Genomic DNA, 72089 nt, shown 5'->3' on the forward strand with positions numbered 1-72089 from the left:
AAAACAACGTCAGTGTTAACCAATTGTGAATTAGAAAATGGTTGGTGTGCAACCTGGCACTCGATCTGGCCCACAGGCGTTAAGTTAAATATCACAGCATAGTACTTACTTCTTGAAGTGGCATTCAAGCTTGTCCTAGCCACAGTAACTTGTGTCAATTATAGAAGAATAATCATAGTCATTCTGTATGTGTGTGCAGTATGTAGCTTTTCTGTATACCCACTGCGTATTGAAATTTGGTGTTTTTGTTTATATGTATTTGTGTGCACCAGTTCAGGGAGTTTCCTCACCCACCTTCCACTCAAATTTATGGCATCGGGCAATCCTCCATTAATTAGAAAGAGTGTATCACCGAGATTAATGCCGCTGATAAAGTTAAGCTGATGACTCTGTGCACAAGGGAGGCAATGTGGGTTTACATGGTACTTGAACTACACCCCTGAGGTAAATGAGTATTAGCAGGACTGAGATCTAAAGATGCCAGCAGTAACAAATCAAGGGAATTCTTATTTAGCCTATTTTGGGAGTTGAGGGAACATGCAGAAACAGCTTCAACTGTGATGAAAAGCTTTGGTGTGACATGATAACTAGTTGCTTCAGGTTAATGTGACATGCCTTTAAGCTTATGAGGAGAGACCTTGAGTTTGCAGTGGGGTTTTGCTGTTATTTTTTTGTCATAGTCTGTTAGTCTGTCTGCTGTTAAAAAATAATATACTGGTGATTTTTTAAAGCTAAAAAGCATTCAGATGGCGTTTTCACTGCATTTTGGAAAGTTTCCAGTTTCATAGCAGAGCTGAAAAGTCAGAGTCTGGTGTAAACAGACCTGACCCTCTCTGACTTTCTTTTGCATATTTGTTTTCATTTGGATTTGAATGTTTATCCTTTTGTCCAAATTTTTATTATCAGTCATGCCATGAGGTCAGGCTTTCAAATTCTGGAGAATTTTATGGACAATGTGATAAACACAGTTTCTGGTCACACAGATTGGGTTTACCACTTATGTCCACGTTCATGTTTGTGGGTGTGAAGCAAAGGCAGAGCTGCAGTAAATGGGGTATATGTGTTCAGTGTGCATGTGGGTGAGTGCTTGTACATCTATAAAGGAGACAGATGGCACGGTAAAGAGAGCTGGGAAAATGAAAAGTGGCCCATCAAATGTTTCAGTCATCCATTTCCAAAATGTTGCATGCTTTGATGCCCCATCCCCAAAGAAGACTTTCCACAAAATCCAACATTTACTTTTATGGAACCGCATTACAAGTCGATACATTTCTGCGACTTAGCAAGGCAACAACTTGTCCTCCAAGATGTGCCACTGTGTGATGTTTTGCTTTATTTTCTATTGTACATCTGCATGATTCTGCATTTATTTTTCAGACTTGTATGGTTGTAATATTTATTTATTATTTTCTTACAATATATCATTGGTTTTGACTTTTTCAAAATGTTAGATTTATTTGCAAATGACACCTGCATTTGGGGCATGAAAGGTTTTTTTTTGTAAGGACCTACTTTGTTTAAAGTATGTAGTCCTGAGAGGTTGATAGGGAATTTGATTATTGTTATTTATACCTTGATGCAGTTTTTGCACAGTTGCTTTTTGAAGGCGTTGTTGTATTTGCATATAGTAATTATGAAGGTTTCTATTTATGTCTGTTTTTGTTTGAATTTCTTCAGATTTCACACAAACATTCACTTGGACTCAACAATGAGCTGATAAAATTTTGGTGGTTGGTGGTCCCTGTAACTATGTCTGCCTCATTCTTGTGAAGGCAGTATCTCCAGATTGGCACAGATGTTCAAGCAGACTCAAGTATGAGCTAATTCGATTTTGGTCTTCAAAGGTCAAGGCCACAGTGACCATGCATTCGTCTCATTCTTGTGAACTTGATAATTCAAGAACACCTGGGCGGAATTTCTTTAAATTTGACATAAACATTCACTTGGACTCAACAGTGAGCTGATTAGAAGTTGGTGTTCAAAGGTCAAGGTCACTGTGACACAGCATTTGAAGATCACCCTATGTCAGTCTTTCTTAAACTTGGCACACATGTCCCCTTGGACTCAAGAATGAACTGATTCAAGGTCCCCGTGACACCGTGAAAATATGTTTTAGGCCATAACTCAAGAATCTTGGGTGCCCACCTTGAAATGGTGATTGTAGAGATCTTCGGTGCTGTGAGGGGCAGGATGTGTGTGAAGCATCCATGTTTTCACAGACATGGATGTCACCTGTAAGTGTAACTTGACTGGTTTGCAGAGGCATACAGCCATGTGGCGGTATATCTAGTTACCTTTTTACTTCTCTAGTTCTAAGCATAATATTGAAAATTGTTTCCCCACTGCACGTGAGGAATGTAGCTGATTGCAAACTCACAGACACTCCTACTTAAGAATGATTCTCTTTCTCACAAAACTGTTTGCCAGATGAAGGTCTAGTACAGAAATGTGGGATTAAAATAATGATATTTGCAAGTTAGACAGTGTATGGAAGTTTTTCTCCAAAAAGAAAAGTGGCCCATCAAATTTTTCAGTCATCCGTTTCCAAAATGTTGCATGCTTTGATGCCCCATCCCCAAAGAAGACTTTCCAAAAAAATACAACATTTACTTTTATGGAACCACATTACAAGTTGATACATTTCTGCAACTTAGCAAGGCAATAACTTGTCCTCCAAGATGTGCCGCTGTGTGATGTATTGTTTTATTTCCTATTGTACTTTTCCTAGCGTTCATGTTCTCCGCTGCCCAACAAGTCAGCACTTATCTGATCCATGCTCTTGCTCACATTTATCTCATCTCTCTCTCTCTCTCCTCCTTTTCCCTCCTGAAGCTTGGTGACCTCTCTCCTAGTTCTATGTCTCTGTGGAGTTTTATACAGATAGCTAAGGAAAAGTTTAGCGTGCCTTTAAGGGATAATTATCAAACAGTAAAACTCCCACACAGCTCTTGCTGGGTAATTACATTTCCCCCATCTCTACTCTTTTCTTTTTTTTCCTGAAATGAAACCATCAGTTTTTAAAGCCTTGACAATCGACAATTCCCTGGCGTTGCAGCCCCTCAGACTTCTGAATGAAAACTGTGAGGAGTAAGTGTCGCCCATTATGCTGCAGCTTAAAGGTTTTTCCTCCACTTGCACATTTTGTTTTTCTTCTTCTTCTTCCTCTCACTCGCACATTCTTCTCTTGCTTGGTCTCACACAAACAACAGCCCAGACCATTTGCATTCTGGGCAATTACATTCAATTTGTAAACCAGCGCTGAACTTTAGTAGAATTAGATTTTGCTAACAGGCCTAATGACATTTAATGGAGCGTGATTTATTCATTTCTCTTTCATCAGGTCAAGATATGCCACAACTGGGAATTGAATAATAGCAGATGTTTTTGTTTGCAGTTTTCCCTGCCGTCAAATGCTCGGTCTGTTGTTTGTGCGCTAGCAAACTTGTTACCAAGAGTCAGGCTGCACCCCAGTAACCTCCCATTATTTATTGATTAAACAATCCAGTATGCAATAATTAATTCACAGCACAATGAAGCTTGTTCTTATGTACCTAATACGTCATTGAGGCCTTGAGGGAAAGACTTAGAGGAAAAAAAAACAAAAAAACCTTCTTTAAGGACCTACTACAGAGCTCCAGGCTTGGGCCCACTTTCAGCACTGGGAGTAATGGTGGAAAAATCACAAGTGTTATCATGTGTTAAGGTGAAAAATAATGCCTTCATTGCGCGTCCTTATCATGAAATAACATTTACATGCCACTGCATTATACTGCGCAGTGTAATGTTCTATTGTGCTTATCGTTAATAGCCAAATAAAATAGCCTACTTAGTGTATATATGATACGTTGCATCCATGCCACTGTGTAGGTCTATTATAAGATAACTGATCACATTAGGTTTCCCATTTCGGCTACATATGTATTGTTTGTCATGCTTAGCAATAATAAATAAGTTTAGCATATTTTTAGATGACACTGTGTATCACATATGTAGGAGACAATCATCAGGACATGATAGCATGTGTGCATTAGTTTGAATAAGCCACACGCCCGTCACCAGTAACATAAAGGTAAACAGTACAACCAAACACAACCCTGATTCCAAAAAATGTTCGGGTGCTGTTTAAAACGTAAAACAAAAACAATCCATACAGTGGGGACAGTTGGTATTCAACAAGTCAGTTTTCGATTTAGGCCCATTTTTCCGTACACAAGGTCTTAAAATCTTGAGGATTTTGGAGGACTCACTTGTGAATCTTGAGAAAGAATTATCACTTTCAAAACTTCAGTGTCATCAGTTCCCAACTCCTAAAAGTGCAGTTAACAAAAAAAAGCAAAACATGTAACACACTGGTAAAAATGCCATTGGCCCAACTTTTTTAGAATGTGTTGCTGCTTTCAAATTCAGAATGGGTGTATATTTTTCAAAAAAACAAAAAAGAATAGTTTTGCAGTTTGAACATTTAGTATGTTTTCATCTCCTAAGAATAGTATAAGTTACTTGCTACTTAAAGTTACATTACCCAGCTTAAATTACACTTAGATCGAAATATTTAATTTCCATTTTGTTTAACCTTTAACCACTGAGATTCAGAATCTTTATTTATAGGAAGTCCTTGCCAAGACTGCAGTATGATGAATTTCACATAAAAAAGCAAGCAGATAAAAAACACAACAACCAAAGGTAAAACAAACCAAACAATTCAAATAACAATTCAAACACAAGCAGCAAACTTAAAACAAACACCCAATTAGCCGAGTTCAGAGATGAGACGTGCATTCAGTGTTCAAATGGTCCTTAATCCTTCTTAAAATCTCCCAGGCTGATAAAAGAGTCTAATTTGAGGTGGCTCTGCAGCTCACACTGAGAGGACGGAGCAAAAACTAAAAGCACTTTCACCAAAGATGGTGCATGCTCGATGAACGACATTACAAAAGTTTTCCATGGGACCAAAAGTGGCAACTACTGACAGTTTTAGGACTCAGTAGAGAACACAAAACATGTACGTATATAACAGGGCAGTTCATGTAAAATGACCTTCTAACGAAAAGAAATCTGAGGTTGTATTGTTTACCTTGGTATTATTGGTGAAGAGCATATGGCTTACTCAAACAAATCTTCTTCAAACTTGGGACTAGGGAAGGTCTGACGGAGGAAGTGGGCACAAACTTGGATCTGTGCAGCTAGACCCTTCTCTCAGAGGCTATTTTTTGCGAGTAGCTGTGATATCTTTTTGGAGAAGTAGGCCATTACTCACATATGTGTCCTGGCCTCTCCGGTGTCCTTCGTTTGGCCCTTTCAGCACTTGCCTTTTCTTCTGAAGAAAACAAAGTTATTTCAATGTCTTTAAAAAGTGTTTAGCTGATTCTCAGAGTGCCATTATTCATATACTGTGTGATCTATCACTCTCACACACGGTCATCTTGTCTTTGTCCGTACGGAATTGTTCTATTACTCTTGCAAAGACAACTGGTAGACTCAGCCGGCTACACATTTATTAATCTCTACATCCCAATACTGCTTTCTTAAGCACATTCTACCTCAGTGGGGGGAGGAAGCTAACAGACAAACAAAACAAAGTGTTGTTTAAAAAAAAAAAGAAAATCCAATAATACAAAAAAACATAACAGATTGACAATGGAACAGGCTGACAGAGTGGAATGAAACAATGTAGCGATCAGGCCGGGGGACTCTGTGCTTGGCCAGCAACAAGTGCCAGCCTGCTCTGCCTGCCAGGCCAGTCAGCACCCAAATGCATTCAAATGATATTCTAGCATCTGTCTTTGAGATTTTCCAGCACAAATCAAGTATATTAAAGATGGATGGGCCTCCTTCACTTCCTCTTTGTGAGTCTCTCCACGCACACACACATTCTCTCTCTCTCTGGTGTTTTTGTGTACACATTTCAATTTGGTGAAGCAGCTTTCTCTCTGAAACAATAGACTCTTTCAGATATGTTTCTTTTCTCCTTGCAGCGTTTCTGCTCCCCCAGCACCCTCCTTCATTTACCAAGGTGTTCTTATTTAGGGAGACGATAGCGCCTTGGGACATAGTCAGGCAAGCTGGGAGACAGACAGAACATCTGTTTTTTTTTCTCTCTGCCACCCTCTCTCCTTCTGTCTCCTACTTTCTACTAAAATGAGTGAAGTTCCTCCCCACACATCATCACAGCGCCTGTCACCGTCGTCTGGATGATGAAGAGGTGTCAGGTTGTGTCTGCAGTTTGCTATCTCTATTGTGTTTTCTGGCTGTTTGTGGAGCAGTGCTTATCAGATCCGAGAAAAGTAACTGGACGACATCTCAGCAGCAGTCCAAAACGTAAATTGATAGCCATTATAACAGGAAGTGCAGCCTGGAACAGTAGAAAAATGGTGCACTTACTTTAAAGGAGCATATGTTCTTTATGCTATGTATCCTGTCATTTTTACAGATTTGAAACTTTCTTTTCTTTTTATTTATGGAGCCTCGGATAGATATCTTCAAGATTCATACTTTCTGTATTCCTTCTAGCCATACACTCTTGATTTCTTCACTTGAATTCTGTTTCCATGTTCCCTCTTTTTCTCTATATGCGCCCACACACACACTTACATGCACACCCTTAATGCACATACATTAATTCACTTCAGACTTTATCCCTGTAGCCTCTCATGCAGCAGTGCAGAACATTCATCTACATTGATCAAGGCAGTCTATCTGCACCACCATTCGTCCTTCCCCTCCCATGCTGCTTAATGAACTTGCTGGGGCTTAATGCAGCTGAACAGACCCCTATGCTCATACCAATGAGCCACCACAGGCCGCTCCACCATCAACTTCTGATGTAGTTACCCCCACATATGCGCAGGTGGAGTCCTTCAGGCCGAGGATTCAGGGGTCTTAAGGCGACGTGATTGGCAGACGGATTTAAAGACATTCATTAAGTCCACATCAACGTGATTGGGACAGTTTAGCTTCGCTCTATTCTGCGGGATTCAGCAGACCTCCGTGGAGGGAATGCTTGATCGCGCCTTAACTATTTTTTCTCCACCGTTCACTCTCTGAGCATTGAAGCATAGAGATGTCATTGCAGACAGAATGTGGGTGGAAGGTATGGATAACAGCTGTCTCCTTCATCTGTGTTCCCACCACAAACTTGTATACCTGTGCACTTGTAGAGTATTCAAGAAAAATGTGAAGGCCAGTCAGGTTTGATGATATGACAATATGCTATATATGGTGTGACTAGAGCTGAAACAACTAATCAGTCGACACATTCTCATCCCAAATTTGTCAAATAATGACCGTTGGTCACTCCAGGTCAATTTCAGTTTTGGACACTCAGGGATGGTGTGTTAGTTTCATGCTTGTTACATGCATAATGTACATTTTTGTAGAAAATGTACAGAATCTGCTTGTTACATGCATACACTCTCAAAATAAGCTTAAACCCTCATAAGTTGGCTTCGTTTTTAGGTTTTAGAAACAAAAGGACTTGATTAGATTTTGAAAAGAGATCATCGTTTAGGTTAAAAAAAGTATTTTTGTTACTTACCTAATGTAAAGTGTGTGACATACTGCATATCACTGAAGAACATTGGTCCCCTGGGTGAAAGTCCCGTGTTGGTTTAACCAATCCACCACCCTTGCCACCCTATTCAGACCCTCTTTTTCTATATACTATGCCAGATACCCGGAGTGTCCAATAATGACTTGGCCAGGTGCATCGTATACTTTGGTGCTTGGTGCCTGATGCTGAGGGCCTTTGTATGAGTTTTGTTTTTGACGAGTTTAGTGTGAAAACACCCAGATTCAATTAATCGATGGACAGTAAATTAATTGGAAATGATTTTTGTCTATTATTTATCATTTTAAATGGAATGTCTTTGTGTTTTGGGCTGCTGTTTGGAGAACATAACCAACTTAAAGATGTGGCCTTGAGCTTTGAAAATGTTGCTGGGAATTATTAGAATCCATCATACCTTATAATATCTTTGGTTTTAGGATACATAGGAGTAACGTAACGTCTTCACAGGCTCATTTATCCTAGTAAGGAAACAGAGCAATGACCCGCTAAACCACAACTCCTATGAAACTTAACGTATTCAAAACGTATTCAACCTGATGTGTGTAGTTAGTCCTTTACAGAAAAACTTCCTAGGAATTATTAGAAAATTCTTGAAATCTATGGCGCTGTAGAATTAAATGTTACCCATTAATGGATTTATGGAGTTTTCTATCAATGAGCTGATGTACTTTGACTTGTTTTGACCTTAAATTCATCTAAAACATCCAAAACCTCAATTTCCATGTAAAACTTTGATCTTGAACGTGTCCCTCAATTCAATTTACAAATGTTGTCATTATATACTGTATATTCCTCGTTCAATATGAAATCACATACAGAAAGCTCACCCCTAGAGTGTAGCCACCTTACCTGAATCAAATGACCTTCAGCCACATCATTAATGCCAGCAGAGGGCGATGTGTCTAGTCAAGGAAGGTGTGTAGGAAGGCAGCACCTCATCACTAAACCAGTGACATAATTACAACACATCTCTATTGCTCCTATGCCGATGGCAGTGTCCATTCACTCTACTTACTCAGTTGTCAGACCTCTTTATGTGTGGTGTTACCTAAGCATTCGTTATCTCTGACATATTGCAATTAGCTCTGTCCGACGTGATGATATTGATGACGCATGCAGATTGAGAGGGCTGTGCTTTTTCACTCACTCATCCAGCTGCACACACAAACTGTACACGTGGACATGCATGCACCAAGACACAAATAACGCACACAAGCTGTGCTGTCATTCTGTGGGCTGTAACTGCACAGGATGATGGGTCTTTCTTTCTCCCACTGTCTGCTTCTCCATTTATATCTCGCTCCAAGACCAGCGCATCCATCCATCTCTGACCTCCCTCCTCACCGTATTCTACTCTGTCACTTTCTCAGCCAACATGCAATAAGTTCAGCGCCGTAGCATCAGTGAAATGGAAGAGCACTTCAGCAAATAACATTTTGCATGTGTGTATGTGTGTGCATGTGGGTATGGTGGGGGGGTTAAAAGAGAGGGAGATTCACCCGGTTCCTTTTCCATTATCGCCTCATTACAAAACTCTGGGGTTCCCTGAGTGTGCGGATGAACCGCAGCGAGTATTCCATTTGAAAATGGATCTAATGCCCTGACTCAGACTACAAATTACTCCGTAGATTCTCATCATTGCTGCCTGGCAGCCACATTTGAACCACTGAACTCTGGCCTGGTGGACTAGTTCACATTCCAGTCTTGTTGCAAGATGCTCATTTGATACTTTAAGGGAAAAAAAGTAGACAACCACCCAATAATGTCCCAATCTAGTTAGGATACAACTGTGTGCATAGTTTCATAGATAGGCTGTATCTTTCTGATGCAGTAGTCCCATTAAGATGATTTTTAGAGCAAGAGCCTACAGTGATGTTTCTGCCCGAATGTGTCTGACTTTTAAGTAAGTCATGCACTCACTTAAAAGTCACATTGTTAGTTTGCCTACAGTGTGGGTAACATAATGAATATTTATATTATAATCTTGATAGTTTCACTACGTGGGGAGATGTTTCGAGACCATTTTTTCACCTTCTAGATACAAAATTAAAAAACTTAAACTTCTGAACTTTTTCATGCATGTCTGTCCCTTTGTATTGTTCTGTGTCCCCGCTCTGAAATTGGAGGTTTTTGCAAGTCCAGGACTATTATTTCTCCCTGTAGCTAATCAGCTCATATATATTCCAATAGCACTCTTAATGAACGGTCCAGCTCCAAAACTATCTAAAATATTTGTGGTGGCAGATGTTTTAATTGTGGTGGCCCGCTACACATAATGAATGAATATGTAGGAAACCTGGCTGTGTGTTGCCTTTTACTGGTGAATAATACTGCCAGTATTGCAGTATTGCAGTATTGTGCATCGGTGTCTGAACAACTCTATTTGAATGCACAAAATATTCAGTTTTTTACCCTTATTCCAAAAAAACAGTATTCTTACTAAGCTGTTCACATGGCTAATGCAAATCAATATTCTACGAGTATTCCTGTTTACATGCAGCTGCTTGTGCCAAAAAATTGAGAAGCATATTTTGAATGTGCTGTATACATGTCATAAGAATGTTTCTAAAATTTGACTAAACTTGGTGTATCTCAAATATCCTAGTTAGAAAATGCTGTATTTGGAAAAAAAAGGCATCATGTGGGATATCCAAAAGGAGAATGCTGTTTTAATTGCCTGTATTACATTCAGAATATTGTCATATTCACAATAATAGTGGATTTGAATTTGTATTTATTTGTCATTTATGTTCAGACCCTTTTTTTAAAAGCCTATATCATGAACAGTACATTCCATTGGTTGCAGTTGTCAGCTGGATATTTTATACCCTCTATTAGCTCTATGCTTATTTATATCCACATTGTATCAATTCATTTCTGTGGTAAAGACCCAATTTTCCCCACAGGGATCATTAGAGTTTAATTTAATCTCATCAGATACCGCCATTAAGAACCAAGGTATTTAGTCCTAAACTGTTCTGGGCTCATCACGTGTTCTTTGATTGTAATAGGCAGTGTGGAATAAACACAGTGAAACAATTTCAATCCAAGAAAAAAAATCAACTGTTGTACTATGTGCTAAGAAATCATGGAGCTGCAAACAGTGCTGCACAATTTCTCTGTAAAAACTTAAGGAGAAAACCTTCCTCTGACCCAGGTGCTCTTGCCCACACCCAAAGTTACAACTGATTTAACCACTCGGACTGCCTCCCTTTACACGCTCCACTGGAAGCTGCAGGAGGACCAGAATGTAGGAGGTAGAGTGGGAGAAAAGACAAGGAATAACACAAAAGACAGCGAGTTAAAGTGCACAACTGCAAGAGAGAGCAAAGAGGAAGATAACTGCAAGATAAAGACAACTGAAAAGGGTGCTAGAGACAGACAGTAAGAGAAAGTGATGGAGGAGCGTATGGCTAGCAGAGTGGAGCAAAGATAAGGGAAGAGGCAAACAGTGAAGGGGTGAGGAAGGGGGAGTAAAGCAGGGAGGCAAAAAAAATGGGGAAGGAAAGAGGGAGAGTGGACAACGGTGAAATTCTGGTTGGGTCAGAGATGTTTGACACTATGGAGGTGGAGGGGGTGGCTGTGGGGAGTTAGCAGGTGATTTATAGGTAGGTGACTGGCCGGGCGCTCACAGTCAAGAAGCCTTATTCATTCCTCCTCTAATCTAGCTCACCCCAGCCAGACGTGCTTAAGGTAATGGGCACAGCTAGCTGTCTGCAAGGCCACCGGCACCGACTCAGCCAGGCGAGACCACTACATGTCGAGGAGAGGGGAGGAGATATGAAACCCATATGAATAAAAAACACAATAATACATGTTCCAGAATCACAAAATGTATTAAAAAAAATCTTTAGGAATGTCATTTACATGCATGAATGCAGCTGTCACAGATCCTTAAAGATGTGTTTGTAACATGTTTTTTTGTGCAGTCGGGAGGCAATAGCTGGAAAGGAGACTATAGAGGTGATCAAGGAGAATGGCTCAGGAGAGAGGGAACCAATTTGAAGAATGGGGGTTTAGATGGAGGAGGGAGAGGGAGTGATGGCAGGCAGGAGTGAGGGAGAAATTGAAGGTGGATAGATAATCAGAGTTGGAGGAGGAGTCATAATTGGAGAAAAAGGTTGCCTGGAGATGAATGCAGTGAGAATTTGCAGTTAGAGATGCATGCAGAGAGGAGAAAGGCCTGACTGCAGGTCTCCCAAGTGATGATTCTCGGCTTTTTTATGCCTCTGTGCACGTGAGACGTTATGTTTTTGGGTTTTCCGTCTGTTCTTGTCAATGAGATATCTCAGAAAAGCAGAATCTCTTCAAAAAACATTAAGTCTGTCTCAGTGATGAACTGATTGGATTTTGTTGGTCATAGGTCAAAGTCACTGTGAGCTCATCTGGCTTGTTTTTTGTGAAGGCGATATCTCAAGAACACCTTGAGGGATTTTGTTTTCTATTTGGCAAGAACACTCACTTGGACTGAATGACAAACTGATAGTATTCTGGTGGTCAAAGGTCAAGGTCCCTGTGACCATGTATCCATCTCATTGTCGTAAACGAGATATCAGTGTGCAAAGTTCAAGGTCACTGTGATCTTGCATCTGTCTTATTTTCACGAATGCAATATCTCAAGAAGGCCTTGAAAGAGGTTCTTCAAATATGGAACGAATGTACACTTAGTATGAAGTATGAAGTGGTTAGAATTTGGTTGGTTAAAGTCAAAGGTCATGGTCACTGTGACCTTACCATACAAGTGTCTAATTGCACATAATAATGAATTGGTGACATTTTAGATCCAAAAGGTCAAAGGTCAACTTTACTGTGAATACAATGAAGTAATTAGATTTTGGTGGCCATGGGTCAAAGGTCAAGATTGATGTGACTTGTCTGTCTTATTTTTGTGAATGCAATATCTCAAGAACTCCTTGAGGGATTTTTCAAATTTGGCACAAACGTTCACTTGGACTCAACAAAGAACTGATTAGAGTTTGATGGTCAAAGGTCAAGGTTACTGTGACCTTATCTGTCACATTCTTGTGAACACAATATCTGAAGAAGGCCTTGAGGGAATTTCTCCAAATTTTGCAAAAATGTTCACTCAGACCAAATGATGAACTGAACAGAAAATCAAGATAGAAGGTCAGAGGTCAAGGTCACTGTGACCTCACAAATCATATTTTTGGTAGACTCAAGAATTTGTATACTAATTCTGACAAAAATTTGATGGGGGGGTATAAAGCTTCCATATTTACACAGACATTGGTGTAAACTGTATCTGCAACTTAGATTCACAAAGTCATACAACCGTGAGGCAGTAATTCTGTTTTTTTAATATATTTTTTTAGTTGAGCCTTTGACTGTAGTTCGGTGTGGATGTTCACCTGATTTAAGAGGTTGGAAAAAGAAGTCCCGCAGTTTTTCCTCTTTGTTCTCTTCCCTCTCCCTTTTTTCCTTCTTGCTCTTCCATTTGTCCTCTTGTTTGTTTGATTTGCTTCCTGCCAGAAGGAGAGACAATATTCTGGATGAGCCCAGTGCTGATAAATTGATGCCAGCGGCCGCCCTGTAGTGCAGACTCTTGTTCAGAGTGGCAGATCATTTTGTGCCACAGAGTGTGTGAGAGGAAGAGAGACAGACAGAGAGAAAGAGAGAGAGAGAGAGAGATGTTGGCTGTCTGTCTGTCCTTGCTTGTGGCATCTGTGATTGCAGCAGCAAGCCATTTGCATCGATCCATTTCGGAGAAAGTCCGGCATCTGGGTGGCTGCATCATCCAAATAGGGCTGGGGAGACCAACCACACATGTATGAACTCAAACACTCATAATATGCAAGCATACAGTGCAATACACATGCATTTTTTAGTCTTTTTTATGATAAAAACTTTCCTAAAACCAATTAATTCTTTTGATATTCCTTTGAACTTAGCAGTTTTTTTTAACAGGCTATGGGAGACAATAATGGATCTGCAATTTCAGGCTCGCAGTCAGAGATGAAGCTTGGTATTTCGATTACTTTGATTTCAGAAGGCCAGAACAATACCACTGTCTGAATATTATTTATTGCACAGCAGTGCTCATTATACAGATTCTCTAGTGAAAAATAACAGTCTTTTCACAACAATGGAGCCGACACTAAATTTGCGCCTCCATTGTCTTCTTAATTATGATTTAACACAATTAACAAGTAGAGATTGCATTAACACGACGCCGCTGTGTCGACAAATTATTGAGCTTAATCATTTGTAGCCCTGTGTGATTCATATATCACAAAGTCTGATTTACACATTTCATAAAGCGTGTGTGGAAACATATTTAGGTATTTGCATATGGATGGCATTTTTAATTTCTGGATATCTTGTAAATTGCCTCGCAGGCATTTTTGTGAGGTCAGTAAAAGATGGAGGCTGTACATTATTCAGTCAAAATGTATTATTTTCTGTTCTTTGTTTTACTTGATTTCAACTTTCATTGATTTTCTCAACAAACAGAAAAACAAAACAGCATAATACACTTACATACCAGCTCGGATAACAATACAAAGTGAGAAGACAAGTAAAAAGAATATAAAGAAGCGAAAATTAAAATAATATAAAATGGTACATGGATAGATTATGTGTGGCTTAGGGTGGGTCTGAAGATTCACCTAAGCAAAATAAAGTAGAATTCAAGCAGACAAATAAATAAAGCAAACATGGACTGTTTATGTTGCTTCGGGAATATCCCTTAAAATTCTGGTAAGGATGTATTTTATGAGCGATGTTCAGTTCAGGCCCACAGGAACAGTTCTGGGCTGTGAAGCCAATTTTAGTGATGGCCAAACAGTGGAATTACAACGTCTGGGTCAGTAATGTGATGTCACACCCCAGAAGACTTTTTCCAAAAGGCTTACATAGTACAAGAGACAACTGGCAATCAGTGCATACCTTTTTTGAGCATCACAACTCCTGCAAAATGACTTGTTTCATTATCAGGATTTAAGACTTTTTGTTCTATAACATTTTGAAGTCTAGAAGAGCTGCATGTTTATGTCATTTTATCCCAATTCATTATGGCTAAACCTGAGGTTAAACACTCAGCAGGCAGAAGTCTCTGATGTGCTTGCTCTATGGGCCCATGGATGTGAGAGATCTGGGTACTGGGTCATGGTTCATCATAGCCCTCCAATGTAGTATTCACAACCTTGTAAGTGGAAATTTTCTGAGAGCTCTAATTTTACTACTTTGTGTACTTGAATGATGTTCCAAAGTCGGTATTTCTTGATATAAACTTTAGAAAGGTTAGGTGCATCTCCCTTCATGGAGATTGTCTCTCCAAATATTGTTGGTGACTGCTAGGTGACGCAACAATAATATTTCACAATGCTATTGTCTGCATTAAATGTGATTCAAGCTATAAATGCATACGGAAATATTTCTGAAAGAATAAACTAGCACACATTTACAAAAGCTGCAACCATGTACCAATATGTAACCGTGCATATCCACTTCTTTGCGAACTGCAATTATTTGCCCATTTCCCCATTTTAGCCAAAAAGCGCAAACACACGTTTGACCTGTATGCCAAATTTGAGTGCCCTAGGGCAAAAACTTTGGCTGCAAAAGGATAAGGACATTTTTGTAGACCACCCAACAGAGCAAACTGTAGAGCTGTCGGTCGCAGCTAAAAGTGTTGCTAAACATTGTCAGCTATGTTTAAGCTTTGCTTTTTCTTGCCCAAGTGTAGTAAGAAAGACTGTAAAAGAGACTTTTTCGTTGTCTCCGCTGCCAAAAACCTAGCAGTGTTTTGAAGGGCTTCCTGCCTCTGTGTCATGCATTATTAAAAGCACATCTCATTGAGTACCATCCCTTTGGGTCCACTTATAAAGCTCTATGTCTTTAAGTATTACCAAAGAAGCAATCAGGAAATTGTTTAAAACAGGGTTAGAGTTAGGGTTAAGGTTTTATCCTACATACCAGTTTTTACAACCTGACCTAGAGAACGTTTTAGGAACTCACACAGCAATAAACAACATGGAAAGGCACTTCCTGACTTTTACAATATAATGTTGTTAAAGTGTTGCTACCAGGAGTGAGAGAAAGTTTTTTACAAAGTCACTACCTTGTAAAACAACTTAAATAAAAACCTCACCACCAGCCCACTACTCAAGCTTGATAAGTCAACCCTTCATGCTGCTTAAAGAAAAAACAATAGAGGCTGTGGGATATACTGAATGGACAAAACAGAGTGCAACATTTTTCTGCTGTGTGAGAGAAAGGGAAAAAGTTTTTCTTATGTGCCCCATGGATTCTTGTGTATTTGGCGAGAGATGAGGTCTTCTGTTTGGTCCCAGTGCTGCGGTTTTTTTAGTGCAGGTCCAAGGCCTTCTGGCTGTCCAGTATATGTACTCTCCTAATTCTCTGTCCACCTTCTTCACCTGGATCTGGCTTGCTAAAATAAGTTTAATAGGTAGTCATAAAGGAGCTACAGCAAGCAGACTGTTCACGTCTTCTTTGTTAGGTTTAGGGAAAGATCATAGTCGGGGTTTAGCACTTAATTAAGATTAAAGGGGACAGCATCTTACTAAAGTCGTGTTGGATTCAGACTTAAAATATTCACAGGTAATTGCCACTGAAGCTTCGAAGGCCCAAAAATGGTATTCGAGATGGCGCCTACTTATATTACTTACATTGTTGTGAACATAATCAATATAGCCACTAGAGGACTGTATTAACGTACACAACTAATTGTTTCATCCTTCCTTGGAGAAGAGTGTCAGCACTCTTCAGTTCAAACCTTGTATTGACCCTGGTTAAGTGCATGAATTGAACCAATAGAGCCTTCTTCAGTTGTTGCAAACAGCTGCTCGATAAAACCCATAGCACCAAAAGACCTAAGGCAATGTTCATCAAGTCAATCACTTGAGAGCAATAAAAAAAGGAGGATAGGAACATGTCCTCCAGCATCACGCTGTGTAGTAAGTGCCTGGGGTAGCAGCTGAAGTTGGTTTTGTCGGTCTGTCACAGTTTCAGATTTCAGACACAGACAAAATCTTGGGTGACATATTGACAGATTTCATCTTAATAAGCTGTGGAAGAAATAATTCCTCATTCAAGTTGTGTATTGAGAAGTATTGGTTAATTGGTGTGATACCAACTGAGAAGAGATAACAGGACAGAAAGTCGGTGTGAACTCATGTTGCAGCCTCCCTCTTCCATTCAGGAGTGGTTTTTCCATTTTGGCAAAGATGCCCTCTTTCATTCCTGCAAACCAGCATTTTCTTTATTGGTTTTGGAATCTGTGTTCTACCTTTTTCTACTTCTTGAATGAGAATGGTTTTTAGGATGGATAAAGAGCCATGCCTTAAAAAATACAAGGGTTGAGTTTATAAGGGTGTGCTTCTTTTGGGTAGTGGTGAGATCATATATAATTCAGTAATTCCAGATTTTCATGGTAGCAACTATTTTATATTGCGATTTGACGATTGCGAGATAAACTATCGAAATAAAGAATCCACATAACAACATTTTTATCAGTCTCTGTTTCAGGGATTCAAATACAGTGAAGTACTGTATGCCAGGTGTAAACGTAGCAATAACTCTGCATTTTAGCCTAAAATGCCTAACACAACCAGTGATGAAGAAAAAAACTAGTGTTCTTGCTAATCTTAAAATTGATGAATAAGAAAAATGAACTCGATGAGCCATAATTGATCCTATATGAATAAATGAGTTTAATGACAACACAAATCAGGTCAGATGGGCTCTTAGCACAGCACCTACATGGACAAAAAATACCAAAAACTAAGAAACAGAACAATAATTTAACTTTTAACAGCACATTTCACACGTCATACAGCTGTGTCTTACATTGTAGTCTAAACATCCACATGGTCTTGGTCTTGCAGTATCTTTATATTCAGTTATCCTGGAGCCTTTGAAGGACTGTAAATGAATGTAAACCAACCAAACCAAGAACTTGCATGAATCACACATCTCCACACAACTAAAATTACATTCCCATACTATCATATGTAATAATTTTCTACGACAACCAGTTTGTAGAACCTTGCTTTGGGTGGTTCTTTGCCTCTGCGTCATCCACTATAATCATGAGTATCATCCCATATATACCACAATAGTCTATTCTCAGCCATCCAGCAATTTTATTGCAGCAGCTGGTGTTCACTTTTTCCCCCTGCGTTGATCAAGCACTATTCATTCACTTCCTGAAGTCAGACTTTCTAGGCTGAATATGATCGTCAATCTTACAGCAGAAACCACTTTCTATAATCTTCTTTCTTTCCTCTGAGACGCAGCGCAGTAACTTTCTGTATTCATTGTCATGCCAGGTTTTCTCCTACTAGACATCCCATCATTTAATGTGCGTTGGAGGCTCATGTATCAGCCTTTAATGGGAAAGCAATATGCTCACCTTATTTACACATATAGTGACAAGTGTTGAGTATTACTGACATAGTGGAGGGAACACTACAAAGCTTTTCTGTGGCTTATATTTAATGCATATATGATATGTGTCTATGCCCATCACATGTGAACGTAGCTCATATCTCATCTGAGGAGTGATCACTGTTGACATTTTTCCTAAGCTATGAATAAATCCTTTCTAAGCATCACCCATTGCCTATTTTAATAGTCATTCATACCTCTTCAAACATTATCTTTGATCAAATAACCATTTTGTCATTACTGGAATGAGAATTTTTCTTTTAATAGATGGCACGGGGCATTATGTTTTCTGTCTGTCCATATGCCCATTTGTCCATCCCATACTTGTGAACATGGTATCTAAAGAACACCTTGAAGGAATTTCTTCAAATTTGGCACAAAATTCCACATAAACTGAAGTATTTAGTGAAAAGAATTGGGTTGTTGAAGGTCAGTGTCACTGTGACCTCACAAAACATTCATTGCGACATCAAAATGTTGATGTCAATGGCAATGCTGCATAAACACTTTTCTGGCCATTATTCAACGTCATAAGTCAGGTCAAATACTGAATTGGTGACTCTTGGTTGTCTATCTCTAAACTGTGCTGACTGCATAGATCTAGAGATCTGTGCTGCCGGGGGGAAGATTTGTGCAAAACATGCATGTTTCACAGACATGGATGTACACTGGATTTTCAACTTGAATGGTTCTTGCAGTCGTAAAACTGCAAAACGGTAATTCTAGTTTTCTCTCTGTGGTGACCATTGTTCGCGTGACACTGCCAAACAATTGCTGTGTCATCAAAGTGTCAGACTTCTCCTCTCTCCATTAGCCTCACATGCCAACATCTCTCAGCATGGTTGTTACCAATTGTGACTAAATTAGCTTTTTAGATCTCATCTTTGTTCTTCCCCTGATTTATTATACGAAAAAAAGCTTGGTTATGAGTATGTGTACGCCCTACAATGAAGGCAATGAATCTGAGATGTGTTTGTTAATAATAAAATTTAGAATCGAGGATTTGATGATTAGTGCACACCCCGCAGAGCCAAAGCTCACAAACTAGACAAAGGCAAAGATACATAAGGTTTTATATCCAGACAAGTCAGCTGAGAGGCTTTTTGTACCTTTTTTTTTTGCGTTTGTCATTTTTCTGCTTCATTATGAGAGACTAATTTTCTGCACCACCGTGAAAGAGAGAGGCTTGATACAGATGGGGCCTTGTTTGATAGCGAGCCACAAAGCTCAAAGAAGTCATTTCAAAACTTTTCTTCCTTGGCATCCTTATCAAAGGAAGACAAGGGTGATAGGAGAACAGGGAGGAAGCTGAATAAGATTAGCTGTTCTATAATGGACTTAGAATGGGTATCATGGACTTTAGGGTCATGTTACTTGTTCAGCATTCAGAGGACAATGTCACCTTTTCAAGAAAGTAAAAAGATTAAAAGTGACTCACAGTTTCTTGCTTAAAACAACATATGTGCTACAGAATATAGAAATTATTGATGTTCATGTTGTTAACAATAAATGTGCTGCAGGAAGAACATTTTATTCAGCCTGTTTTGAAGTAAAATAACATTTAAATATTAAAATGTGTTTCCGCTTTCACTGACAGGTCAGTTTTAACCAGCATACATTTTGACAATGCTAATTTACATAATCATATAATTTGCATCCTGGCTTACATCGCTGACTTATTTTTAGCCGAAGCATCTCTTCTCATCCTCTTCTCCACAATTAGATGAGCAAGTAAAAATGCATTTACTGTATAAGCATCCTTTTCTGGGTCATAGATAAAAAATGATGGTGGCCAATTAAACAAGACGTGGTTTTAGGATTACTGCTTCTTCGATGTAAAACTGTTGAATATAGCCATAAAAAGATTCCACCACGGAAATAGAGCATTGGAGGCTGTTTCAGGTCCAACTGAGTCGATGCTCCACATTTAGGAGAAGTGATGCAATTTAATTAATTTGATTAATCTCATTAATTTTTACCTTAAGGCTCTCTATCAGCTAGCTGCAAAACGGAATCTGACATCAGACTTATCAGGTGTGTCATTAGGAGATCATTTTTGGGGGAAATGATTAATCATGGAAATTACAAGAGAAAGGTACAGATGAAGATGTTCTCTGAGATTGTGTATATTCCGTTTATATACCACTAAAAACAAACAGTTGAACAAACATCAGGGTGATAAGAACTACCTTCAGTGATGGATACCATCTTTTTGGGAAAATGTATTTGGTGTGAACATTGAATTTTTAATTTGGCCTATGTCCCATTCACTAACAAGCTAGCTAACCAGTGGAGACCACAGTGTAGGTAGTGGGCACTGTGTTTCCACATGCTAACGCAGCTAGCCAGACATTTACAACACATATCATTAAAAATTCATCACCTCCAAATTGGTACTGCTTTGAATTGAGCGCTAAAGCTCACTGAGTCGATTCAGCACCCAGAACAAAGGAAAAGTATCTTGTATTTTGAATCATTTTGCATTTTTTCTTAAAAAATAACTGCTGGGTTATGGGTGCCAAGCTGATAACTGATATTCTTAGTTGCTAATTAACAGAGGCAAGTTGCAAAAATTTTCACTGACGTTTATAAATTATTTTCACTCAGAATTTGGTGTCTTGCAACACACTATCCCCTCATAGTGATAAAAGACACTTTTTATATCACCCTTTTTATTAACATTTAAATAAAGTTGCATAATTACCCTTAACCTGTACTAAAGACAGGAGTCTTGAAATGAACCTGGGACTCTGGTGTCACAGTCCTGCACTTTGCCTGTCTGCCATCCTGTTTAATTAACTAAAAGTGACATTGTCTCAGAACATAATCGAGACAGCGATTATGTTGTCTCCAGAGTGTAATCATTAAAAACAATTTAGTTACACAAATGCAATTTCTTAGAGACAAAAAAACAAAAACAGAGAATTTAAATATGTATCGGATGGATCGTAAACATGCCCAAGGTCTACCACTGCTGCGGGTTGAATGGTGCAGCGTTGCACCATGTCCTATTTTCAGACACATCGTGAGTATTATTATTATCACAGCCATGGCATCCTTCACAACCCAAGGGGCTCCCATTTTGTCACAGGTACACAACACATTCCATTACCTCCCTCAGCGGCGACACAAACACACCATCCGCGTTTCCCCACAGAGCACGCTGGCGGTGCGTTAGCCTGCCTGAGTGTAACCTAGCCGGCCCGCTATCGCTCGTCTCATCCGTTACACTCTGCTCCCATTCAATCAGAGCCCTCACGCCTCAGAGGAGCTGCAGATAAAATTCTCATTATCTTAGCTCACAGAATTAAAGGGACCAGGACTGAGTTGAGCACACACATACAAACACACACTCTCACTCTCTCAACAAGGCAAATCTCACACAAAGAAGTACAGTAGACTGTTATCTCACTCCTTGCACACACACATACACACACACACATGCTCCAAACAGGGACTTCTAACTCATGCTGAGTCTCTTATCCTAATTTGTGCACCAAGGGAGGCTTTATTGCAACACACGATTTGTTTCCATCCCGGTGCTCTCTTAAGGAAAGTCTGTTTCAAATAGATTGTTGCAAAGATATCTGCAGTGGTGTACTTTCAGGGCTGTTTGCGTTGTGTGTGTTTGTGCGTGAGACCATTATCCAAATTTGTGTTCACAGCAGTTTTCGCTGTGACACTGTACTCTGCTGTGAGCAAGTAATTTTGTGCTCCCCATCACCACCCATAAAACTACGCCGCTGCCAAAGTCTGTGAGACAGCGTGTATGTGTGAATGAATTTTTTTTTTTTTTATATGTGCCAGAGCATCGCTGTGAGGGAAAGTTAGTGATTTGAGATACTGTGTGTGTGTGCACATCTCACAACGCATCAGAGACCAAAAATCTGTATCGGTATCGTGTGAGCAAGCGTGAGCTCCACACGAGTGTATCGGTGGTGCGAGTGTGTGAGTGAACGTCGCCGGGGGAAATTTTCTTCAGCACATGGAAACCCCATTGTTTATTCATGCTTTCTAAATTGAAGTGTGCATCCCTGTATTCTCCAGGCTGCGCTCTCTTGTGTATAACAGACAGTGAAGGAGGGAGCGAGAGAGGAGCGCGAAGGAGGGGAGGAGATAGAGAGCCCTCTTGAATCCGATTTCCTTTCTTAAAGGCCCACTCCAGTAACTGGTATTCAATAGAGAGGAAGATAATGAGAGTCATTTGTCCATATTAAAGGTGATTCAGAGAAGTTCTCTCCACTCCAAATAAGAATCCAATCCAGGCTCCATTTCAGTTCGGTTCCTTCGAAGCCATCTCCAGCTGCAGGTATTGGATTGACACGTACCTCAATAGCAATCTGAGTTAGAGTGCACGCCAGAGTGCTTCCTCTCATGACCTCTCTTTCCCCGAACGTTACTGATATTGATTGTTTCCATTTACAATCGCATCGATGCCTTCCACTGTCTCTATCTCGCGTCATCTCCGAATCGTCAATATTCATGCTGCGCCGAGCCCCTCGATTTCAAACCGGACTTTTTTCCACTTGAACGCTCAATCAATTGACGATGGCTGCGCTCATCAGTGCTTCGGCGATAGAGCTTTCAGAAGGTGTTAGGTGATGAAAATGTTCATCGGAATACCATAATATGATTAGGGTTATAAACACCGTTTGGTGTGACATGGAGGCAAACTCGTCTTGCGGAATGCAAATCAGGCGCTTATGATGAATGCCTTTGTTACCGTAGCTGACGTGCAAATTGAATAAATCAGCATCAGCGTAATTTAAAAGCATTGCTGTCACCTGGGGGATACCGAGGGCTCTGAAATATTTGTACCACACTATAAACTGAAGGCACAGCAAGGACAAATGGCTGCTTTTGGCAAAGCATCCGTTCTCGCATCCTTCGGTTCTCTCTATTCATTAAAAGCAGAAGTAGGTCACCTACAAAATGGCCGCCACTTGGCCACCCTCTCCGTCCCCCTTCCTGTCAGCATATGCTTCTCTGAGGCTGCAGCCAACAAGAGGCTCCTGAATAATACACTCAAACAAAGCACCCCAAAGACAGACATGCAGGAGATTTATTACTCCATATTTAAGGCTCTTTTCAATATGCATTCCTCAGCCAATTTTCCTTTGCGCCGCCTTTAATTACCTGTCTTAATAGGATCCCTGTAAGAGTGGCGGGATGTCTTCACTAATGTCTACTTTAGAACGGCGGGATAATTACACAGCCCTGAAATTTGCAGAGATGCCTTTCAAAAGCGAGAGGAGTGCAGTGAAGGGGAGGGCTACGGGACGCCGTCCTCTCTTTTTTTTTGTCCTCACAATTTGCATTGTCCAGTTTACTGAGCATAGCTTTTAATTAGTGAAGTCATGTAGCCATTGTTTTGTCCTATAGTGCGAGTGCTCGGGGATTTGTGCTTTTTTATTTCTGTGTGTGAATTCCTTCGTCCTTCATTGTGTGTTTGCATACCTGTATTGATTTGTTTGTGTTTGTGAGTGTACTCCATATGCTATCAAGGATCTCCTGTGGCTCTTTGTGAGTTCCCCTCCAGCAATAACCTAAATTCACACTCCAACTAGCAGAAGCATGACATACAGGCCCTCATGTTCATGTTTCTTTATTCATTCATTTTTGGTTTTTTTTATATTCACTTTTTTTTAACCCAGTTTTCATGCGCTGTTATCGTATAAATCGCCCAACTACGAAGCTATGCTTGAGGAGAACCATGTAGTTATTTCATGTGTCCATATAGACCTTCTTTCTTATTTCTTTGTCATTTTAAACCCTTTATTCACTATTTAGTGCATACATACAATCAAATACAAAGTCAACAAAGCAGTGATATTGGATTGGATAAAAATAAAAAAAGCAACAACGATAATGAATATAAGGATACTTTAAAAAAAAAAGAAGAATTAAATAAAAGAAAAAGGAAAAATGAACAAGACAATTAAAATAAACAAATGAAGCATTGACTGCTTGGGTTTGCAGGATGAGTCTGGTTGAGCGTTAATTAGTCTTTCTGCTCATTCCACAGACACAAACCCTTTTTCTTGTTTCCTTTCCTGCTTTCTTTCCTTTCCTTCCCCAGCTGGCTGTGTTTACATTTATATCTCTATTGTGGCATCAGCTCAAGAAGTTATTGAAAAATTAAAGTAAATGGGGGCCATTTCCAACAACAGCAAAACTGTATTAAAACATCCAATTCTCACATACAACTGGCTCAGTATAATCCAAGTTTCATTATATTCAGTTGTGTTGGCCAGTAGTTCTGCTGTCACTCACCCATGCCTGTTGCTTCATGGTCAATGAGCGAGCTGGGAGCAGGACTTAAAGGGAATACATGAGCAGAATTCAAAGGTTCACTTTTGCCCAGGTGCACTACTTGTCTTTGTAAGAGACTGGCAATGCTTCTGTTTTAAATAGTAAGATTTGAAAGAAAACACGTGTTTAGAAAGTGCTCAGAACATGATTGGATAAATGAAACTTGGATTATACTGCATGAGTTTTGTCAGAGTTTGATATTTTGATATAGTTTTGCTTTTCCTAAACGCCAATTACTTCAATTCATGCATTTTTGGATTCTTCGTTCACCTGGAGGCATGCGTGAAATACAGGTTTCTTAACTAAATTTAACATATCAGGCTGAGTAATTGATGTGCAAATGATCATTTTGGGGTGAAGTATCCCTTTAAGTCTACGGCACATTCGTGTATGCACTTATGCATGCACCACTGATCTATTCATCACCATGGGGGGCAATTATTTCAGCTCTTAGTGCACCCAATTAGCACACCTTTGAGACAAATTTATGTTTTATCTCCCAAACTCAACCAGAACAGTTGAAAATTGTATATCACTATAACCGGCAAGACCAGCTGTAGAGTCCATGGGTTGAAAGCACTGGTTGTGTTCACCAGATGGTAGGCTGAGGTCCCCTCCAGAGCTGCCCGTTTCAGATGACTGTTACTGGCGTTTGTCCTGCTTATGCTTATGTATTTGATTTTTAATGTCAGCATTTCCACCACGTGTGGCTGAAAATGTAGGCTCCTCTTGCACTGTGTGCAGAATGCTGCATTTTTGTTAGTGTGTACAGGAAGCCTCCTGGAGCTCTTAAGAAAAGGCCGACTCTCTCTTTGTCATGACAGTTGACCGTTAACGTACTCACGGCGTCTGTGACAAAGACTTGCAAGCATCATAGCAACAATCTTGACAACAGCACACTGATTGACACACATAAAGAAAATTCAATATTGAGTTGAGAGCTGTGGTGGATTTTTTATGTTTTTATTTTGGGTTTGGGTTAGGTAATAATGACTAGGACAGAACATCATCTTTTTTATTTTACATGGCAAAAACATGGACAAATTAGAAAATAAATGTTGAAAAGCCAGATATTTTAGTGTTGAACACGTATTTTTCAGAATCAGATCATTGAGCTTGAAACTGGGACAAGTGGGGACGTCTGGTCACCGTGATCTGGCGACACACAGAAAGACAGGCAGCCTGTTGCTTTCATCCACATTTTGGCACATGTTGGATCTGACATGGCAGTGGCCAGCCCCAAATCCCTTTGCTGATACAATCAGACCATGACAGGCTTGACCTCCGTTCAACTGCTCCTCTGACTCAATGCCCACCCTCTGAAACTTACCTCTACCTTTTGTTTATTTACACCATACTCTTCCACGTGGAGCAACACAGCTGCAGAAATACAACCGTTTCCCTTTCAATCCGCACAAATATACTGTTTAACCTACTGTATCGTTCTATTTTCTGCTCTAGATTAAATGCAAATAAGGCTCAGTGAGTATTTAAATATATGAAAACACCTGCATGAACCCCATCGACATATTTACACATATAGAAATACCAAATCAGGCATAAAAATGCTGTGTACTTTAAGGGCAAGTCATTTCTCTTCAAGTCTCACTCTTGGTGGTGGGGGGGGCGCATCTCATCTGCTCGTGCATAATCACCCTGCCCTCTCCGCATATGCTCTACATTAACGCAGAGATTTAACGTAACCAGCCGGCCCCGCAGACAGGTGCCATGTTCCTCCTGCAGCATGAATATGTAAAAGACACTGTTGCAGCACTCAAACAATTTGCATAAAAGATGATGGCTGCATAACGTGAGCATGATTTGCAATGCATAGGGAGCATGTGAAGGTCGCGTGCTTCATATATTCTACGTTCCCTCCTCTTCCTCTCTGACCTGCTAACAGTGACAGAACAGACAGACAGGAGATTTAGTCTTGAAATGCTCTGTCTTGTTGCATTTTCGATGTGTTCCACCTTGAAGTGACTCCCTCCTGGCTAGTTGAGCGAGTAGGGAGTGTTTTTCTCCGAGCAAATCTGGAAGGAAGTAGTTTATAAATAAAGAGAAGCAGAGAGGATCACTTGCGGTGTTCAATGGGGCCGCTGGCGGGACAGCTGGTAATTCACAATAAATTGGAGTGCTGAAGAAAGCCAGCTGCCCTGCAGGGGATGGGAAAAATGTGTGGGAAAGAGTGACTTGGAAAGTGAGCGTACACCTTTATGAATGTATGTAAGTGTGTATCTGTGGAGCTGACCGAAAGTCCTCACGGGGTCCTCTGGGAAAGTGCCCTAATCCGAGCTGCGGTGTATCAGGAGTGGATGCACACTGAGGTGGAAGTGTGTGTGAGTGTCTCAGTTTGCTGGGGTTTGATTTCTACTTTAGATGTATTGATTCTGTCAGTGCTCCAGAGGCACGCAGGGGCTTGCTGGGATCACACCTCAGCTTTACAGAATAATCGCCTGCATCTGGAGCCCTGTGCTCAGTGGCGTCAGCGACTGTGTGAAGCTCCCTGTTGAATGTATACACACAAATACCACTAAACATGTCAACACTCTTGGAATGACTCACACACTTTGTTACAGTCTTAGAACTTCCTCCACCTACCTCAAACACACACAGACAGCTAAAGGAAACACTAGATCTTAACAACAGTAATATCTGCCAACTTGTGAAGATGGTTTAAATACACTTTACATTTCTGCAGGGCTCCCACAGTTATGAAAAACCTGGAAAAGTCATGGAATTTCACTATCATAAGTTCTGGAAAAATCATGGAAATGTGTTGTCTGTTGTACATCTTTATGTAACATAACAGTGAATTCATTTATTCAAGGAAGGGGCAGACAACTTTAAATGGTTGTATTTAGTATGTATTTTACCACCAATTTTGGTGATTTTTATAGCAAACTTAAAATATTTTGGTGTTTTTTTTATTTTTTCAAGACTTTTGACAATTTTTATAGAAAATGTAAAAAAAATTGCAGAACTTTTTTCTTCTTTTTTTTTCTTTTAAAGTGATGATAAGGGACTGTTTTTAAGTACTGTATAGCTACTTGCTGTTTTTTGTTGTTGTTTACCTCCCTAGACAGATGCAGAGTAGCTTCTAGCTTACTGCAATGCACTTGCTTTAAACTGTGTGCTTTCCCTGTAAAAATAAAAGATAAATTCAATTGAAATTGGATTAAAGTTAAAGTCTAACATAAGATAGTGTCACTGCAGGGATATGGCTGTAAGTCAGATATCAAAGAATATCTTGTCATCTTTTTGCTGTTAAAATTCAAAGATGTATGCTACTATTCTAAAGCAGGACCTGGGTGCAGTATGCAATAATAACAAATCCGTTAGCTATTTTTACCCTCCCATCCTGACAAAGGAAATCATTTGTCAGTAAGAAAATATGTCAAATCATTGTCTCTATTTGGATTGTGGCCAGAAGGTTTTCTGTGGTTCTCCTCAGCAGCAGATGAGCTCCCTGTGGGAAACTAATTTAGTGCTCACACTGTACGTAGATGGTCTCCCACCAGGCTGCTTTTATTATTGGGTGCGTTTTCTCTCCCTTGCTCACTCTCTTTCTCTCCCATGGTTCGGCAGTCTCCAATCTGTCTCTTTCATTCTTCTTTTGCTTTTTGTCTTCTTTTGCTACTGTTCTCGTCACGGCGTGTTGCATTCATCTTGCTTAGAATAAGTATTTTCAAAGTACTTATCAACACTCTTTTCTCCTCTTTGTCAAACTAGGGTATTTATGTCTTACTTCACTCGTCTCGTTCCTTCTTTATGTCTCTCTTCATTTCTCTGCTTCTTATTTTTCCGTCCCGCAGTAGCTCCACCCACCATCTCTCGCCCTGTTCCTCTCACTCACTCAGTAAGCAGCTTGGGTTTTTAAACTCTAGGCTATGGCAATAGCACACTGCCCATCTGTCACGGCGGAGAGTTGCCATGAAATGGCCAACTCCTCAGCATCGCCGTGTGATCTTCTTATATGCTGTGAGCATGGCACTCACCCATCTCCCTCTGGGAGGAGAGGAAAAAAAATGTCCCCTCCTCACCCTGTAAGGCAAAGAGAGACTGTCAGATTTCGACTGAGCAGTGAGGAGATGGGCTTTCTCATCCTCTCAGGCTCATACTAGAGGGCACAGCTTAAGGGGAGCAGGCGGCCCACGGTTATGGAATTATAAGAAAGACACCCAGCACATCAGGTTAAGTCTTTGGCAGAGGATTATGGGTAAACTGAAAGTGTCCCTTCGCCACAGCAACCACAGTTTTATTTTCTAGCTCACAGGCAAACTAAATAAAACCCAAATGCAACCCAAACAGAACTGCACCCATACATAAATAATCTCAAAGTACACCCAGATGCACATTCACACGCACAAAAACACTCATTTCAATCCAAGATGTGCCAAATCTCCCCACAGATAAACCGCTGGGTTTGTCCCCCCTGTGTGAATAAATCTGGCTGTTAACATATCCACCCTCAACTGACAATTTAGGGTTTATGACGTTCCAGTTTACTTCAACTCCCTGCTCACAACGCTAACAAAACATGATTGCCCACTCATGTGGCTCGACCGCAATAAATTGGAGCAGTTTTATGTGCATGTGGAGAGAATGATTCAGAATCAAATTTGTGTCTTGATTTCTCTCCGTCGGACACAGCACAAAGCTCCCAGCTGGAATTCAGCACCATTTGGACGAGGTGAATTTTCGGTTCCCGCTTGCTTATGTTTACTTTGAGTGGACACCTGAGAAAAAAAAAGCAGGCTTATATGATCGGATAAGGAAACGGAAATGTAGGTGAGAGCGATTAACATAAAAAGAGGATGATCGGCAATGAGTCAGTCGGTCAATACGACAAAAGATAATTGCCTATTTAAGGCTCAGAGAGTTTCCAGAGTTCAGAATTGGCGTGTTTGCAAGGGCCCACTTTCCATTTGCAGTCTGTCTGCTGTGGCTTATTCAGGAGCCTAATAGAGTGTAAATTGTTTGTCCAGAGAAAATGGATATAAACACATTCAGTTAGCTCTGAATCATGTTCAAATGGCATTATATGCAGCAGTTTATGCTGCTGGGTAACATGGAACACTGGTAATGTGGCTTCAGCAGAATTACCACTTTGCTTTAGTATACTTGCAGCAGACACGTCTCCACATTTTTGGATAATTTCATTCAAGCTGATATTTATACAGAGCAAATAATATCCCAGCTCCATGCTTTGGGTGCCATTGACCTTTACATCCGTTTAAACTGTACATTGAATTCTACTATTAGGTACATTGCGAGCCTGCCCTGGAGATGTAGTCTTCATCTGTTAGCTGCTCCATAATTTATAACACTTGTCTTGCCGTGAACTGTGGCTACATCTGATGTGTAATCTAGGGAGGATCGATGCCTGACAGCTCAAGTTGGGACAGAATACCTGTCCTGTCTAACCTCAAATGTCTGGTGGGAAATACGGTAGGAGACATTTTGAAAGTGCAAATAAAATTTGTTGGCAGCTTAATCAAAATGTCAGCCTGTTCCTCTCCGTCCTTTCTATGCTTCCCTCTAATTCTCTGCAATAAAACTGGGCAAACTGCAAGTGATGCTCAGCACGTACACACGAGAGTCGGACCCTAGTAAAACCGCAATTCTAAAAAAAAGTTGGAACCTTGTGTAAAATGTTCATAAAATCAGAATGCAATAACGTGCAAATACACAATATACACAACAAAAATACGACATGTAATTTTCAAACTTTGATCCTAAACTTGACGCCTGGAAAACATTCCGAAAAAATGTTAGGACAGGGACGTGTTTACCACTCTGTTACATCACCTGTTCTTTAACAACATTCAGTAAGCATTTTTGAACGGAGGACACTCACAGTTAAAGTTTTTAAAGCGAAATTTCTTTCTAAAGAATCCTGATTGGGGCCATAAAAATCCTCAAGATTTATGGACTGTGCGGAAGAATTGGTCAAAATCCCTTTCGGATCGTTCCATTTTGTACTCCTAATTTTAAACGGTTCAGAACATGTGGACCACAAACAAACTGGTTTAGATCCTAAAAAAGTTGGTTCTCAGCTAGTGTTAAATCACCTTTTCTTTCAACAGCACTTAATTAGTGTGTGGGAACTAAGGACACTAATTGTTGAAGTTTTGAAAGTGAAATTTCTCAAGATTCAAAAGTAGGCCCCCCAAAATCTTAAAGATTTATAGACTTTGGACAAATGGGTCAAATCTCATCTGAACACTGTTACCTCTTTTCCACCCAGGTGGAACTACCTCCGTTCCAGTTCATGCTCCTAATTTTGAATCGTTCAAAGCATTTGGACCAAATACAAATTAGTTCAGAACACTAAAAGTAGGTTCCCAGCAAGAACCAAGAAAAGAAACAAAGACTTTTTATGTGCAAACCTTGATGGCATCAGTTGGCATTTTCTACAAATTAAAAAAAGGTGGATGGAGTCTTAATTAATGATAAATGGACCTGCACTTGTATAGCGCCTTTCTTGTCTTCCAACCACACAAATGTGTAATAAGGGAACAAAAGCTCACAGGGCTAATTTGGTGAAAAAGGAGTCTGTGAGAGATCGTTTTCCTCATACAGGAAGCGTCTTGAAGCTTGCATTGTAAACAAAGGCTTCATCAAGTATAAAATAAATAGCAGAAAGCATGTTCATTCTTCTTCACTGTGCTTAATTTTTTGATTGAAAAGTTAAGATTTCTTTATAAGTGTAGTTTTATTGAGTTCAGTGTTGCAGTGGTATACCTGTTTCACTATATATTTTGGTAGAAACATTGATGAACATCATACCATATACATCTGACTAACATTGTTATTGGAATAGAATGCAACTGGAAAGAGATTTGTTTTGTTCATTTTCAAAAGGGAGAATATTTCACTAAGAAAACTGATTTTAAGTTTGAATTATATAAAGTGCTTGTTCAACCAAAAAAAAAAAAAAAATCCTTTAAAGGTCAAGGCAAGTGATAATAATAGTTTCATTCCAGACGCCATGAAACCGTGATATTTTCTTTTCTCATATCATGACAATTTTTATACTGTTGCAGCCTTGATTAAATTAATATCTATGTTTGGTCTGAATTTCATGTGGATAGCTGCTTCAAAATATCTTTAATGAAACAAAAATGATGTGTTGAAACTTATTTTCATCACTGTATGTCAAAAAGGATTTGCAAATCATTGCAGGCTGCTTTTTTATATGTTTTACACAGTGCCCCAACTTTATTGGAGTTGAGATTGTAGAAGTATCTTTTAAGTTCTCTTGCATTGGTGGAAGATATGCAGGACTCGGTATGGTGCCAGACCATCAGTTTTAAAGAAGATATTTCTACGTCAGACAAACCTCGAACAAATGCAGCGCCTAGAGGACACTCCTCTCTGTGTTTATTCATATTTAAAAAGCAGAGAAAATAGAGCGTTGGAATTTCTTACTGTAGCCCTTCTGTGGTGTTTTCCCCTGTGACATCATTTGGTTCTGATGAAACACGAAAGGGCTCGTGTGCCTCCACCCTTTGTTAGCATTGTTCAAAAGCAAAGTTTATCAGGTGGACCGGCAAGTTTGGGGAATTGGAGCGTAGCTTCCAAACTCATGAAGAAAGCAGTACCTTGAAGCTAGAACCCGTACGCTCTGCCTCCTCGCTTTGTTGACAGCTTCATATGTTAATCCATATTTTTTCTTTCTACCTCTGCAAATGTGTGCTGATGCCCGTTTTGAGTGATTTCTAAGGGAAAATTCTGGAAATTGTCCAGAGAAAGTTTTCACTTTTTTCTCCTCAGAAAGTCAGAGCTTTGTGTAGAAATGCCCTGCAAGGTGGTACAGTCAGTGTACTGCAATGCATCTAAGCTTGGCAATGGTCGGCAAAGCAATTTGTGCTGCCCTGGAAGAATACAGGATGCACAGATAAAAATGTCAGATGTATAAAAAGCCAAAATATGCATGGCATCATTTTTATTTTTTACAAAATTGTCATCTAATTAAGTGATATTGTTCTGTTTTTACTGTTTGCCTGGCAGTAATGCCTGGCTTCATCAATTGGAAAAAAATCCAAGAAAACACTCTCCATCGTAATCCATTCTTACACTGCTGCTTAGTCAAGAGTAAGCTGCGTCTTTGCCATAAATGCCGTCTTTCGACACAATAACAGATTTTATATTGTAGCGGGATTTTCTGAACAAGATTTTATATCTCAAAAGCCCCTTAATGCTTCCTGCCATGTCTCTGTTTCAGCCCTTGTTGGCAAAGGGCTCACACTTCTTAGCTGCAGGCCACACCGCAGTGCAGCCGTTACCTCCACAGTTGCCTGATCAGGCCCAATTTCAGACACAATATGCTCTAATATGCCTTTTACTCACTGCCAATTGTCTGTCCCGGACGCAGAGCCTCTGAAGTGATTGAAATGAGAGGAGCAGAGCCAGTAGGATGCTGAATACGTCTCCTGATGCATTTTGGGCCTGCAGTTATCCAAGTTTATGTTTCTGCAGATATTAATTATGTTTGTGCACTGCTATTTATTTTATGGGTTTTGGCTATTGCACAAACAAAAAAAAAACATCTTGTGAAATTGTAGTGCTTTAGTGTATTGAGCTTTGATTAGTTGCCTGTCCCAATTGTGTCCAACCTGTCAAGTTTGGGCCGGGCCATAATTCTTATGCCCTCATGGCTAGAGGCATACATTTTCGGGCTTACTGTACGTTCTCGAGTGTGATATCTCTAGAACACCTTGAAGGAATTCCTCTAAATTTGGCACCAGCATCCATTTGGACTCAGCGATTAAATAATTAGAGTTTGGCAGTCAAATGTCAAAGTCACTGTGATCTGTCTCATTCTCATGAGCGAATATCTCAAGAAGATGTTTAGGGAATTACTTCAAAGCTGGCACCAACGTCCACTTTGACTTGATCATGAAGTGATTAGAATTCGGTTGTCAGAGGTCAAATTCACTGTGAATGTGTCTTTCTCTTTCTTTCTTTCTTTCTTTCTCAGGAAGGCCTTTATGGAGTTTCCTTAAATTTGGCACAAGCGTCCATTCTGACTTACAGATGAACTAATTTGATTTTGGTGGTCAAAGGTCACTTTGACCTCACAAGACCTCACAACTTGCAACCCTACTTGCATCCCTTGACTTTACATTCATTTATTTGTAGTAACAGTTAAGATTGTTTTGGGGCCTTATTTTTCCTGTGACATTACCGTTTTTTAATTCAATAACTTAGTTTTTTTGCGATAAGTCACAACCACTCTCTCCAATTGTTCTGCTTCTCCACTTCCTACCCTCCACCTTCCAGTATTTCTATAGCGCAGAAGGTTAACTGACCATGCATTGTCTTACATGCGGGCCTCTTCACTCTCCACTACCTCCTCTCCCTCCTATCTCTTCCGGTTGCTCTGCTCTCCAGTCCTCCTTCCTCTCCCTCCAAGCTAAACGTCCCCACCTCCCTCCACTCTCCCTCTATCTTTCTCTCTTCTGTCCGCCATGCTTGGGTAGCTACTTGTGTCCCCATGGGGTGGTCCATCAGCATGCGTTGCTGAGCCCTGACTGGGCATCAGTGCCTGGATTCCTCTCCAGCTGAGTTCAGGTATCATTTGTTAGCACAAACCCCCCACTCCACCCCACCACCACCACACACCCCCACCCAGTCCCACAGCTGCAGGCCCAGTGAATCAGTAAGGAGACTGTGTCCTGGATTTGCTTTATAGAGACTCGGAGCTCATACCAATATCAAACTGAAGTATAGGAAGCCTATCATTGTTGCTGTTTAGAGATGCATTCACTGAAATTATTGATAGTTAATTTTAGCTTTTATGAAATTATAACTGCACAGAGTAAACATTCACCAGAGGTGAAATGATGTGACTATAGGGCTTTCTGTCTGTCTAGTGAAAATGTTACTGTGTAATTTCCTTTTTAAATTGGTTACCCAATGAGTCTCTCTTCAGCCTCTGTGCAGACAAATTTGGAATAATGCTTGAGCAGTGCTTAGTTTGAGATGAACGGATTTCGAGGCTGAGATGACAAAGAGTTGCAGAAGTTTGACTGTCATGCCTGAAAAGGGGCGGAAATTAGAATGTGCACCCAGATGTCATGTTTCCATCACTCCCGATCAGAGCTGGAGCAGATAAATACCTGTTTCTACTGCAGAGTCATTTGTTCTGGAAGTTAATGCCAATTGTAACCTTTCCCACTAAAGTCAAAAGCCAGATGTTGGTGTGTGTGTTTTTTTTTTAACAGAAACCAACAGAGTGTGTTGCAATTCATCTGCCGCTCCACTCGGCTCTTGACCCAGAGCTAAAACCTAACAGGGTTGCCAATACTTATAACCTTGCTGTATTAAAGCAGCAGTGCAGGTGGAAATTCCAAATAAGCAGTGTAGTAGAAAGGTCTTAATCAAAAGCTGCCCTTCCTCAGACCTTGTCTGGTACCTTGCACTCTTCCCACCGTGCTCATACCATCCTGCTGTGCCCAGCTCCCCTTGACCCACTAAATCCACAGAGGCAGCACTAACACAGATCTGAAGGACTCTTGGATGTCTTTCACACTATTTGGCTGGGTTCAGCTGACCTGAATTACATTGAATTTGCACTTAAACTTTCAAGGAAAAAAAGTGTACATTTTTTAAAACGGATGATGTATTTGGACATTTTCGAATGTAAAGAAACTAGTCTCACTCCCAGGATGTCAAAATGTGACGCTTGGGTACATTTAACTTGTATGTGAGAAGCTCCAGGCTTTCTATCAACTCCAGTGTCAATATGTCCATGTCAGTTAGATGTTTAGAGTAATGGATGTAGTTGCATGGAAGTATGCTTAGCGTAGGCAGGATCGCTGGTAAATACCAGACTTTGACCTAGGAAAGCAGTGTTCAAGACCAAAACCCAAAAAAAAAAGAACATTGGTTGCTACGTTTGTGTAGTTTTTGATTTAGTAGTGCACTTTCAATTATCTTTGAATGTTGAATTAGATATCGAGGAAACAAATTAAGACTAATAGTTTTACTTACATTTTTCAAGACAATTGATTTTCTAGATTTTTTTTTCTTGGCAAATCAACTTGTCAGATTTTACAGTGTAGATTGTGATTCTGTGGGAAACACTGAATAAGCAGAATAATAAACAGCTAGCAGGTCATCATTGTGAAATGAACCTCAACAGGGTGACGTAGGACCTCAACGCTTAAATAGTACACCATCCCTTACTAACCGCAGATTATCCCAAACTCATCTCCGTGTGATAATTCATATTTCCCCCTGACTGATTCCTACGTGACTGTGTGTTCTGGTAAAACATTCACCATGGCTCATAAAATCCCTTCACATTTAGGTGATTTCAGCAAACATCTCCGTCATTTTGATGAGACCACCACGTGCCATCGCTCTCTGCCTATTAAAGGAAAGTAGCAACGCAACAAATGACTTCAAAAAAAATTGGAAGTGATCCAAAGAAATGCATTCTTTGCTCTTTTCTCTCCTCCCGCCGTCCTGAAAAATTATATTTCATGCATGATAAGCTCCAGCAAATGATATTATGTTTGTATATCATCTGTTTCTGGCGTGTGCTCAGATCATAATGACGGATAGCTCCTTAGGAATGCCGAGGCACTCTCGGCTCCCCTATTCTCCGGGCTAAGGGATTTTTCTAACAGATTCATCTGCGGGTGTCAGTTTGTTGGCATTGATTGGGCCTAACGGGCTTTACGTGGAGATAGAAGTTTGTTTGGTAAAATTGCAAATCCGGGCTGACAGTTTATGTTTACTGCTTGCTGAGGAAGAGTGTGAAGTAGTTTCCTTGGGGAAATGAAAACAAGAAGAATCACGGAGGGTGTAATTTTCTCTTAAGTCATTTACATTCATTTTGACTTTACAAAACATGCATACGTCTCTAAATTTTTCATAGATCCTGCCCTAAAATGACACTCCACATCATTCAGGAAGCAATTTAGCTCTGCATGTTCCAATTTCTCAACCTCCCGAGTCGGAAAATGCTTCTTCGTTCAAAATTATCAGTGCGTATCATCTCACCTGACTTAATTTGCAAAGCTCAGCTCAATTAAGGGTGCATCCCATTTACCACATTAACCACATAGTATACCTCCCTGCTTATGAGAGGTCATTAAAACATTCACCTTCACAGGTCAATAAAGATTTTAAAGCCCTGTAAGATCGCCAATGGCTCACCAATCATTTACTCCACCACTCAACAACACACACAGATGCAGTGAACAATTATACTGGTCTTGCTGGGATCAAACTCAACCATTCCAGCTCCCAGCGGGCGGCTGTCCGTTAGGCGAACAGGTTGATCTCATTAATACAGCTCGGGTCAATGAAGTGTACAATTGGTGGCTCTAATGACTTGACTTCTCATCTGCAATGCAGTAAATGATGGCATATCTGATTTAAAGGCACAGGCTGCAGAAAATTTCCTTCCATCTGATTTGGTGTGAAAAATGTAGCAGAGCTCCCTCGCTTTCAAACGTCTCCTCTATAATTCACTCAAAACACTGTGTCGCAATGTATTTTTTATTTTTATTGCATTTTTTAATAATCACTAACGCTGATGAACGGCTTCCCATAAACATATTTAAGGTTATGAGAAAATCATTGAATGTATTACACATTTTTTTTGATGACTTACAGCGCTGGGTTATCTTCTCGACAATAATGCCTGTGTGCATTTTTCATCTCCCTCCACAATGCCAAATAATAACCATCGCAGGATAATAAGCAGCTTTACAAGTCTTCTGTCTAGTGTGATATTAAAATTCCCAATATTGGCAGGAGGCAGGACACCGGGAGTGTGTGTGTGGGCAGAGGAATTAGTGTGTGTTTATTCACATTCATACCTCCTGTGATTATTTTTGTGCAGAGATTTAACTTTAGAACAGGTAGGCATACAGGTAGTATTTACTTTCCCTATTCCTGCCCTTCTGTGCACACGCTGCATGCATGCCAAGCTGGTTTGTATGTGAGCATTAATGTGTTCAGTCCCTTCAGGTTGTGACACCGGGGAATCCATCAAGCACATTTGCTTGTTTTGCGTGGCTGGGCACCGGCTAATCAATCAGCCCCCTACCTTTGATGTCTAATCTTGGTGCAATTGCTGCAACCCCCATGGGGATTAATTGATCCGAGGATATCAAAGAGAGAATGTGACGGCACTCCCAGCAGGTCAAAGGCCGTGAGCTTTGATCCCCAGACACAAATGCAGATCACGTATGGTGTTGAGTTGGGTTCATGATTTTTCGGTTGATATTCATCTCACGTGTGTCTCTTGTTTTTTTTTTTTAATTCTGGTGTTTCGTAATATCCGTGCATGGCAGCCATGGTGTAATCAAGATTAGGGGAAGGTCGTTGTTCTGAAATAAACTATGGTTAAAGGTGCATTAGGTAGAATAGGCAACTAAAGTACTTGGGAAAGGTAGAAATAGATTTTAGTTTTGGTTGTTTAACCCTTTGAGACCTGGATCGACATCGGTTTTCTTGTGCCTTTCTTAAGCTGTTTGACCCTTTGAAACCTGAGCAGATTGGTTTTGAAAACATGGGAGGGAAAAGGCAGCGACTAACTTGGCAAGAAATTTCCGAAAGATTTCAAGAAATTAGTGAATTGTGACAAAAAATGACCTAAAAAAGAGCACTCAACCCCCTGCACTGGCACTAAATGTTGGCATTGGACATAAATCGTAAGGTGCAGAATTATCCAAACTGCATAAACAATTTAAAATCAAATAGGCTAGATTTCTTTCAAAAACGTTGGAAGGATTCAATGAGCAACAAAATAAAAACAATGACCCAAAAATTAGCAAGAAATTAGTTAAAAGCACTAGAAAATTATACGAAAATTAGTTGCAAAAAAAGAAAGGAACAAAGAAGAAGTTAAAAAAACGAAACAAAAAAGGCAATCAAGAAAGTGCTGAAAAAAACCCAATAATTTTGTAACATTTTTAAATATCCAATTATTATTATTAGAAATATATTTTTTTCTTATTTTTTTTTACCCAGACATTTTTCCTCTCACCTTTTGTAAAATCATGCTCTGAATCAACTAATTTGTAAATTGATTAGTTGAATACTACAGAGAATGTCAGTCAGCCATGATTTTCATAATTGACTACAATTCTAATGACAGGATGCAAACTCACTGCATGGAAATCAGACAGCCTTACTTTTGTCTCACTACATCCAGAGCACGCTACCTCCTGCACTGGCACTAAATGTTCGCATTGGACATAAATCGTGAGGTGCAGAATTTTAATATACAGATTTAATACCTAGAGATACTTGGCAAGAAGAATCCTATGCGGGTTCTGTCACTGTGTTTGGGAGAAAAAATTAGACTGAAAATGCACCTTGAACTCTGTTTCAACTCTGTGTTTTTGTCCAATTCATTGAGCATCTTATTTTAATTAGCCAGTAACTGGCATGTAACACATTTTCAAGATTAAATAATTTTTTTTAAAAAAACTATAAAATGAGACATTTATTTTGCTGTAGCTCCTCCTACACTTCTTAGAGCTCCCTTTCACACTTTCGATTGCTGTCCAATGGGCCTGACAAGCCCTGAAAAGAGACCCCGCTAATCTCTCCTCAAGCGTCAGCACCCTCCTCTGTTCTCCCTCTGAAAAGATGCTGTTTATCTGACCAAAGCCCTTCGCAGTGCCATTTGTGCTGCGGGGTGCTTATCGACCATGAGATAATTCAAAAAGCCCCTCAGCCAGCTTCTTGTTCATTAAAAGTTTCCTCAGACTCCTCTTCAAAAGTGCATCCATCTGTCTGGTAAGAGAGACGATGGAGAGGAATGTGAGGAGGGACGTGTGTGTGCGGGGAGGGGTGTGGACATTATCTCTCTATCTGAGTCCTTGTGTTGTTCCCTTTGATTTAATTTCCTTTGACGCTCCTCCTCTCGTCCTGTTCGGATCCCTGATGGATTGAGTCGAGGGCCTTGGTTTAAGATTTGTTTCCCTCCTGCTTGAGTCGGCTCGTTATTTGATCAGCTTTGTTAACTCTGATCAAATAACGATGCTGGATGTTAAAAGGGTGTCTGTGACCTACATAGGCAGTTCCGCCGCTAATTTGCTGCGGTAGACCTGACCAGTTTTTACAGCCCAAACTTTTGACTTTAAGGGCGTTGTTTTGCATCAATTTCACTTAGATCCACTGGTTTCCATTTGAATCCAGTGAACCAAAACATCAAAGTGAACTACGCATTGAATTTAACAAGAAGTTCCAGTTCAGTGACTCAGTGAACTTTTTTTTTTTTACGACCTTGAATTGCCGCCCAATCCCAAACTAATATTTGTCGACGCAAATAAAACAAACACAGACTGAGTAGCAGTGGTGGACAGTAACAAACTACATTTACTATATTTACTCACCACTTTAAAACCAAATTGACTGAAGCCAATTTGCTCAGAGTTCAGGGGTTTACTTGCAAAAGGCATCTGAAAGCAGCACCAGGAAAGTGATAATTCTCCAAGTATTGTACTTAAGTACAGTTTTTGAGTATCTGTACTTGAGAATTATTTTTTTAATATTATTTTGACTCCACTACATTTCAAAGACAAATAATTACCTGTGCTCCACTACAATTTTATTATTGCTTGTTACATTTGCTTTGAAGTCTGTGGATGTTTTTTTCTAAAATGCCAGTCCATACATTTTGATCATGCAGTTTTGCGTGTAGTTTGTTCGTCAAAGTGGTGTTCCCATACCTTTACCTCGTGCATGCGCTACTCAGATTGGACAGCTCATTGGTAGAGACGGGTAGAAAAGAGAGGTCAATGGCAAGTGGTTGTGTTTGGTTATGCAGTGTTAGTAATGGCTACAGCAGCAGATGGAGAAGAAAATTCCCACCACATCCCCCCAAATTTTTTCAGTACTTTAAAATAGGACTCTTAGCATTAACATGTTAATCACAATGTGATTAAGATACATAATTAATGTGTTAGTTTTTTTAAATGGCATTATTGCTGGCTGACATTTCTGTCTTTAAGAGGCTACACCAGGCTGAGTTTTAAAGCTAAACTGGTAGTCTATGAAATTAGAAGATATCTCAAGATAGCTTAGTAAGGGGGGCAGAATAAAGCTCCAAAGTTAGGCTAATATTTGGCGATGGAAAAAATGGCATGGCCATTTCACAGGGGTCTCTTGACCTCTGACCTTAAAGATACCTGAATAAATCTGGGTTCTGTGGATACCCATAAGTCTCCCCTGTACAGACATGCCAACTTTGTGTTAGTCCCATGCATTTGATTCCCAATCAAGAAAAATCTGGTAAGAATTGCTTCACCTTGTCAAGATGGACTTCATGACTATTTTGTAATGCAGAAAAGTAGAATTAAAAAACGTGATTAAAAATGCAATTAACCATAGAAATTCTCCCATTAATACAGTTAAAAAAGTAATCTTTTGACACCACTAATTTAAATTTTTATATATATTTAAAAGCAAGTACTCCAGTACTTTAAATTATAATTTGACTCAACAACTTTCACTTGTATTGGAGTAATATGTGATCAGGAATAGCTGTACCTTAACTTCAGTAATAGAGTTGTGTACTTTGTCCACCAAGGCTGAGTAGCTTCCAGGATGACAGTACTTCAAACCAGCACTTCAGATTAGCTCCAAGTAATGCTCAAGGATGGAAAAAAAAAAAAAAAAAAGCGAGGAGAGGAGTTGAGAGATTTATGCTTTTCATGCGGCCATGTGTTTAATTTATCAATAAAGCTGTCAGGCCTCTACTAACCTGGGCGGGTGTGCCCTGGCATTAATCAACGCCCCGGCATTAATCTGTTGGTCCAGAGCTGCCGTGGCAAGGTTGTCCCTAAGCCAAAGTTCGATGACGGATGCCGATCTTGCTGAACAAGACGCCATGAGGGAAAGAAATTTAGGTCTACACACAACTGTGTGTAGCAAAAGGAGAGACTGAAAACCATGTTCAAGTGGAGGGGCTTACTCCCTTGGTCCGCTGTGTTCTTGCTTCTGTTAATAAGCAGGTAATTATGGATAGTGGTTTGGGCCATCCGTCAGGGGCAGGCAGCGGGCAGATTGATACCAACAGAGCCCCATCCTGTTTTCATCCCCTTTGCTTTCAAGATCCTCAGGACGTGATTTGGGAAATGGCAAGCTCCGGCCCACTCATCCATCAATTTCCTGCTTGTTTCCCCAGCGGAGGGAACCAACATAACCCTCCCTGGGAAGACGGTGTGCCAAGTGGCTCTGGGAAAATTGGAGGAAAATGTTAAGATGTGAAAAGTGAGGAGAGGTATTGTGATGGAATGAGCAGCACAGCCTTTGTGAAGGATTTAGGGCATAAAAGAGGGACAGTTACTGTACAAAGACATAATAAAAGGATGCTGCTGCTGCTGCTGCTGCTGGTGATGATGGTGATGATGATGCAAGAGGAGTAGCTGATGTGAATACTGACTACAGAGCTTTATATTATTTTATTACTGTATTTTTAGACTATATATCACAATACACAATATATACTGAAAAGATATTTTTAAATCTCCTCTAAACTTCTCAACTGAAATACTAAACAACCAAATAAACTACAGTTACAATATAGTCTAATAAAGTACTAACATAATAAACCTAAATAAATTACTGTTATACTAAAGTTATATTAAGTGCTGTTATAATAAAGTTAAATAAAGCACTATAATAATGTAGTTGAATGAAACAATGTTATAATAAAGTTAAATAAAGTACTGTTTTAAGAAAGCTAAATAAAGTATTTTTATAAAATTTAATGAACAACTCTTAAAAAAAGTTAAAATACTGTTATAATAAAGTTAAGTAAAGAACTGCTCAAAAAAGGTTAGAAAATACTGTTGAAATAAAGTTGAATGAATAATTTTTAGAATAAAGTTAAATAATGTCTGTTAAAATAAAGTTAACCTTCTGTTATAATAAAGTTAGGAAAAAGTCATGCTATAATAAAGTTTAATAAGGTACTGTTAGAATAGAAGAGTTGAATGAAGTACTGTCAGCATGAAGTTAAATAGAATAAACAAATAATTTAAGAAAGTTTAAAAATTAGTGTTTTAATAAAGTGTTATAATAAATTAAATCAAAGCGGAACGGCTGGTGCTCTCATCCTGAAGCACAAGGCCGGTTCCTGGAAGGACGTGTTAATATTTTTGCGGTGAATTTGAAGCTTTCAGTTAAATGAAAGAATTTCTTCACTGTGAGCAGGAAACAATATATTTTTATCTTATTTGAGTCAAACTGGTGTTCTGTGGTAACAAAATGTGATTCATTGATTGACTTTGGTGTGACCGACTTGATGAATCAGCCAAATAAAAAGCTAAGAAGAGTCAACAGTGCGGTACACAGCCAAAACTAGGGCGACGGATGCTCAATGACGGCTTGAGATTGGCCTGCGGCTGACTGTCAGCTTGGTGTGTCAGGGCCCTTAATCAGAAGACAATAACCAGTTGCAGTTTGCTTTTCTTAATTACCAGCAGTACAGTAGCACGATAGCTTCCCCTACTTTTCATAAGTGGATTTGACTCAAGTTGACAGCCTTCTAGTCTGCTCTAATTGATATACTGTCCAAGGTGCTGCTTTTTAAATAATAATTGCGCTGTCACACGGCTGTACAGTGAGATGTAAAGCAATAACCGGTGTCAAGTTAATGTTTGTATGACAGGATAAGCTTCTTTCCTGTCAAAGCATAGTATTTGAAAATTAATTAAGTGTCAATGAGTCAGGAAACAAACACAGCTTTGGCACAGTTTTCAATTAACAGAAAGCAAATGAAACATTGTCCATCTGCTTCCTACCGCCTTAAACACCACTGTTTTAAAGCTCCACTGTCTCCAAGGCAACAGGTTGCAGCGGAGCCTCGCTATGGAGGCTGGACGGACGCAAGGGAGTGAGGGTTGATGAATAAACTGCACTTTGAAAGCCATCATGTTCGTGGATTATCAGGCACAATCACTCACAGGTTTTCATTTGTTTTCCGATTCCAAATAGTCTTCATTTTTGATTAGATGCTTGTTTACCTAATTTATTCATTCTGGAGTATTAATTTCCTCGTCAAATAATGCAGATCCTGGGACAACATTGTTTACTGGCACAGCTTGTTAGCTCAATGTGAGTCTTGGCATTCTCTCACATTTCACGCCTTTGTTGAATGTCCTTTTTGTCCTTGTCAGTGTTGCTCGATTGATGACCAAGACAATTATAAGCCAGTCAATCACCGGCTCGCACATGAAACCCATCCGAGGAGCTCCTGAGATCTATCTCATGAATATTGTATGTGCATTTCTGTCACCATGTTAAAGCTCCTTTGCACAAATATTACCGCGGGTGAATTGTTTTGACACCGGCCTGTCATTTTCCCGACTGTTATTTTTTTCCTTTTTTCTTTTTGACATCTCTTTCATTCTGGAATCTGTCCTCAAGCGAGAAAGCTGGGGGAGGAGGATGAGGGAGACAGTAAGGAAGATGGACTCTTGCTTTTTCCACCCCATGAATCACCAGTGGGGAAAGGAGGTGAAGGACTGACGGCATGACGAAAATTTAATTAATCGCAATATCTGGAGCTCCATAAACGAGTATTGGATTTTCAATTTAGGGCAGAAGTCCGTGGTTGATAGGCGGGAATGCATCGCAGCTCAAGCCCAGGCCTGGTTTCCCTGCGAGTGCTGGCAGGTATCGATCAGTTATCATTTACATATGCCCTTAACTTTGCCAGCCATCAAAACAAGTCGACAACACGGCACTGACTTTGGAGAGTGAAAAGAAACCAAAAATCTGTGGATGTCACTGCGGCCCCCGCATGTCTCGTTAGCATCGCACTCATTTTCACAGTTTCTGCATGTGTGTGTGTGTTGGGGGGGGGGGGGCCTCCTCTGCCAAGTGGATGTGATGCACAGGCTCCGTAAACTTAACTAAGCCCAGACAGAAGTGTTGGCCCGCACCCAGGGGAGCCATGTCCAATTTTGCACTTCATAGCCAATAAGCTTCACAGATAAGGCTGCATTCAGAATATCTAATCGTCTGTCATGAAAATGACTTTGTACTTTATGAAAACAACAAGCTGTAATAAGAAAAGCATGAAAAATCAAGAAAAATAAAACATGGTGCAATCTGAAGAAATATGCCAATAGTTTGAGAAACAATTGACAGTTTTTTTTTTTTCGCTGAAGCTCAATCTGTTTGTTTTACAGTCGTCTTTTTTTGTATCTTTTCATGAAGGTTTTTTTTTCAGTATAATAAATGCATTATAAAACTCTTGTGAAAACTAGGAATGTGCACTCAGGAAAATGCAGATCTCTGCCAGGCAGTGCAAATCAAAAGATACAATATAATTTTGAGGACGGATGTATTCTTACTAAGTTAAACACAGCCATGTATCTTTGATTCATGTATTCATAACTGGACTTTCAATATTTTTAAAGGCTACAGCTACAACATAAAAGCAACAGTTTAACCACTTTATCTTCCTACTCACTTATGGTAGAAGCATAAAAGAAAATGACCAGTAAAATCTACAAATCTTCGAGATCTGGTTTGCAAAACATTCAGTTTCTGATTTGTCTTGAATAATGTCTTACCTCAGTTGATCTGAGCATTTTGGGTATAGAATTAATCTGAAGACGCTCTGTTTCAGTATGAGACCAAACTTTCAGTTTTTGAGGCAGAAATGTGGCAGGCAGATGATTAGGGTTTTTGTTTTTAGCCGAACTGATTTCGGGAAAACTTGCAGCCCTTATCAACTGGTTGAGAGGAGTGTGGAGTCAGCAGAAAAGATCCTCAAGCTTACAGTCATAAATATGCATGCAAAATATTAGGCTGATTTGTCCAGTAGTTTGTGAGATTAGCTGAAGACAGATGCACACAGTAATGCATACAAACACTACCAAATGCTTAATGCTCTCCAGGTTTAAGCCTTGCAGAGATATTTATTAAAAATTCCATTAATCAAACACAGTCAACACAGATTTTCTCTGTCTTCCCTCCCAAAATTAAACAAAGGGTTAATATGGAGTCCTAATAGCAGTGGCCAGTTCACTTGTCAGAGTGTTAAGTGGATCTGAAGGCCTCTTGTGTTTTTATTTGATTATAGTTGAGGTTATTTCCCACTGGCCAGTCTCCTTGCACTTGTCAAACGCCTTATGAAATCTGCATTTAGAGTGGTTCTCAGAAGTATCTTCGCTGATGACAACAAACCTTATTCCAAGAGCACAGCAAGCTTCCTAATGGCTACCAAATAATTCACACACCTTGGGGTGTAGAAAGTGCTCGGGATACAAGTGCGGTTTCGGTGATGATGAGGCATGACAGGAAAGTTCTGAGCAGGAATCGTGTCAGAGGGCTCCAGAGTGTATTCTGCGATGACGTCGCTCATGTGCATGGATTTTATTTTTACTCCCCGTGATGGGTGAGTGGAACAAGATATTTCTGGAAATGTGACCACCACATTAGTATGTGGAGTCATTCTCCTACGGGCATGTGACGATGAGTCTTGCATCGGTACAAATGACTGGACAGCGAATGCAACGTTTCCTTTTCCTCCCTCCAAAAAATCAGAGCAAATCGCCGTTGAATTGCTGTCAATTCTCTCCTGGGCTTCTTTTGTGGGGATGCCACTCACAGCTGGTGACTCACTTTTCAGATGTCAGTAGCTGGACAAAATGCCATCTTTAATTTGGGCACAGAGTCCTTTTTTCTCTTTAGCAGTGTCCCCCCCCCCCCCCACATGCTGTAAAGTCCTGTCCTGCAAACTTTTGCCCCAGTTTGTTCTCTTTATAGAATACAACAACGGTTACGCAAGAGTGCTGCAGAATCCGTCAGCGACATTGATTGGCATGTTCTATGGCTTTCATAACCTCACTAAGTAGAGTGGAAAATAATGATGTACTGCATTATAGAGTACATACGGTATTGCGTGGGTATCAGCACCCATTAATGAAAGCCATATGTACACATAGGGAACGTATGCATTGCAGACATTTTGTAGCACAGCACTTAGTGCATGATTATGCAAATTCATTATGATCCCTACGCTGAAATTACAACTTCATGTTATTTAAGCTCTCCTGATCAATAATGGAGGCATCATTTTCATTCAGCCGAACTCGTCCATGCGGAACCGACTCTCTCCGCCACGTGTTTTCATCACTCCTGTGAACTTCCCAAGTAAAATGGCTGTCATTCATTTTCATTAACTGCTATAAATGAGGCTGACATCTGCTGTATTAAAAATGTAATTATCAGAATACATAAATATGTAATTGCTGCCACCTGCATAATTGATGTGCATTAACGCACAATGTTGAAGGTATAAACCTCCACTTAGCAGGCGCATGCCACCTGAACAATAGGTGGGCTCCTGAGTGATAATTGAACCTGCAGACGATTCCCGGGCCTGGGAAAATGTTAATCACAGAAGATGGATCCTTCATTAGCCGGCTCATCCATAAAAGCACCATTCATATCTGCGGAGTAGAGAGAAATGGAGGGAGAGAGAGAGAGGGAGTGAGAGACATTCCCAATGTAAGAAAGAGGTGAGGGATAGCCCTGAACGCTTCCCCGAGCACACATTCCTGCTGGGGGATCGGTGCAGAGAGAGATGACCTCAAATTCACACTGAGGAAGTGAAACACCAAATCAGGCATGCACTGCGGGAAAAAAATCTAATTATATTTGAGTCATCTTTATGGTGATTAATATGTTAGCTAATGCATGATACATGACATTGCAACCAGAGGACAGCCAATTCATACTGTAGAGATGTGTCTTCTGTATCTAAATGCAACTGAGAACGGGGCCACGGAGTCTCTCTGCTTCTCAATTAATCATGCCTTGCATTAAACTAATATCATTCTGTGTGCTTGATGGTTGTGCTGGTAAGCATTTCTGAGGCTTTTGCAGAAATCTGCAAGGAGCCCTAGGTTATGAATGTATGCATGCTGGCAAGATATTATCATTGAGTGAGGAGAAGGGCGCGTACAGGAAAGGAGACTAGGGTAAATGTGTTTATACAGTATGTGTTTTTATTTAAATATTAATAGGTACACTTTTATGGGCATGGGTGTCTTAGGAGAGGCATTCTTGGTCACAGCTTATTCTCTGCTGACCATTCCTGTAAACATGGACATACATAATGCATTCACACATACACATTAGCACAGCCACTTAACACTTGTTTCCACCACGCAGTCAGGGTCAGTTCAGTTCATTACTCATTAGAATTAGTTATTTTTGCGTTTTCATTGTCAAAAGTCGTGGGTGGTACCAACAGAAACATTATATTCTGTCCCATTTTTTTGTCAACCCTTTGCTGAAGTATTTTTCACTCTGATCGGACACTTAAAGTTGGAGTTTGAAACACAGCACTAGGACTGCTCCTTGAAAGTTGGAGATCAGTCGCAGAGTCGACTGAGATTGCTTTCAGTAAAGCAGTCATTTTTTGGAGAGGTTTTTGCTAGTCAGTGTGGTATGCAGTGTATTTCTGGGGACATTTTTGTCCCAAGATTTTGCTGATTTTGTCTTCACTTTTACCCCACTCTTTGATACAAGCAGCTGTGGATATGCAGGCATCTGCACAGAGAGAGAGAGAGTTGCGCGTTTGAGATCTGTTGTTAGCACTATTAGCTTGTTTACTTTTATAATGAAAGCCACTGTCACACTGAACATCCCACTGAGCCCCGTTAGAACTTAAAAACTTTACTTTGAATTGCCGAATCGGATTCAACTGACTTGATTCTGAGTCAGGTACAGCCCTACACTCCAGTCTGTTGAATGGTCGAGAGAAAAGTCACTCTTGTTCAACAAGGTGCACAAACTCACTATTTTTAAATGTCCCAACAACATGACCATTACTTATACAGATGTACGAATTAGGCACATGTCCGTACCGGTTTTGTATGTATGTAGGGTACTATATCTAAAATATTTGGTGGAAATTCATTTTAAGATGCTTTCATTTTTTCAAATTTTCATGGGGACAACACTTGTGAGACGAAATTCGGATACATCCGTCAGTACAATTCCATGTAGTGCACTGTGTGCACTACATACTTGCATAGTGTGAATTGCGACAGGGTAGAATTGTCTCAAATCAAGCACTCACCAGAAATAACTAATACAACATTTGACCACTATCTCTCCTACTTTTTAATGGAAAATTACATTTGAAATAGCAAGTGTATGTATGGAAGGATGCAAATTGAGACACAGAGAGTTGTATACATTTATTCCTATGAGTACCTTGAGTGCTTTAATCGCAGAGCGCTCAACCTGTTGACCGTATCTTCCTGCAAAAATACACTTAGATAATATAGTGACCTGAAGTGAAATAGTAAGATTTTTCTGAGATAAAAGCTACAATTTGTCTGTGTGAATGCAGAAGATCTTGTTCGATTCTAGCTCACGAATGAATCTGTGTTATCACCCGCTCTTGATAAATGCTTTTTCGCTTAGTATCGGCTGCTTATCGACCTTAATCTGAGGACAAACCTTCATAGGCTGCCATCTCACAGGCTGCCTCCAGAAACACCGCAGCCAATCAGGAACCCCCATCATGACACCCCCCCGTGAGCTCGTCGACCCAATCAGAGCAGCCAGTCACGGGGCCACTGAGCTGTGGCATGTCGGACCGCATTACCCAAAATTCCCTGTGCATCCCCAAGGCTCTGCTGTGTTGGGAGAGTGTGGTGTCGTCTGAGGCCTGTCTGCTAGGATGCCTCATTTTTCATCTGGTGTTCTCCCTCTTTCTCCCTCCTCTGACTCCCCCCACCACCCTCTCACAGTATGACCTCTCAGCCTGCCTCTCTTTTACTAAATTTGGCATATATATCCCTTTATGCCTCTCTGTGTGTGTTTTTCGTTGGCCTCCTGTCCTTTGACTTTCCCCCTATACAGTACCTTTCTCCTTTTCCATCTGACCCCTCATGGGAAACCATCGTCAGTGTTTGTGCGCATGTCCTTTTGCTCTGAGTAATTGAACATCTCTTTGAAATAAACATAACCACACACACATGCACTGACCCCCCTCCCCCTCCATTTCCCAATTATCTCTGTGTCTTAATTAGGGCCTCATACTGTGTGGATACCCTCCCTGGTGACTGCGTGTAAGTCTGCGACTGTGTTTTCAGGAGTAGCTTCCCTGTTCTAATTCAGCTGCAGTTGTCCTCACATGCCATGGGATGTTCTGTCAGGCTGACTAATTACCAACTGATATATGTGTGTATGTGTGTGTGTGTGTGTGTGTATTTGTGCATGTGTTGTGCAATAATGCAATTCAAGGCACCTACTCTGTAGTGATCTCCGCTCTCACTGTAGCTCGGGACATCAATATCGATCACTGTCTTGTCAACACACCCAGTCAACTTGGCCCCAGTCAATGATTTCTTATATTTTGAAGAATCGATGCATGGAAGACAGTGTGTGCTCGCGAGTGTGTGTAAGCCTTTGTGACATGAAAGTTTGGCATGTGCAGCGTAAGAATGCAGGCGTGTATGCATGTCCCTCTGTGGTTTGGCTTCTCGAATACACTATTCCTTCAGGCTGCTGATTGACAGCAAGTCATCTCCGTGGCAGAAAATCCATGGCCTTCTACCCTCACCTTTACTCCGACTGCTGTCTCTCCACTGCTGATTTATTGTGATGCTAATTTGATTTCAGCTTACTGGCCTCCCACTCCATCCTGCTATCACCTTCAGGAGGCTTAGATCAGGCTGCTCAGGCTGGACTTATGTGTTATACCCGTACAGGACAGCCTGGTGATACATGCGTAGTTATACATTTTCATTTTAAACATAGCATAACGTTTACTGCGTTTCCACCTGGTGTCTACACTAAGCTGGCATACTCGAACCCTTTAAATGTGGTTGGGTTCCCACTACGAGCAACACAGCAACAAGCTTCAATGCATTTCCAGTGGAAGCCAGTGAGCAACATTTCAACGGCAACTCAGCAACAGTGTAGCTGTGCATGCTGTAACTTTGTAGCTGTGAACACATCTTGAGAGTTTCCAGAGTCTGACATGTTTTTGTTGTGCTGGTACTCAAGTCCTTTGGATTTGAAATCAAACAATAACTTTGAGGTCTAAGAGAATTTGAGATTGTTCACATTATAATACTTTTTTGCATGGCAACCAAGTTTTAGGGACCCAAAAGTAATTAGAAGAATTAGCATGAAACTAAAATTAAGTTGTAAATCCTTGACATTTTATGGCTTTAATGGAAAGGCAAAAGAAGAGAGATGACGGGAATCGATGTGAGATGATGCATAAAAAGGTGTCATTATGCCAATATGGATGTGAACACCCTCAAACACCCACAAAGCTGAAAGTCAGCAGTTTAACCTCCACAGTCATTGTTTCAAATCCAGTGTGCTGGAGTAAAGCCAAAACAATGAAAGGAAGAGAAATGTTTCACTGTCCAAATACTTACAGACTGCACTCTGTATCTGAGGAACACATCAGGAAATAACAAAAAAAATGGATTATGTTGTCAGAGGGCTGCAGAGTCATTTTGTAGTGGTTGCTCTTGTGTGTTTAGGGTTTCTTTTTTTGTGTAACAAGTGATATAACAAAGTCCCTGCTTCTTTGCCCTGCATGCTGTTTCATCATGTAGCTCAAATGAAAAACTAGATATACCACCAGACAGTTGTATGCCTCCACGCAGCAGTCAAGTTACACTTACAGTTTACATCCCTGCCTGTAAAAACTTGAAAGCAATCACATTTTCAAGGTGGGCGCCCAAGATTTTTGAGTTAAGGCAGAAAACATGTTTTATGAGGTCACCATTATCTTGACCTTCAACTATCAGATTCTAATCAGTTCATTCTTGAGTCTAAGTGGACATTTGTGCCAAATTTTAGGAAACCATTTTACATCCCTCTTCAGATATTGCATACATAACATGGAGATGAATCAAGTGACATTGGTCTTTGACAATCAAATTCTAATCAGCTTATTATTGAGTCCAAGTGAATGTTTGTGTCAGATTTGAGGAAATTTACTCAAGGCGTTTTTGCATTATCGAGTTCACAAGAATGAGACACATGCAAGGTCACTATGGCATGACCTTTGACCACAAAAGTCTAATCAGCTCATTCTTGAGTCCACTTGAATGATTGTGCCAAATTTGAAGAAATTCCCTCAAGTTGTTCTTGAAGTATTATTTTCACAAAAATGAGACTAAGAAGGTCACAGGGACCTTGACCTTTGGCCTTTTGCCATCAAAATCTAATCAGCTCATTGTTGAGTCCAAACAAATGTTTGTGTCAAATTTGAAGAAATTCCCTCCCCGAGGTGTTGATGAGATATTATGTTCACAAAAATGTGCTGGTTGGTATGACAACCCAAAAACATAATGCCTTCAGCCTCGGCTATTGCTGGCACAGAGGCATAAAAATCCCACCAGGTGATGGAACTGCATGATATGAACCACACATCTGTTCACATTTGTATTCTGTGCCACCTTAGCCATGCTTCCAGATAAGGGCGTCTATGATGGGGGCCCCAATATAAGAGTCAACTCCATGGTTCCTCCTCTTCCTCTCCATCACCTAGCATCTCTCTCAATCTTTCTCCCACTCTCTTTGTCAGTCTTCCAGTGGTTTGATGGGTGTTGCTGACAGATGACAATCTCATTTCCATTCAGGCGTGGTTCCCTTGCTATCTGGGGGCTAAGCCATGCAATAGCTATAAGTGTCACATTAAATCCCAGCCAGGGAGATGGGAATGGCAGAGTGACAGAGAAGCCATTCACAACCGCCATTATCTATGTCTCTGTGGGTGACACCCACAGATAGAAATGTGCAGCTGTAGTGTGCCTGTGCGGAAGCGGAGACATGTTTAGGTAGCCATGATCTTTACAATGTCCCAGAGCAATCTCCTGCCTGACACTGAGTGTGATTCGCTTCACAAGTTTAAAGTGATGTGATTCCCGTGCTTGACAGCAGTGGCGACAGCGACAGCGGTGATGATGACGTTGATTGCGATGGTCACACCAATACTGATCGATGGCGGTGATGATTGCAGTCAGAATTATGATGATGGCGATGGTAATGGTGTACATGTAATGATCGATATTGGTGGTGGGAGTGATGGTAATGATGATAGGGGTGTGTGTACACATCAATCTTGATGGATTTGTCAAAAAAATTACCCCAGTTATCAAGGGAGTGCAAATAAATTCCTGCAATTGATGTCCATTACATTAACAGCAGGGCGTAATCACCTACGCTCAAATGCACAGATCGTCACCCAAAATTAGAATTTTCGCACAATGGGTGGTGTCATTTTTGGATGACGGTGATTAAATCCACCATCCAAGTGAAGATACTGAAGAACTCCTATAATTATTCCAGCCAGTACACATCCACCTTGGAAATCCAAGTCCTTTTGCTCATCCACTTTCAGCGTGCAAGCAATAGGTTTCAGACCTCTAATAGGCTCCATTATAGCTGAAGAGATAAATAGCATGACACCCTCGTTGTCTGGCACCCATACACTCAATGACCAAAAGCTCTCTTTTTTTCTCCCCAAATTAGCCAGCCCAAAAGAACAATACCAGCACCTGGAAAAGGGCAGCAAAAACTTCACATGGCAGTAGAAGACAATTACCCCAAGAAGAATGCCGTCCTCTGCATTTAGCTGATGAGATTTTGGCGAGGTGCTAGAAGAAGAAGCGGAGGAGAGCGATAGAGAGAGAAGAAAAAAAAAATCCCAGTCCAATTACTGCGACCCTGAAGAGATTTGGAGGCTCTCTCGATGGTGTGTGAGGGGTCGTTTGAATGGAACGGTGGCAGAAAAGGGGAAAATGAATTATCGATTCTAATTACACAGGCCCGCGATTCCCTGCTCTCTGTGTGACAGGCCTCTTTTCTGTTCTGTCATTGTAGAGGCTGTTTATGGGAAAGGCTGAGACATTAACATTGTGCACTGATTGCAGTTGTTAAGTGACTGAAGTTGTTAACATTGATTATTTGGTTAGTGTTTGAGTTGCATGATGGTTCATGGTTTTTAGAATTAACTTTCAAGAGCAGTCCTTTAAGTTTACAGTGCCACATTATCAAATACTGTCACAGTGTGTATTTGACCACAGTGCAATACTGTACAATGCAGTAGATTTTCCACCACTTCCTGCATCACTGTAAATGACTGGTTAAAGTTTGTAGGGATGCACCGATTGTGAGATTCATGGCAATACCGATGTTTAGAATAACAATTTGGCCAAAAGCCAGTATCCCAGTTTTCATGGCTCTGCACTGCTGATAGCGGAGGCCAGAGGCGTTATGTTTACGTACACTCACACATCCAGTATCCGTACGTACATACGAACCATTCTTGTGAATGCAATATATCATTACCACCTTGAAAGAATTTTCAAATTTAGTACAAATGTTCACTTGGACTTAACAATGAAGAGATTAGATTTTGGTGGTCATAGGTTAAAGGTCAAGGTCACTGTGACCTTGTCAGTCTCAATCACCAGAATGCAATATCTCAAGGACATGTGGGGATTTCCTCAAATCTTGTGCAAATGTTCAAGTAGACTCAAGAATGAACTGAACTGATTTTGGCGGTCAAAAGTAAGGGCATGGCAACCTTACATTTGTCTCATTCTTGTGAGAGCGATATCTCAAAAACATCTTGAGGGAATTTCTTTAAATTTGACACAAACATTCACTAGGACCAAATGATAAGCTGATAAAAATTTGGTGTTAAAAGTTCAAGGTCACTGTGACCGTGCATTTGTCTCATTGTTGTGAATGCAATAACTGTAGATAGCCTTCAGGGAATTTTCTCAAATTTGGCGTCCGAGTGGTATCGAGAATAATTTATTCAAATCTGGTGGTTTATAGTCATATTTCACACGGGTCTGTATACCTGTATACATTTTATTAAAGCCCAAAATATATTTAAGGGAGAGGTCACTTGAGTGATAGGTTGTCTGCGAGGCGTCACTACAATTTCGAGTCAGATCCACCCCTCACTCATCCACAGCTCCTACCTCTTGTCCAAATATGGTCACTTCTGGCTCCAAAAGACCAAAATGGTGATAGCCAAAATGCTGAACTCGAGGCATCAATACAGCAGTTCACAAACCAGTAGGTGATGTACAGTAGCTACTGTAGGTCCATTATTTATACAGTCTGCGGTTATAGTTTACCTTCGCCCAATACTCATTTTTACTGGATAGAGCTTGAATACATCATAATGTAACTCAGTGCAGTCTCTGTTAGCTGTAAGTTGCAGCCAGTGCCTACTAAAAGATAACGTTAACTAGCTCTCCTCCTGTTGATTTGTTTTTTCACAATTATCAGGAAATAAACAGGGTGCAACCCCTGGCATGCCGTTACTGAGTTTATTGCATCATTTTGCCCTGAAGGTGTCCTGGTAAGGATATGTTTTAGTCCCGTCTCGGGCCCAGCTTTTTAGCCTGTGCAAAATTCAAGTGACTCAAACGACAAAAATTGGCCACTGACACCTGTGAATGTCATTTCATTTGCCGAAATGAACAAGGCAAATACCAGCTGATAGTGATGTTAGGCTGATAAATTGGTGCATCTCTAAAAGTTATTATGCTGGTTTAAGTTTACTGTTGCCAGCTTTACAGCTGAGTTCAGCTGTGTCTGCCTCGCACAGGTTATTAGCATATGTGTAGAACATATTTGCATGCGATGTCTTTCAAAAAAGTTCTGCAGGGAAGTCTACCCGGGTTTGGGTTATATAATCTTCAGGCTGAACCTGAAAGCGAGAGACTTTAATGCAGTTATCTACAGATTTCACTTGTTATTTTTTTAGGTATGTAAAATTTGAACACAATGATTCATTTGTTTTTTAATTGCAGAAAACAAATGTAGTACACCCACTTCCCTAAATCTCTCAGTTTGAATTTTACCTCCAGTACAGATTATGGTTGTAGTTTGTGCTTCCAGGCTTTATTACTGCCATCATCATAATGCAGTTTTTCCACTTGTCTCAAAGCTGACTTTTTTAACGCACGCACACCAACCATGCATGTGTATGCCTCTGCGCATGGACACATATACGTGCTTTGCATTGTGGAGAGGGGAGCTCGGGGGTGGGCATGAGGCGTCTGATGGAAACAGGACACACTTATTCAGAATACTGATGAGACACGGTGCAGATTCCTCAGATGCGGAAGAAGTTAGACACACAAACACGATGAACTGCGCATACATACGACCTCCACCTTTGTGATCTCTGTCATGACTTGCTCTATCTTGCATTCATCACTAATGTACTTTGACACAAAGTCCATTGTGTCATATGAATGCCGACTAAACTCTGAATGCCTGCCTTCTACACTTAGCAAAGATAGATGGCAGAGAAGAAGACAGTTTTACTCCATCTATTCACCATATCATGATGGAGTTTTCACTGCTGAAATCTTGTTGGATGTGCCTTAAATAGTGGTGGTAATATTTTACAAGCCAATAGACGTCATCCTCACTAGATATATTATTACTATACCCTGATAATATTTCCTAGCATAGAGAGCTGTGTTTTAGAGCAGATGAATAATATGAAACAGTTAATATTATCTTAGTGGTGATGTTTCACAAAACCTGTACAGTAGATATCAGGCCTCTTTTTCTTCCTAAGAAATACTAAAGATTTAACTAAGGTTTTGTGTTTACTGCACAACCAGAACTTTTTCAGAACCCCAGAAACCTTTTAAGAAACTTAGGAACATTGTCTCTGTTACTGTTGGAGAAATATTGGGTCTTAATGGAATACTTCACCCACAAAATGACCACCTTGTCACGTTGAATTTGTGAAGAAAACTTTCTATTTCTTGCATGCCTCCACAGTGAACAAAGAATCAATTTCAGCAACTTTGATTTCAAAGGCTGAATCAGAAATACTCCAGAAAATGTCTTTCACACAAATAAAAATGAACAAAGGCACCAATATACTTTTACAGCTGGTGTCATGTGTGGATAGGTAAAACCAGATCTCCGACTCTTGTGTAATTTTTGCCAATATGCACCAGTTAATCTTTACGCCCCTACAGTAATGATTCAGTGAGGGTGTCTCTTCAAAATATTGTCCAGAAAAGATGCTGCGTTTTACTTTGTTAGTATTTGGGTGGTGGAAATGTTTCTTAAAGAAAAGGATTTTGAGGCTTGATGAATTTCCGTATGGATGTGTTCAGCCTGATTTACTCTTCTGCTCATGTAGTGCAGTGATTTGGTCAGTTGGTATGCATGTTCCCTGATGAATGTGTGAGTTTCTGTATAATTCTTATGGTGCATGCAGGGAACCGGCACAGCACCGAGTTTGTGTGTGCAGTTGTGTGCAGCTAAGACAAAGAGCCATAATGGAGGACACGATGGCAATGATAGGGGACACAATGTTGTGTGTGGGTGTGTATGCGTGTGTGTGTGTGTGTGTGTGTGTGTGTGTGTGTGTGTGTGTGTGTGTGTGTGTGTTGTGTGTGTGTGTGTGTGTGTGTGTGTGTGTGTGGGTGTGTGTGTGGGTGTGGGTGTGGTGTTCATGTTTAGGGGTGTATGATGGGATAGGGTGGATAAGATCTCATTTCTATTTCTTGGCAGAGCAGTGGTAGAGATTGAGCAGCGCAAGCATTGTGGGGATGTTGCAGGGGGGTTTGTCAGGTCGCTAGCACACTCCCAATCCCATATTTACTGTACCAACGGATTCATTACATCACATGCAGGACTGTATAATCCTTGAATGAGGGAGAGGAGAGGAGCACAGTGAGAGTGAAGAAGTTAAAGGAGATATGAGTGAGGAGAAGCAGCCCCTCTGTGTCTCTGTGACTGCCCTTTGATATGGGAAAAGAAGATAATACTTTAAAAGCATTAAAGGAATATTGAATATCAGCAGCACGGGCTTCATATTGTCAAATTTAATATTTCCCTATTATTTCATTTTCTCAGTGTCACATATTAATTCCCTTAAGAAATTTAGAGAAGAGGGGTGTATGAGAAGAAATCAAACATCCCCTGAGCCTGTGCATGCACAGATTTACTGGTTTCTTGACCCCCCACCCCTCACCACCTACCGCCTGCTCTCTGTCTCTCTCAATCTTTCCATCTATCTCTCTCCCCCTTCCCTTCTCTCCCCCAAAATTCAATCTTGTATTTGCTAGTGATGGAGAGGAGCTCGGCAGTTTTATGCCAGGCGCAGTAGAATATATTAAACTGCAGGACAAATATAAATAAATAAAAGGGGGGATCTATCTGTCCTAGTTTCTCTTCATTGAATGAGCATGATTTGGTCTAGCATGCTGTTTCATTTACTTATTTATTTATTTTCCCCTTTCCACTGAATGCAGTGTGGTGTTCAGTACAGTTTGTAGCCGAATATTGATATTGACTGCCTGAGGGGAAAAAGGGAGGGTTTACTTTGCTGTCGAGTAAGACTAGAAAACTTTAAATTATGTAACATAATCTTTTCTTTTTTGATGCAGAGACAGGTGTCTGGAAAGGGGATTATTTCAGGTGTGACAGTTGAAGTAATATATTGGAACATCAGGTCAGTCAGTGATAGACTGCAGCCAAGGGCTTTGAAACTAGAGATGTCAAGAGTTAACTGTTACTGTTAGAGAATACCGGTTGTGCATGTCGATTGATAGTTTAATTTTGATGCTCTTCAGTTTACTGCTCTGAGCACCACCTGAGTCTGGTGGGAGTCAGCTAGCTAGAAGTGCCAATCATTTTGCAGTTACTCTTAAAACCGGTCAATCCAGCAACATCGCTATGGTAACACAGAATGCCTCATGGATGATCACCCTGGTTGGATTTTGGATTAATGCAGAAAATAAGCTCTGTGGTAAACAAATGTTTATATTACTTACATGTTTTGTTCAGTGAGATAATCCTCACAAATAAACACAACTTTAAGGATTTTTGAAGCCTAAACGCAATTGCCAGAAGTGAAAAGCTATTGTTAGGTTTATAGACAACACTACAGTCATGTGGCCACACCTCAGAGGCTGTAAAGCCGCGTTAGGCGAGATCTGGCATGATGACGTTCTGTAGTCTCATTTAGCCACTTGTTAGCAATGTCTTTTTTTAAGACACATAAGACGTTCAAAGTTTGCGAGTGGGGTATATTCTGACGTATTTTCTGTTGTACAGCAACACGTGAAAGTCTCTTAGGCTAGTTTAAACCAGAGATCTTATTTAAGGCTCATAACAAAAACCCATTCAAGAAAAACACTGACTATGAGATGAGGGAACCAGAGGTGCTGAAATGGATTTCATGGTTTTAGGACTCATTAATGGGGTACTCTATTGTGCGCACCCTCTGGTCCAGCTCAATTTTGATACACAAACCCCCTGTAGCATTGTGTAAGCTCTGTAAGTACTGTTAGCAGTGGTATGAATACAGTTCTTTTTTATAACTTGTCTTGGTGTTACAGTATGGACAACAGGGCTTCGTGATTTAAGGGGAAAATGCAATAGACAATATCCTTGTTGAATATCACTATACATTGTTTTTTGCAATAAGCATATTAAAGTGCACTCAGTTATGCCTTTCCGCTGCTCTCAATATACTGCTAAAATACAACAAAATGTCTGTTGCATTAAATAAATGAAAGGGAATTTTGGGAAAAGAGAACAGAACACAAATGCCCCCAATAAAAAGGAATGATAGTTTCATTTTAATGTGCCTTTTTACTCTCAACTAACTCAAAAATCTCTGAATGCAATATCATAGTGTTTTGTGTCATACATAGACTGCCTCTGACTTTCAATAGGTCAGCCCTTAACATGGTAGACCACAGTGAACATGTGCATCACAATTTCCCAAATAAATTGTTTTTGCTTGTTGGATCAGCAGTTCAAAGCCCCAAAATATTGAGTTTACGTAAAACACATAAAAGAAGCTGGAGCCAGCCAGTGCTCCTGTCTATAGATATGGTTCTCATTGTCCACAAATCCCATGAAAAGACAAAAACCAGCAATGAATTGATCCTTCTAACAAGTATTGCCTGTGTAGCCAAAGCCTGATTTAGCACCTCTGTTCTCAAAGACCCTCATTATTGTTCAAAAGCTATTAAAAACACATCAATGGGCCACATCGTTTCTGTGGCTGACATGTTTCTTTGTTCCAATGAACATGGGCACCGTCGTTTATTTTGAGTCAGTCCCCCACACGCTGTCCTGCTGCTGTAAATACTTGCTAAAACACTAAATCCTTGGCTGAAACTAATCCTCAACCAATGCACTGTAGTCGTACTTAAGTAACATTGGCTTAAAAACTACAGTGCCCAGATGTTTTAGGCAACTATTTGGTCCTTGTTGAAACTGAAAATACATATTTGTGATCTGTTTTGAAAGAGTTATGTCCACGGTAGAAAAGAACACAGACCAAACCAGTGTTTGTGGTGTCTAGTTTGCCACAGCGTACACAGTACTTCTTTAATGAGATCCATGACAAATCATTTTAGAAACTAATACTTAACTTTTTTTGTTATCAACACAAACAATTTATGCAGATTTGTACACAGATTTGGGATTCGGTCATGATTTGTCCATTTGTTTGCGTAGTATTTGGTGGTTAATGTCCTTGCAAAGCCTAACAAGCTGTTTCCCTTCACCACACTTCTGTTGCCATGTTGCATGCACACCTATATGTCATCAGTATTTACAAACTGTTAAAGGGTCTACAAATATGTCCAGTATATTTCAAGAGATCATGCTCAACACTGCACTCTCTTAGGACCTTAGTAACACACCCACCAAGTATGAAGTCAGTCGGATGTATAGCTGTTAAGAAAATCAAATGACATACGTACGTACATAGACAGAGACTCCTTCCATTTTAGTTAGAGCGCGAAATAAGGCATGAATGAGGAGGTCACTTTTGCGTAGGCTGCCGTCTCTCTGGCAACAAACACTGCAGCCTTATAGAATCTTTTGCTGCGGATTGGACCAGCGGATACAGAAATGGAGAGATGAAAAGAAGAGGTGGGAGAGCGGAAGACGGAGAGATTGAATAAGGGTGTGAAAGCCAGGCAGCAACGGGAGATGAAAAGAAGCTTCTGAAGCAGGAGAAGCCACTGAAAATCAGGTTTGGGGGTCTGAAATGTGTTAGAGAGGATGGAGAGACCATGGGAGAGAAAGAAAGGGAGAAAAAAAGATGGAAAGGGCAAAACAAACAAACGGGGGAAACCACAAACTCGGCTGACAGAGCTGATTGATGGAGACGAGCTGGAGGGAGATGGGTAGCGGTTATTGAAGGAGAGTGCAGCCAATAACCTCCCGTGGGTCCGTTGTGTCAAGTCCATATCCACAGCCAGCAAGGCAGCAAGTGTAATAGGAATTCCCCATTGACGGGTCGATGGGAGGCAGGTGGGAGGCTGTGGATCTATTTTCCTTGCCCTGGTGGGAGTGAAGTGCCAGCTGACACCGGCTGCATTTATCAAAATCTTGCTTTCGCCATTTCCGTTTTTATGCCTCTGCGCTGATGACAGCCGAGGCCGGAGATATTACGTTTTCAGGTTATCCTTCTGTAAGTACATACGTATGTGAACATGATATCTCTAGAACACCTTGATGGAATTTCTTTAATTTGGGCACAAACATCCACTTGGACCAAAGGATGAACTGATTAGATTTTGGCAGTCAAAGGTGAAGGTCACTGTGACCTTATCAGTCTTATTCTTGTGAACTCTATATCTCAAGAACACTTTGAGGGAGTTTCTTCAAATCTGGCACAAACATCTGAGTGGACTCGGGGATGAAGTGAATAGATGTTAGTGGTCAGAGGTCAAGGTCACGGTGACCATGAATTATTCTCATTCTTTTGAACCCAATATCTCATCTTGAGGGAATTTCCTCAAATTTGGCATAAACATCCACTTGGACTCAAGGTTGAACTGACTAAAATCTGGTGGTCGATGGTCAAAGGTCAACCTCATTAAACATCTTTTTGGCCATATGTCAAGAACCTTGGATGCCCACCTTGAGGCTTTATTGTATTGCTGCTATTGGGGAAGATATGTGTGAAGCATCTGTCTTTTCACAAACATAGATGTAAACTGTAAATGCAACTTAGCTGTTGAGTGAAGGCATACAGCCATGCAGCAATATATCTAGTTTTTCCTTGTTTTCCCTTTCCTTGACATTGCCTGTCTCCCCCCCCCACTCTCACCGTTCTTCCACCACGAAAATTCACCCATGTTGAGCGCCTGTGATCAATACCTTGTGTCTTTTGCAGTCTTGACATTACTGGGAAATGGAGGAAGCAGCGAGAAGTCATGACAGCAAGAAGACAGACAATAGCTGGCAGTTGTTTTGATTCATGTGAGGAGTTGAGAGCGCTGTGGGTATCGGTAAAAGGTGTCACCGTGCTGAATAATACTTCACAGTTTGACCCACCTCCGTTCCTGGAATCCAAACCCTCTTTTTTTTTTGTCCTCCACACCACCTGAATGTTTCATGATTCCCTCAAGTTGATTGTCAGTCAAATGTCAATCCATGCCCACTCCGTTCCTCACACTCAGATTTACTCCCTCTCTGCCTGACAGAAAAACACACCATTTCTGTGATTGCACACATGCGAACTTCTTGTCATTCATCTTCCGTATTTGTCGGATGCTCAACAGTCCGCCAAACTTCCGTCACTCTCGACAGGGAGATGCATTCCCTCCAGTGTCACGTCTCCCTGTTGCCGTGGCACCCAGACGCAGCTGCGTTGATTGACGCACCAGCAATATCATGGCTGACATGACAAGACAAGTGACGGGTGACACTCTGACACCAAAGTCTCACACCAGCGATGGCAGAGCGTTATGGGTGACAACACACTCTCCCAGACTTTCTTTACACACTATGACATGTGCACCAGTGTACATTTTTTATAGTATAGATCATGTATAGATCTAATGTGTCACACTACCCACACACACTCAGAGCCCATTTTTCTCTGATGCTCATATGCACAACTTATCTCTCTCTTATACACTCGCACAGACACACACACGCACAAACACCATCCCATCTTCCAAATCCGTCTTTTCCACGGCTCATTTCCTCCCTCCTCTCGTCTAAAAATGACAGTGGCAGATATTTCCACTCACTTGGAAGGAAAAAGAGCAGATATATCTAGTTGAGTCACAAAATTGGGTTCAAATTATATTGCTCTGTCAAGGCAGCCTTGACTTCTTCTTACCAGACCTGACATTTGGAGTGTATCCGCAGGATACCAATTTTGCTCTCTTCCTCCCATTCAACGCTGGGCTGAGTCACTTTGTTATGTATTTTGGATGCACTCATGGCCTATTAGATATTGTTTTACCAGCAGGATGTTTCTTTGAAGAGATAGTAGTCTTGTTCACACCTTTCCTCAGGTCATAGGTTGTGTGTTTGATAGACTGTGGATTGCTGCAGCTCTGAACAATCTATTTTTTTTTAGTTTTGTCAGTGTGTAAAGGGGATTGGTTATACAGTGACCTTTCTATTTTATTTCATGAAATTTCAATGGTCCTTGTGGATTATTGCCACAGCAAAGGCTATAATGAAGCAATAACTTTATCACCCAGCCTTAGCTAGCTAAAAAATAAAACATTTGTCTTCAAACCTTGGGAAGGCTTCAGGAATTTTAATAAATTGTTTCAATACTTGCCAGTGTTGAAACCTCAAAAACAGGGCTTTGGGGATCCTCAAAATTCCCCAGAAAAGTTTGAATTTGTAGTTCAGTGACTTTAACCCTTTAACCCTAGAGCAATTTTGTTCGATTTTTATTTAAAAACATGGGAAGAAGGCAATAAGCAACTTCAGAAGAAATGACCCAGAAATTAGCAAAACATTTGTTTAAAAAAAAAAAAAAGCCAGGCAGAGCAGGGGGCTCTAGGTGCCCTGCCACAGCAGAGGGGGGCTAGCCGGATCCTTCTTAAATGCCCGAGGCATCCTTCAAACCCTCTCTGTACTTTCAGTGCGTAACGCAGTCGGTACAGAAACGAGGCTGTCCAGTAGGAGCTCATGGATGGCCCTCTCCAGTCAGAGGAGGAGGAAGAGAAGAGGATGCACCAATAGGATGAAATCAGTAGACTTTTAACATTGTAGGGCTTACACACACTGTACATTGCCAGAAACAGGGGTTATGCTGACGAAAAGGAAAGAAATGGTACAAAAACTTTCCTAAATTTGAAAGAAATAAGGGAGAATTGAAAAACAGGAGTCTACTAGGCAAATCTGGAGGGCTGGCAAGTGCAATTGTTTCTCTTTCAAAATGCACAAAGACATGATTAAAACATTAAATTGTGCTGGACTTTATACACAACACAGTTAAGCAAGAATAATTTAAGACTTGCAAACCTGCAAAGCTGTCATTGTTATGCACATTAAAAAAATACAGGTTATTCCACACAGCTGTGGACTGTCAGTAACAGTTGCACCTGCTCTTTGCAACACTTTTAATAATAAAAGTATTAAAATAAATACATTTGCAACTATTTAAAATGTGCTCTCTGTTTAAATATGCAGCATGTGTTTAAAGGTGTAACTAATGTATAGTAATCACCAATATACATACAGCACTTTTGGCTGTTTCTACAATCAAGACTAGTGCAAAAATAAGAAGAATAGAAGAGTAAATGTCCCCTCAGGATGGATGAGTCTGACAAAAATCTGACTTTGACCCAAGGGAGCAGTGTTTGAGATCAACATTGTCAGTTGTGGTGGTACACACGCTGGCTTTCTGGCCCTTTATGTGGCACTCAAATCCGGCGTTATTTTGTGACACACAGCTAGTATTCTGGCCACGGTTGTGGCACTTAAAGCTGGGCATTTTTTGGGCACATGCCGCTGCCTCTACGGCTGCATATGCTGTGCTTTTTGTAGCACAGACACACACAGCTGCCTTTTTGGCAGCATATATATATCACTCAAAGCCAGGAGATGATTAGCAAGGCACGGCTGCTTTGCCAGTTGTGTTTGTGGCACTTTAAGTTGGGTGTTTTTTTGACAACATCTGCAATGTTTTTCTAATTACATTTTAGTAATGCCTGAGGCTTCTGCCCAAGAGGCACAATATGACAAGTAGGGTTGAAATCTTGTAGACTAATATCCAAAAATCTGATCTTCTATTGATTTACAATTGTGTTTAATCACTTACTGCAGTTATTCACACATTTTCAACACTTAAATCATTGTAAAAACCTCCCTGCCAACCTGAAGAGCTGCACCGTGTCACCAACTTTTAACCAACTTCCTTCCAAACCACCGCTAAATGCTCTTTTCCTAAGCTAAGATTAACGTCAGTGACACCGCTGAGCCTGGATGACAACACCTAAAGGAAGGAGCCTAAAAAGAGACAGGCTAATTGAGAAATCGCAGATCCCCTCCTCAGGATAGGCTAATGCTAATTCTTGCAGTTCAGAGAGGAATAGATGACATTAAAGAACTGATTCCTCTTATCTGTTACTCCCCACTGCTCCTCCTCTAGCCCCTGTTGGACTTTAGTATTGTGCACATGCATGAAATCCACCGCATTGAAATGATAAAAAACAATCATGTATTTAAGTCATCTAGGTGAGGGAAAAAAAGAGAGTTAGGGTAAAGGTATCAGAGAGAAAATGGAAATATCGACATTCCTAAACTAGTCATTGAAAAGCCTGAAAGACAAAATAAACACATGCACATAGAGGAGCTTTGTATTTCCAAGGACAAAAAGAAAAACAAGCTGCTGAAGTGCTGAAAACCGCCGTCTCTAAAATCCCCGGATTTTGACCTGGTGTTGAGCAGATGGAGAGACTTTCGACACCACGGCAATAAACTAAACCAGACAAAGCTGCTCTTTTGATTTTGGATCTCCTCCACATGAAAACAAACTTGGAGCTAAATAGGTAAAGGGTTTAAACCATTCTTCTCTCTATTAGCTACACGAAACATACAGACGGAGAGGGAGAAAGTCTCTGAACTCTATTTCCAAACCTCCACTCCTCCTCCTGTGGAAACAACTGGTCGTGATACAAGAGCAATTCAAATGTTCCTCCTACAAGGCTGAGGTGCACAGCAATACACTAGTTCTGACTAGTGTAACAAAAAAAGGAAATCTCAAAATTGGTTTGTGTTTTGTGGCTCTTTGCTGCTTTTCAAAACCATTTCAGACTCCTTTCAAAAACATTGTAGATTGATAAGCAACTTAACAAAAATGTCCCCAAAATAATTAAATAAATATCGGGAAATAAGCAAAAAGTAAAGTAAATAACAAAATACAAAACAAAACAAGAAAATGACCTAAAAAGAGTGCTAAAAATGTTGTTGTTTTTTCTTTTTTTTTCTGTAACTTAATTTCAAATATAATTAAGAGAATCATGAATATAATTCTCTGAACATTTTTCCTAATTTTTTGATAATATCTAAAAATCTAATCGCAGCCAGGTTTCTACCCAAGCTACTAAAAGAAATCAAACCAATTTTCTCAGATTTCTGAGGTTAAAATAATTGTGAAAGGCGTGGCTCAAGAAAACTGATGTCGATCCAAGTTTTAAGCATGTCTGTTTGCCATTAACGTCACTCTTTTTTTTTTGCATCCCGCCGAGTTGACAATGTTTCGCCTGTCCGACACAGTTGTGCCTTTGAACTCTCTCTGGAACCAACTCCAGCTGAGGAGAAACTGCTGAGACCAGTAAACGCTACGCGTGTGTGCATCTAAGTGATGTGTGCGTGACAGCAGAGGAGGCTGTTGGACAGCAAGGACGTGGCATGATGACAGCTCCATTAGTGGCCCTCCTGGGGCTCTATAGGGGCCCTCTGATCAATCTGGCCCCTGCTTGGCCCTTGGCCTCGCTCTATCTGTGGTCCTCAGCTCACTGCTGTGAGCACCACCCTGTATTGGCAAGAGTTATTGACACAAGGGCAAACACACACATGCACAAGGATACACATGCATTATGCATGTACAGACATGAATTTGACGGCACCTGTATGCGTGCAGACATGGCGTGTATGATGAATATGCACATGTGCATTTTTATGGTAATTATCATGTGCAAATTCAGACCTTTGCACTCACACAAACACACACACATAGAAACCTACGCAAATGAAGCACAGAATTCCCAGTTGGCTTAACTACTATGCCAGAAGGTTATTTACATTCTTGCTCATTGTTTCAAACACTCACATATTTTTCATCTGTCAGTAGCAGGCATTCACAGATGAATTGTAGATAGATGAATCATTTACATTGTAGATGAATTATTTCCAGCGCTGTTGTTGAATGGAAGTCACGTGGGATTCACTCAAACATATCTTTGTTGTATTAATTGTTGTAACTATTCAGGTGCAGGCGCCCCTGTAAGCATATGTTGCCATATCTATCTTTCTATCTGTCTGTCTATATATTCTTTCTAGGTATCTATGATTTTGTCTATCGGCCATTGTGGAAATTACATTAATTGACAAGTTTTGGATTATACATGAGGTCAATAAGTAACAGTGGGGGCGGAAGTATCAGATTCTTTTGTAAAAGTACTAAAACCACAATGTAAAAATGCCCTGAGTTGGATTTTTCTTTTTTGGTTGGTTTGATTGCTTAAAAGATGAGTTGTCTCTAAGTGTTTCCTCGCATTTCTGCTTCCAATAATCGCCATTGTCTAAGAACACATGAGAAATACTAGTTTTGAACTGCTTGTGTGAATGATGGGTACTTGAGTGTGCATTCTTGATTAAAAGCTCTGTTTTTGTTGTCTACTTTTCGCTCTTTCTTTGACTCACAATTCTCAGACTGTTGTGTCTGGCATCCCCCCTTGTACCTCTTCAAATCACCCACTGTCCCTTACTAAGAAAGAGCCTTCATTGAAAATGGTGCCTAATGGTACAAAATTATTATTCTGTAGTTTCATCTATTACAGTGCATTGCATTGGAGTCGATATGCACAGTATTTTATCTGTAAGTAAATGCTAACATTTATTCTAGTTTAGAGAATAGACTACAACAACCTGGCTGTTAGACCGACTGTGTGTTTCTGGAACACAGCAGCTTGTTTTCACCCCACATTTGTCAAGCTACACTGTGAGATCATAGCAAGGTCATAGCGTACAGTTCAGAGGTCGGCTGGATCGATAACCATGTGGTTTCCTGTTCCTGTCTGATTGTTTGGTTCGTGTACGTGACCGTGTCAACTACTGTGTCCATCAAATCGCCTGTCAGGGCCATTTGTCTTGTTTATACGTGTCAACGGGGGACACTTGTAGACAAGACAAACCCACAGTCTTTGAATTGCTCGAGTCCTGGGGTCTCCTGTGGTGGACAGTTGTTTGCAGATGTCTTTGTATTGATCATCCCGGCAGTAGGAAATAGCCAGCATACAGTATGCGAGCAATATTGCTGAATCAATAAATAAACAGAAATCCTGTGGTTTTACTCGCAGGGAAGGTATAATGCTCTCAGCAGGTATATGCATGATGTTTTTGCAACTTAATCACAAGCAAAAAAAACCAAACTTGGCTTGCAGAGTTGTTTGTGCACTCAATCTCTTGTGCTCTCATTACATTTGCTTCTCCCCATTTCTACGTCTTTCCCAGGTTATGGGGCTAATTCCTCACGTCTCCTCCTATATCTCCAATCTCCTTCTGGGGGTGTTAAATTATGGATGAAACCTACCTGACAAGGCACAGAGTTACATAAGCCTCCCTCTGTCCTCTCACCTGGATCCCAGCGGCTTCATTATTCTGTGTGAGGATCATTTGGCTGTGAGTAAGCCCTGCCCCGCCACACGGGAGCTGACATTAATATTTATTAGAAAAGGCTTTTTTGGAGAGAGGAGATATCAGGGAGACAGAATAGATGGGCAGAAAAGGAGGGATAGTGTATGTGTGTTGCATGTGCGGGCAATTGTGAAAGGTTCAGGCCACAGCCAAAGGTTGTGAGAGCTGGACGGACCTGACATATAGAGGACGATACAGCCATCTGTTTCAGGCTATGGTGAATAACAGCTTTTTAATTTTTTTTTGGAGGGGGTGAGAGCTAATAGTGTGTGTTTTATCCCCAGGCTAACAGCATGATGGGTTATTTATTCATAATTTCATTGTGTGCCAAGAGTGTACCCTATTTTTTTCTGCAGAGGGTTACACTCTCTTGGCTTTTCTCCTTGAACCAAGCATATGGAGTGATGAAATTTGGTGTCGCATGATTAAAAAATAAAGTCACATTATATTAGAATACAGTAAAATGAAATGTGAGTGAAAATAGAGATGACTTTTCTTCTTATAGGACTGCCACCCAGAGTGTACATTATTATCCTATAAATCTTCCTTTGACTTTAAATTATTCAACCTAGCTCTTAATGAATGCTTCCATCTCCTTTATATATTATCTTATATAGATGAATTACAGCGAATACCATTAATTTGACACGTATATTACATTTATGTGATTTTCTTCGTACCATTCGTAGATGATAGGAGCTGTGCAGGGATCGGGTCTTGTTACACCTTTTGTAAGCAGGGGTTAAGGTCTTGGATGACAAGTTATCATTGACAGTCACTATAGCATCTCGCCCCTGCTTCTCAGTGATGCATAATGATCTCAAGTTGGGAGACATAATCATATGTTTAACCACAATAACATTGAGTTTTGCTCCGACGTATTTGCAGTGGCTCCAGACCATGTAATCCTATTTGTTTTTCGGGCCTACTGGCTCTCAGGCCGGCACATGTTCAGAGCCGACCTCCTTTTAGGCCTGTTACGCTGCCTTTGCACTAACAAGATTCAATAATTGTACGCAGAGCGCATGATTACATTTTAGTATGTTGGTTGGGATGTGGCTGCATGCCAACCAGATGCTTATGTGGTTTATGTGCTGTAATGTATATGCAGTCAAGGTGTTGGGCAGAGCTACTGTAACATTTAAAAATAGTCATCATCGTCCATATAAAGATGCAAAAAGGAAGTGAACAGACATAAGATGCAAAACTGAAACCATCAGTTCCTTAGACAAACAGTCTGTGACCATTTTTAATTCTAACTTAATCCCATTTTTAAAAAACAAAATGAATTTCACTTTTTGTACTATATCAAGATTTCACTTTGTTTTCCTTTTTCCTTTATTGTTTTGACTATTTTGTTTTTGAGCTGTTAAACAATAATATTTACGTTCCCCCAAATTTTCCAATAAAACACATGACAGGTTTGACATTTTGTGACTATCAAATAAATAAATAAATTAGGGCCGTCAAAATAATGCGTTTATTTTGATTAAACAAACTATGTGAGTATTCTACATAAAGTAAAAAAAAATTGAATTAAATGAAAAATGTCTTATTTTCTTTGGTATTTTTGTCATATACAGATATGCAATACAAATGTGGATGTTGTCAATACGAAGTCTCTGTTACAAGAATATGATGAGGCGATATAGAGTAGCTAGTTTTGGTGCAATATCTGTCAAGACTGACAAACTGAGCAAATCTGCAAGCCGAGCTGTCATGTCTGTCAAACATAAAAGCAGCAGTGAGAAAAAAAAGAGAAAGGAGCAGGAGGAGAAAGAAGCAAAGCTCTACAAATTCTATTCCATCAGCCTTTTTTTTTTTTTTTTTTTTTTTAATGAACAGTCACTGTTTATGTGCTTTCTCTGACAAACTGGGCCTTTTGTAACCACCTTTTGCAAAATTTGCAACTAGCTAGTCGACATGTTGGTTTATAGTAACTTTTTGAGAAGTTTTACCAGCTGAATTGATTCATTTTTAGTTTTACAAGAGTTCTCATCAACTATAACCTGGCTGAAACAGATTTAAAAACACCACAATTCCCCACTTGGATCACAAAGCCTTTGAATATACTATAAATGCAAGTGATGACTCATTGGAGAGCCAAAGGGGAGCACAGCAGGACAGCTTTTAAATTAAGTCTCTGGACCAAAGTCTGGCAGGGGTATTGAACAGAATGCAGAGTATACCTAAAATTTATACAGCACAGCCAACCCTGCTGGTGTGATATTTATATCAAAACAACATTAAATACTCGGGACGTAAAGGATTGGATGTGGATGTTTACCAGCATTGTGGAATAATTCCGCTAAAAATCCATCTGCAATGAATTTAAAAAGATAAAAACTAATTTGTAAAAGCAATCTGTGTTTACAAAAAAGAGAGAATTGGTCATTGGAATTTATTTTGTCATAAGCTGTAGCATTCATCCTCAGTCACAGATGCTGAGGCATATGGGCGACCCAAGCAACAGCCATCTTTTCTCAAGAGTGATGTGTTTCCTCTCTCCCAGCTGCTTGGCGTAGCACTCTCCCAAAAACCTGCGCTTTGCGATGACAACAAATCAACACTGAATAGGCTCTTAGCGGAGCGACCCTTGTCACACAGCCTTCAAAAGAGAGTGCTGAAAAGTCATTTTACCACTTTGCTTGTAATTCCAGGTCCATTTGGGCTCACCCTTTAAATTATTTCACTCAAAAACAGATGATTACATTTCAGAAGTTTATTTTTTCTTGTTTTTCCGGCCCATGTGAGTCACAGAAGGTGGCAAACAGCAAGCACTCAGGTTTGTGGACACTGATGCGTGACTCATAGTTTTGCTGGGTGATTAGATTGATAATTAGCTGGATATCCACCAGTCAGATGTCTTCCAGCACACAGACCTGGCAGAGAAAACAAGCTTGTTCTACAGAAATTTCATTAGCATCCACCTTGCAGCCTCTTTTTCTTCTTTGATTGACACTTGTTTATGCAATTAGGTTTGTTAACCAATAATGTTCTGCAGCATCCCTAACAGTAATAAGGCAGAAATGCTCGTATATGCAGTATATCAACAGTACTATTTATACTCCCTGTCTAGCCCAAGAACTTCACACTATTTAGACTCACTTTTGGTAAGGTTGAGTCTATTCAGCTATGCTATGAAAATATTTTAAAGTGGGAAACAAAAGTCAAAAATTGAATTCTTAAGCATTAAAGTGCACCGTATTTTCACTATACTGTCTTACTTGATCTGGTGTGACTGGTAACTTATGATGCCTTTTGTTAGCGAACTTTATGTAATTGTATTTAAAGTCATTTTGTTGACTTTTATATGCTTCTGTTAACTCTATACTATGTTTTATCATTTCTCGAACATGGTTGGATTACTGATTTGGCCTACTGGGAGGGAATTTTTGGCTCACTTCGATGCCAGTGGAGCTAACATGGGGCTTTGTGGCCAGCTTTTGGCTTTGGCATGCTTCTGCCTATCTTACGTAGGTTTGCATTAGTACACCAGTTTCAAGTGATACTGTAGTATGAAAATTGAGGGTAATCATACAGTGTATATTTACTTATTTATGGTTCTGAAATAAAAGGAACCAAACAAAGAATCTCACCTTTATTTTATCAATTAATTTATTTTTAAGGGAGACTTTTTACAAATCATTCCATTAAAATGATTTCAAGTTTCAATAATAAAAAAATGATTTGTTCTACAAAAAATTCCTGTCCGTATTCATTCCTTTAAGAGTCACTGTAACGGATAATAATCATTGTGTAATACCATGATACTGTGATATTTTGTGAGATGGTTATCTTACCGTGAAAGTCTCCCTAGTCTAGAGTTGAATGCAGTGACTGTGGATTTTTTTTGGGCTGGCTTTCAGACTTTGGGTTGTTTCACTGCATGCCTGCCTTTTGTCTAAACCTAGTTTTTAAATCAATCATACTTGCTATTAGTGATGTAGTTTGGTAACCTTTAAAATACAGAATTCAGTGCCCAAGGTTAGTCATACCAGACCAAAAAAGACCGTAACGGCAAAACCTTTGTGTGTGTTGACTTGAGCAATTGTGCCATTTATTGCTTTTCAATTCAGCTTCTTTTATGTCACCCTCA

Source organism: Plectropomus leopardus, chromosome 22 (genome assembly GCF_008729295.1).
Source record: "Plectropomus leopardus isolate mb chromosome 22, YSFRI_Pleo_2.0, whole genome shotgun sequence".
NCBI lineage: Eukaryota > Metazoa > Chordata > Actinopteri > Perciformes > Serranidae > Plectropomus > Plectropomus leopardus.